We start from the raw sequence: 66,197 nt of genomic DNA, 5'->3' as shown, positions 1-66,197 counted from the left end.
GGGAGCATTGAGCATTTAGAAAAGCTGTTGATCTTGCTAGTGTTTTGGGGTGAGATTAAGAGCATCAACTTTGACATTTCAGATAGAAGCGTGGAGAAATGTAAGCATCTGTCTTCCAGAGAGGGATTTGAATTGGCAGGTTTCCAGCAACCATTGATGGAGTTGAAAGTCATTCAGCACCTAAGCTAATGTACTCGATTAACTGCAGAAGCACTCTGTCTAAGCCTATGAGCAGAAGCTAGGTACTTAAGCAGTCATGATTCAGTGCAAGAGTTGTGGTACAGTGAGAAAAGCAAACAGACAAACTTGTTCTCCTCCAAGGCTAACTTCCTCCTTCCTTAACAGTTTACGAAGTTGGGACCTGACTTGTGTCTTCTTTAAATGGTTGAGTTTGCATTAATGTATGCATCAGGACTGGCAAGAATGTGGTCTGTAAAACTGTAGGAACTCTGTAGCTATAAATGAGTGGATGTCATATGTATAAGAACACCTGTATGTCCATCAATACACCATAAAGTTAAATATCTACCTAAAGAAATTCATACACTTCCTATTGTTTATAGATTTGCATATGGAAGTATGCTGACTGTGAACATTTCAAAATTTTCCAAGAAGACTATCCTTTCTCTTAGTGCTTTTATAAGTATGGTAACTTCATGTTGAGAAGATTGATTATCCTCTATTCTTTTCAAATAGGCACATGGAATGAGCTAATCCAACTCTGAGATACTTTCACAAAGCTAGAAAGAACAGTGACTGGAGCCAAGGAGCTATCAGCAATATAATTCAGATTGGTCTAAATCCTCTTGGACAGTGGCTCCTCAATTGCCACATAACCACAGCTTTTCCGACAGACTGTTTATAACTTACGGAAGTGTTTTTTTTTCTGCTCTGATGGACTTAGCCATCCCTGCTATTGTTTGGATTAAGACTACATTCCTGACCTTCACATACTGAAGATGCAGAGCCTGGAGTTGGTCAGTATACCAACTCACCCGATCACTTCATCACTTGATCATGTCACTATTGTAGAAAGCCTGAATTTTTTTTATCAGTGGCAAACATGGAGAAGGGCTGTATCAGAATGCCTCTCAAATGATCTTTACTACCCAAGTTAATAAAAATGGTTACTTCCTTGCTCTGTTGGAAGTTTCATCCCAACTCAAAGTCTGTGGTGCTTGGGAATATCCCAAAGTTCTCCATGATAAAGATCCATTGACCAGAGATAATAACAGAAAGTATTACCACTATAATATCAATAAATAAAGTACTGCAAGGTTCTCCTTTACCAGCAAGCAACATTAAGCATCAATTATATTTAACAAATATTTTTAACGTTAAAGTGAATGTGCAGGCATTACCTCATGTCATTTTATGATTTCCATTGCTGAAATGTAAAGTTTTCTAATTTCTTGATTTTATTTTTCCTTCTAGATAAGGATTTATTTTAAATCATATGTATTATAGGTAAAAAACAAACAAACAAATAAAAACAACAACAACAAAATCTTCGAAGATTTGCTCCCTGGTACAGAGATAAATAGTGTGGTATGACAGATTAGCTGTGCATACTTTTTTACAGCTCAATAATGCACAGTACTCTTACTGAAATAAAGGCTTCACCATGTAGTAATAAAAACAGAGAATATAAGATAATGTATTCCTTTATCCTCATTTATCAATGATTAAGGCCACTGTAGTATATTTTTTAAGAACAGGACACTAGATCAAGCTTTTATCAAACATCAAGACAGTGTACCCAAAGACTTTTTTACTTAGGTAACAAAAGGCTTTCCACTCATGTTATCCTAACTTGTTGCCCAAAGATGATATGACAGGACTATTTATGAGCTTATCGATATGTTGATTAACTCAAATTCAGGTATGGAAGAAAAGGAATACAGAGAAATAATAATGAAAAATTAAACACACTGTGTGCGTTGCCTTTTTAAATCTTGCATTTTGAAGGAATCTTCTCAACTCCTATTTTAATACATTTAAAATCATCTCTGTTGAGAAGAGCAGCATGTGCTTTATATTAGCACATACTTGAGTTAACAGTGTGCTTAATACTATCCTGAGTAGAGATGTTATGTTGAATCTCTGCTATAAAGAAGAAAGAATTTGCACTGCAAACATAAATGTCTTTAATTTCTGGAGACATGGTGAAGAAAATGTCTCCAGAACAGGGAAGGTCATTTCCTTCAGATGTCTTCTCTCCCCTCCCAGCTGCCTGTTACTCCACTTACCTGGTGAAATTTAGGCACTATAGTTCAGTCAGCCAGAATAAAACTACCCCAGGAAAAAAAAAAAAAAGTGGATTTCTTGTATGAGGTAAAACACTCAAAGTGCACATAATAACTACTGAAAACCTAGACTTACTGCATAAGAATGCTGCTGAAGATGCCTTTAAACAGGTTCTTCTCTCCACCAAAGATTCAGCACCAAAAAGCACAGCTTTCACACTAAGCTTCAGGGTAGAGCTTTAACTCCTTGGAACCTTGTCACACCCTCAGAACTCCTTTAACTTTTCTTCTAATTCTCATCACTCCATAAATAAGGATATATATAGGGTCCAAAGGTCCATCTAGCCAATATCCTAATGACAATGGCTGATAGCAGATGCTTAGGAAAAGAGTTGAAGAGCAGAATAAACAAAACTGCACATTAAATATGTGCAATAAACCTTCTTGATGTCTGGAGGTCATTTTGTGCTTTAGGGCCACCCCGAAAGATGACTATGCCCTCATTTTTGTGCTCAGTAGCTTCCAATAGACCCCATCAACTCCACTCAGAGCTTATTATCTGCTCTTCCAGTCCTGGAATCTTTTCCCACCAGACACCCTATCTCTCACAACTTCCCTTATCCTTACCATCATTCATAAAATAATGTACTCACCCACAAAATGTTGTGGTCATCAAAATATTTAGTTCTGATGCTCTGAGAACAAGGACAAAAAGTCTGTATACTGATTAAATAACTAATGCTAGAGCATCAGCCCAGGCATTGTCCTCCTTTTGTCTGTACAGCGAACGTTAGCACGTTAGCACAGTAGAGTTTTAGTCAATGTTAGCACAGTCTAGCATAGCACCAGTTTGCACCAACCCATGCACCTCACACGCATGGTTTGGAAGGCTGATATAGATGACAGACCACGCTCCATTGGCAGCATGATGAGACCTCTTTTTTTCTATAATACGGAAGAGTTTTGCCTTATGGACACAAACAGGGCCACTGGAGTTAGCTTTGAGGTATGAAGGATGGTCCATTTTGTTTACTGGTGGGGACATGAAGCACAAACACTAATTTTTTGTCTACACCTTTGAGTAACCCTAAGGTGGCCCTGGCTTCAGATGGTCCTTCAGAGAGCAACAATCTGATTCCAGAACTCTGATACCAGAACTGAGCATGTTCTGAAACAGATTTCATAGCCCCTGCCTCTTGAGATCTAGCAGTAGGCAAAATGTGGCATTTTGGATGGCAGCTCTAGACTTCGGTATCTCAAGCCAAGTTTTGTAATTAATTGGAGCTCTATGGTACTGCTGTGGTATCAAAAACTAATCAGCCTCCTCATTGCCATTAACTCCAACCACCATATTTGTTTGTTTTCATTTCGTTCCCTTACAATTAAAGTCTAAAGTTATAAATTGAAGGTTTTTCACCCTTGGAAAATGCTTGTACAGCTTCCCAGTCCCAGTGCTCAATCTCCCATCTCCCCGTTCACATATGACCTGCAGGTTCACCTCTTTCACCAAGCATATGTGTAAAGCACAGAGCAAAACACAGACAGTCCCTCCGGAGCTCTGCACTAAAACAATGTCTGAAGAGGAGGAATTCAGAAAACAGCTGTAATTCATCATCCTTGGTGTAATTTATTTCTCCTTTGGGCATTACGACACAGCCCAATATCAAAGCCACTCAGCTGCAAAACGAGTATGATGCCATGTGCATTGCTGTAGAGCACAGATTATAGACAAACAATTACTCAAGCTAAATGGCACGAGGTCCAAAAGGAGAACAAACAGACAACAATGTTCTTCAACAAAATTGTACGTAGGGAACACACAAAATCTTTGGAATAACAAATTAGCAATAGAAAATAAGAGAGTTGGCCAGGTCTAAGGAGGAAGATGAATGTAGTGAAAGTGAGCGAAGAGACTGCTTGGCGAGGAGGCCACTCTCTGACTCTGGCCAAAACTAACTGGAAGCTAAAAATGATCTATGATGTAAAGGGAAAAAGTGTTCAGTGACTTAAAAAAGATCTCGGTGCTGAAATATCACAATGAACTTTTAATGGCTTCCAGCAAAATAGAAAGGGCTTGTTAAAGAGGACTGGTGCAATGATGTGGAAAAAGTCCTGGTCCTACCAAATCCATCCCATGAGTGGTGGATCCCAACAGCATAATTGTATGGATGAGCCTTGCTATCCTTCCTAGTTCGTTTCCTTAACTCTCTTTTTCAGTTGATTATGTCTAGCCCCAAACCTGCTGAGGTCAATGCTTACTGAACCTACTTTTAAAACAGACTCCTCAGTAAAAAGTTGGGTAAAATTGGCCCAGAGAGAAAGTGAAGGGTTGTGCTGCACATGGGATTACGCCAGCTGTTTCTCAAGCTGACAACTGATCTCTGGCTGCAGCTCAAGTTCAAGGTGAGGTTTTGAGGTTTACTGCCTGTCCCTCAATGGTCTGTGTGTCCCAAAGAGATTTTGCCGTATCATGGAAACAAGTCTCTGGGTTTCCACCAGTTACAGGGATTCTTTGTTTTCTTCCTGACTAGGTAGGAACATATTTTTGTTTAGCTGAAGAACCTGTGCATCTGCTGTGTTCCTAGATAGATGCCTTACACATGCCAGCAACTGCTTAGAGTGATTCAACTTTAGTCTGGATGTCAGGAAAATGACTGGGTGAATGTTAACTGAGAAGGCTCCAAGACATATCTAATATGAGATTGGATCATTCCTGGATGATGCCTTCTAACAGATAAAAGTTTGTGAGGTATTTTGTTAAAATACAGTCTTCTGAGGAGGGCTGTTCTGAGATTTCTCTGACTTCTGAAGTAGAAGTAGAAACACAACGTGTTTTATAAAATCAGAACCGAATGGTCCCAACAGGTGATAGAATTGGGAAAGGTTCTGACTCCAATTTGTTAATCACTTTGGACAGAAGATTTTAAGTTGTCTGCAGATATATATATATTTTTCCTGTGAAGACAACATCATGCTTTACCTTGACCTAGGCCATTAAAGGGATATAAATCACCATGCTCCATGGTATGAAATGATTGCAGGGATTGCAGTTCATGGGGACTTTAAAAAGGAAAACATACATCCCGTAGACTAAGGTTATCCATCACAAAGGTTTCTACATGTTCTTCTGAAGTGCTAGGTCAGGGCCTCTCTCAAAGACGGGGTGCAGGTCTCAGCACCCGTGCCTGCTGCCTCTCCCAGCCTCTGTCCACATCCCAGTCTCTGCCAGGCTCAACATTTCCCTCCTTACCCTTTTTTCCCCTCAGGGCATACATAGCCCAGCTCTCTGCCTCCCCTTTTGCTGCTGAGAGCCAGCATTTGGGGGCAGGCAGAGGGAAACGCATTCAACAGGGAGGAGAGAGGAGAAAAGGATCCCAGAAAAGGGATCAGCATGTCCAGCCAACGTCGGATCAACACGTCCAGCCAAAGCTGAACCACCCTCCCTGTTTGCTAATGCTTTTATTATCTAGCTGACAAAGATCAGTTCATGTTACACGGAGTAGCAAGCAGCTGGGCAGGCAGATAAATTTCTAAGAAGGGGATGCAACTTGTGCATCAACAATCACTAGCAAAGTGCTGGCTTTGCCTGGGTTTGCAGTTTTTGACTTGATCTGAGAGCACTCCAAATTTATCAGTTTTTATCTGCTTTGTGGCCCTGTGGGAACTATGCAGCGTGGAGGTGTTTGGGTAACCTTGGGCTGTACCTTAAACAGGTTCTTACACCTTTTTATTTTTTTCCCCATACATGAGAACATTTTGGATCAGTTTAATGAGTTCTGCGCTTAGTTACCTTAATCACAAATTTAGACACAGCTTCTTAGCAGATATGCTAGTAGAAAAAGAATTTGCTCGGAGTATTGCTACCACTTCACTCAAGATGCTTCAGTATCTGGTTCATCTTAGTTGTCTGGGTAAGTTGTAATGGGGTTATTTGAGCTGGGAAGGGGTGAACCTCACAACCTCTAAGTAGTGCAGATTACAGCATGTCTGTTTTTTCTCTGCAGTTACCATCCCAGCACGCAAAAAACCGCTAATGTGGACACAGTTACTCTGACTGGAAGGGTTTTTCTCTACTGAGTGAAGAAGAGCTGATAGTTCTCTGAGGCAAGGGAAACCTACCCCCAGAGGAAGGGGATTTAGGTTGGTAGGAACATGCTCGATCTCCTGGCAATTTGGTTGGGTTGCAGGAACTTCTGGAAACAGAAGTCAATTTAACTTTATACAACAGCTTTGTCATAGAAGATGAAGAAGACTGCTCACAGTGTTTTTCAACCATGGAGGCTTTAGAGACAGCCTCCAGGATGGATAGTGATTGCAGTGTCACCAGGTACTAGTCTGAGCTTTGGGGATGTTCCAAAACAAAATTTTTCTTCAGTTCTTATGACCTCCTTATGTGTTTGGGGGTCTGGAGTTGAAAGGGGATTGCAAAGTGCAGCAAAATCCCTCTGGCTTTTGCAGTCTCCTTTGGACTTGGAAAAAAAAACATGGAGGAAAAAAAATGACAACCCTTGGTGTCAGCATCTTTAACCACCATTTCTTCTGTCCCAGGAAAAATCACTTGGTCTTTCAGACCTGCTTAGCCCTGTGCAGCACAAGTTTGTCACTTGAGAAGCCTGACACTCATTAGAAATACACAGGAAAAAATGCATATTTTTTTTTAATTTTTATTTTTTGGTCTGTTTAGGGGCAATTCTGGAAGTCCCCCAAGAGTTGCTCTTCACAAGGAGGTGCTAACAGAGTGAGTAATTGGAGGCCACGAAGCCCCACCAAACAGCTGGAAGTGGCAGGTAGTGATGGTGTCTTGTACTTGAAAATAAAGCTTTATACCTAAAAAAAAAAAAAACAGTGAGAAAATGACAGCAAATTCAAAAAGTTGTAGTGTTTGTTATATTCACCTACATCCAAGTCAAGGCATGGTTACAACTTCACATTTGAAGACAGCCAAGAGATGAACAAGAAACCAAAGCCCAGACTCGGAACTGGTCGGCATCCTCTCACCCATGGTATTTGCTCAAGGTGGTTCAGTGCTGGGCATTTACAAAAACAGACCTGTTGGGTTTGGTGCACAGAGCCAAATGACAAATTAGAGCTTTGTTTGGACTTGGGTGCCCTTTCCGAGGGTGGATTTTTGTTTATTAATGATAATTTTCATTGGCACACTGGATTTAAAAGGCTACTTTCTTAGTAGGTCTTACCAGTTACAGCAGTCATTGCTGCTGACTCCAGAAATACATTTTTGCTGCTTTTTGCTTTCTCCTGTTTTCTTATTTGTGGGAGAGTTTTTCAAGATAGGGGAAAAGATGTATGGTTTTAATTCTGCTGGCTTGACTGACAACCTGGCACTGCGGATTCATGAACAGATTTTATTCTGGATTTCCACCCTGCCAGCAGGACCGGTAGCTCACTTATATCACTTTTGTTTACTCCGTGCTTTGTCCCCGCTTGGGAAGGTGTGCTTTATCTTGCCACCACCAAGCCTAGATGAAACTCCTAGTCCACACAAGGTAAAACCTGCTGGTGACAATTTAATAGCGGCACTTATCAAAGCAATTCTGTGCTTTTATAACCTTTCCACTTAAGGAGCAAGCAGGATTTGCTTGCAGTGAAAGGACGTGACATGGCCAACCTTGGCTTAACCAGAATATCCCACTCCTTTGAAATCAGTTTGGTTAAGCCAACTTATGATCCTTTGTGGGCATATTTCAACTACCTACAATGTCTTAACACAACTATGAGCAAAGCCAGCTAATGTAGAAGATGATTTGCACCATGTAAATAAATAAAAAAATAAAAAAGATCTGGGATAATATGGATAAAAATTTGTAGAAGAAAATGTGGATATCTGCTGCTTGTCCATATGAAAGAAAAACCTCTAATTAAAACGTGTACAGAGATGGCCAGCTTTTCTCATACTCAGATGCTACCAGTGGTCTTTTGTGGCTCCATAAATGGAAAAACAAAACAAAACAAAACAACTCAACAACTTAATTTCTTAATTCACACAAGTCCTTGCACGTTGCTCCTTGCTTGCCATTCAGGCTGGAGCAGCCAGCAGATGGTGGGCACACAGTTGCTTCAGGCTCCAGGGTCTGTTTGTCAGGTTTCTTTTACGAAGCCATTCCACTGTCTGAAGTGACACCCACCAATTCTGCATGGCCTGGGTGCAAAATATTTTGTCCTTCAATGCAGGTATCACTTCAGATCGCCTGTGCTGGTTCCCCAGATTATTACAGTCAGGTCTGTGGTGGAACCCTCAGCAGCAGCACCTGGGTGATGACCGCAGCCCATTGCCTCAGCATGTGAGTGGGATAAAAAGCACCAAAACTCTTGTCCTGTTCCTCATTCTTGCTGCAGACAGCTGCCGGATCCTTCTCATCCTCTGAGCTCCCCACTGGTGCCTTCCTCGCACAGCTGGACATCTCGCTGCACACTTAATCAAGGGAACCGGGAAGATCTCATTGCTTTAACCTTGATTTTCCGTGTAATTGCTGACTTCCTGGGAGTGGAAATCAACCTGATTGCTGCTTTACATGAGAGGAGGCACATTTGCATTAATGGGAGTGTTTCAAATGGGTTTGCATCCTGAGAAAGCTGCACGGAGATGGAAAGGAGGAAAGAGGCACACGTTTCCCACCTTCGCTTTCTTCACCATCAAATTGCAGGCATCATTTTCCTAATTCATAAGGCTGGTTTGCTGCAACCCATTGAAAATCCTCCCGTGGAAGGTGCTTTAGAAATTCCTAGATTGTGGAAGGTCTAGATTAATTAGAACAATTATAAATTAATTATTAATTATTAATTAGGTTAATTAGAAATTCCTAGATTGTGGAAGGTGAGCACAATCTCTTGGAGGTGGATGGCACTGAGTACTTCATTGATATGGACAGGGTCTTCATTCATGATGGCTGGGATCCCTCTAGCATCAGCAGTGGGTAATTATTTGCAATATTGTCAAGGGGATGCATGGTCCTTAGCACCCTGTCCTGCCAGCAGTGCTGTGTATGTTCACTCCCGCCCTCAGTGAGGCTGGGAGGTGATGCAGTGGAGGTTTCCCGAATTACCTCCCCTCTTAGAGATGATGCAGGGTGCCTCCTGGGATGACCTCAGCCTTTTTTTGCCCAAGACCAGGGAAAGGTAAAGTCTCAGCAGATTCAGGGATGTCTGTCCACCCAAAATCTACTGCAATCCACTCCGAGGTTGGATGCCTCCAAAGGAGTAGGACCTTTTTTGGGGGAGAGATTTTGCCCTTTATCAATTTCTACTATGTCCTCCTCTCTTAATTGCTTATATCCTTAATTGCCATCTCTCGCAAGATGGGAATTCAAGATCAATTCATGAAGTTTGCAAGCTGTGTGTTCGCTGTCATCCATAGGCTAGAGACCTGTATAAGTGACAAAACACACACGACGACATCGGACCTGCTCTATGACCAATTCAGGATTTCCAGTAAACTCTCTTTTACCTGTATCCTCTTGCAGCAAAGACATTGCCCTGCTGCACCTCTCTTCTCCTGCCTACGACAATGGCTTTGTTGAGATGGCATCGCTTCCTGCTGAAAGAGACATTTTACTTAATAATTATATGTTCCATTACCAGCTGGGGGCTGGTTAGTGGTAAGTAAAGGCGAAGGAAGAGTGCCAAGGGTCCCTCCTGCTTTTGTAGCACAATTATAGGTATAGTATAACTATAGGTCTATAGATATTTACCATATTTTTCTGCTAAATTGTCATAATTAAAAGCAGGACGGATTAAAAGCAGGACAGAATAAAAATTATGACAGGACCCTGGTCCTTGTAGCTGAAGAGGGCGCTGATTTTTTAAGAGCTGCTGTGCAGGTGTTGTAGCTGGGAAGGACTGCACGTGATGCAGTGTGCCCTGGACTATCTGCCTATGACTGTATTTGCAGTGGTGGTGTTGGGGTGGGGAAATTAGGGTTACAGCCCTTTCTGAGGTGTGTATGGTATATTTCTGTGTGTTTATGCAGTCTGAGGTGATAAATAATGGGTCTGAGCTTTGTAGCATCCTTGTAGGTGGCGTGCAGGCTGACCGGGGAGCAAAGACAGCTCTGATCCTAATCCTGTCATTCCTAAGTGGTTTGGACAACTTGGCTGAATATGTTCCCCTCCTTCCTTTGATCCAGGGGGACTCCGGGGGCCCTCTCAGCTGTTACAAAGACGGGTGCTGGCAAGTCCACGGGGTGGTCAGTGGTGGGTTAATTCCCTACTGTAACACCTATAAGAAACCGACAGTCTTCACACATGTGTCAGCCTATGCAGACTGTATCTACACCGTGAGTAACCCTGGCACATCTCCCTCAAAGGCAAGGAGAGCCATTGCAAAGGAGCTGGACCCTTCCACTTATTAAACCATTAGGAATCGAACTGGGAGGTCTGGGCAGGTCTAAAAGCAGGATATTTGGTGCTACGTTTGGTGCAAACAACTCTAAGGAAAGAGTTGTTGCCTTTGAGATTATTATTATTGTTTATTTATTTTTCTAGGTATTCTGGCTGTCTGCTGAATTCACCTCTTTCTTGTTTTCCAGACCATGAAGAATAACGGGGGTTATTAGAGAAGGATCAACTTGTGCATTAACCTGGGAAGAGCTGGAGCAAAATCCCCCTGCTCATCAACCCTCTTCGCATCCCTTCTACACTTTCTTGGGTTATTCGCCAGGTTTGGCTGAGATCATAATAAAGCATCAGTGATTTCACCCAGGGACTTTGATCCCCTGTTTCTGTGTGACTTCAGCCCTCGGTGGATGGTTGGGGCAAGCCCACCTGGAGCATACCAGATTTCCAAATAAAAGCTATGTTCCTGTTAGGCACACTGTGGGGTCGGTGAAGGGAGGCAGAAGAAAGCACAAGAAGGCAGTTTTTGTCTTTTGATGAGCTACAAAACCATCTTTTAGGGGCATCCCTCAACCATCCTCTCCCTCTGGCATGAGGACGAGCATTTGGGAATGCAGGATTTGGGTTTCACTCTTTTTCCATTTCAACCCACTCGTGCCCTGCCTCTCCTAAGGGACACAGCGGTATTTTTGCGAAATCCCAGCTCTTTGGGAGCGCTGTTTCTGCTGGCCAAAAGCCACTAGAGGGCATTGGCAAACCGGAGCAACGCTTGCCGCACTTCTCACCGGCTCCTAAAGAGGTTTTGTGGGCTGAGCGTGATAAAATGGCATGGATACAGCCTTGCACTCTGTCCTTTGTGTTTGCTCGCAGCCACGCCGATAAACACCCGGGAGCTGGCTTTAGCTGCTCTTGCATAGAGGTCTGATTGGCAACCAGATAAGCCCTGCTTAAACCCCTTGGCGAGCACAAACTAAAACGGAACCAGCAGCGTTTCTTCAAGGCTTGCAGAAGGGCTGGAGCCCCAGCTGCGTCCACAGCTCTCTGCTTTATCAGGCTGCCCTTGGCAATGCCTCCTCTGTGCTCAGTAGTTTGGCAGTTCTCCTCTCTGACACGAAAAAAAAAAAAAAAAAGAAAAAAAAAGCCAAACAAACTAAGAAGCTTGCCTGCCCTTTAATATTACTAAATGGTTCTTACTCCTTTTAAGACAGCACATGTGATTTCTGCCACGATGGCAAGTTCAGCTTCTCCCTGAAGGAGCCTAAATCCATTAGACTTGCTCAGAGATGGGCTGACAGCTCTTGAATTTCACTTAGGAGCCAAGTGACAGCAGCCAGACGGTGGCTGAGATCTTGCCCTGACTGTATCTGATCGGAGGTCTTGGGGTATTATTTTTTTTCAGTGGAGCCCCTCACACCACTTCCAAAACCCACCTGGATGCTGAGAGGTGGAGACGTGCAGTCCCTGCTGGCTTTGGGGTGCCTGATGCTTGGGGTCAGGTCTATCCCTGCATGCTCAGTCCGCGGATGTCCTAAATCCACGGATGGATTTAGGGATGTCACAGGGGGCCCCAAATTCTCATCACCCTCCACCCAGCAGACTCAAGGACGGTTCTGCTCCTTGGGCCGAAAGCACTCCAGCACCACATTAACAATTCAGCCACATGTACGAGCAACTTCCCGTGCTCAGTGCTGTTCCTCGGCGGTGCTTAAGTGGCTAATAGACACAACCCCAAACATTCATATCCCGATATGACAGCAGACAAGGGCTCTCCCTGCTCTTTCCTGCAGCTGCACAAACTGTCCCTGCTCTCCAAGGAGCAGCTGCGGGTGTTGGAAACCTGCTGTCAGCCCGCTCTGAACTTTGTTCCTCTAATGCCTTCTCATGCAGCAGCCCGGAGGATAAACATCACGCCGCAGCCACAGGAGCAGGAGAACCACGTGTTGGAGACTGCTCAGGATCATTATCCCATCCCCGGTGCCAAGAAGAGCCTTTCTTTCCGGGTTCCTGTGACGGGAACAGCTTGTGCTGCTCAGCCCTGATTTATGACGCAGGGTATGAGGGTGGCGGCGGCCCGGCAGCACGCACACCGTGCTTCCCTCCTGCCCTCTCGGTCTCCAAGAGCCTTGTGGGAGTGGCTTGGTCCTGAGCACCCTGAGCAAAGCTGTAATCCGACCTTGGGAGCACGTGGAAAACCCCGTGGGTTTTATTGCGTGAAGGTACCAAGCTTGACAGCGAGGTAATATCCGAGAGTACAGGGCAAACGCCACTGTGCACAGCAATATAAGGCTCATGTATAATGTTCCCAGCCTTGTCGTCAAAGCTGGGTGGTGACGACGCAGCTAAAACCCACTAGATTTTCGGAAATTGGTGCACCCCACGTCCTGAGGTGGAGCAGAAAAAGGAGATACCCGTGGCTACTTCTGGAGTGGTCCCACCACATGCAGGGTGCTCTGGAGAGGTACAAGACTGGCTACGACACCTCGAGCTGTTTGGTAGTGCTGTAAATGCTGTGAAACACAGCTCTGGGATCACTGAAGGGATCGAACTTAAGGGTCAGTGCCACCAGGGATGTCTGAGGACATTCCTCCCCGTCCTGCTGCTGCTTCAAAGGAGCACAGCTCTCCTGAGGCCCCGAGTCATCTCCACCAGCCCCATGGGGATGTCTCCGTAGCCCTGAGCACCTCAGATGGCCCCAAACAACACGGCTGGAGAGAGCCTCGAGGTCACACGGAGATACACTCAGCAATGGAGTCCTGCCATGCCACAACCAGATCGAGATGTTCAGGTTACGGACATCTCATCCAAATAATTCTATGATTCTATGCTTTGAATAGGAAAAGCACTTAAAGACCAGAAAGTTCTCATCTCTATTTACTCCAAAGAGTAACTTAACTCTCCTCCAGCTGTGGACACACTGACCAGGTGAGGGCATCCTCACCCATCCTCCAGACCCAGGCAGATCATTTAAGCCTTATTTTATTTTTTTTAATACAAAAATCCAGTGAAATACACTCTTGGTCTATCCATGGAGGAGGAGAAGTGTTTCTCCAAGCTGGAGCTCGAGCTGCTGCCCAGTAGATGGCAATGCTGCTGTTCGCTCCACAGCAGTCTCAGTGGTCTGAAGCAAACTGGTGGAAACGTACGGATCCAGCAGTATAAGAACTCCTAATAGTTGTAGCTGTGAAGGAGGAAAAGAGTTCTCTCTATTAATGGCTTATCTGAATTCTCTACTCCAGCCAGCCCTCTGACAAGAGACGAATTTTCACTGCTTTCTAGGGAGAAAACACTAGAGAGAAAACTCTGAAGCCTTATACCTACTTACGTTTCTTCTCTACATTTAACATCACCCATTTCCTGAGATGCTGAGGACTTGCAGCCCCTCCACAGATGGCTGGCCACAGAAGGGCCAGGATGAGAAGGATCAGAAATCAAACAGCTTTTGTGCTCGTCTGTAGTTTTGGTAAATTTGGTGGAGAGGATGCTTGCGGGATCCTTATGGAGAGATGAGGATTTCTGTGATGCTGAATGTTAGTACCCCAAAAAATAAGGGATTACTACAGGACATACATATTTTTTCTCATCCTGTAGTGTTGACAGATTAATCTCAAACGGCCCATGGGAACGTGCCAATAATTGCCAGTTCTGCCGTGCCTTTTTTATAGGCAGGCCAAGGCAATCTCCAGGTCTGAGTGAAAACCTCAGCGCCTGCAAACTTCCTCTCAACTCCATGGAAAAAAAACACTTGCACCTGTTGAGGATGGGCCTGATGCAGGACAGAGGTCCTGAAGCCAGTGGGGACCTGAAGGCACCACCAAGGGTGCTCTTTGTTGCCTTTGCTGCAGACCTGGGACAATCCTACCCCTGGTGCCATGGTGGTTGGTAGAAACTTGTCTTTTCTTTCCATGACAGAGGAGCAAGGAGAAGAGACATTTTTTCTTTTTTTTTTTTTGGACCTTCAGAGCAGGCACAAGGCATTGGCGTGCAGGAGCTGGCCCTGTGGAAATGCCCCTGCTGCTGCAGAGCCAACACCCCTGCACTCCCCCTGCCCTGCAGCTCCCGGCGTGGTTTTTCCCTGCGGGAGATAAAGTCCATTCCCTTTGACAATTTTATAGCCCTTCCCGCTAAGAACAGCTCCAGAGTGTCTCCTTCCTGCCCCATGCCAGCTCCAGGCGAGAAATGAGTCAGGCTGTTTCCATAGGCTGCTCCACGACCCGGAGAGAAGCGCTTTCTGTCTGCTGGCCGCACGCAACCTTTAGCTCTTCTTGTAGGCACCAGTGCAACTCAAGAAATGAAAGCAGGCGATGAGTAATTCCGTGCCTCCGGGTGTTACAAGCGATGGTGGCTATACAGAGGGGAAAAAAAAAAAAAAAAAAAAGTCAATAAAGAGGCAATAAAGAGGGTGAGGAAGGTGGGGAGCACGCAGCCCGGGCTGGATGGGATTTATTGGGTTCATTAAAGGAGCACCGCCGCCTGCTGCCACGCAGGGCATGGATCACAGCCCATGTGTCACTGGGTCTGGGCATGGGTCACAGCCTGCGTGTCACTGTGTCTGGGCATGGGTCACAGCCCGCATGTCATCGGTCTGGGCACGTGTGTCCCACGCTGAGCCCGAAGCTGGCTGGCCTCCACCCCGCCCTGCCGAGAAGGGAGGCTCACACCGCGGGAGGCTCCCGTGGTGGTAAAAAAGCAGGCGGGCTGTGGCGACATTAGCACCAAAAAAAAAGAAAAAAAAAAAATCTTGTCTATTATTTTGGCACGGCAAAGCTGAAAAGAAAAGCCAACAGATTTGTTTTCGAAAGGGAGGAGCGGTGAAGTGGCTGCTGCTTTAACGCCGGAGCCGAAGAAATTGGGGAAAATCCTGCGGGGTTTCCACCGCATCACTCCCCGAGCAACCCCAAACTCCTCCTGGCACGAGGAGCCTGCCACAAACCCGCTGCTCCTCCCGGCCGCAGATGCAGATGCTGGGATGCCAAAAGCCGTGCGGGGTCGTGGAGGGGATGTGGCACCTCAGGGCTGTCCCCTCAGGGGTGGCCACCCTGCTGTTCCCCAGGGCATGGTGCCAAGCCACCGGCGTGACCCGAAAATGTGCAGGAGCTGAAACTGTGCATCGGGCTCTTCTTCCAGCCAGAGAACAATTAACACAACTGGGAATTGTAGACATAATTGCCATTATGGCTATATCCCATGAATCCCATTATATATATAAAAATATAAAACAAACAAACAAACAAACACATCCTACATATCCTTTTGAATGGGAAAACCACAAGTCCTGCATGGGTTCATCGGTGCAAGCTGCGATGACAGTATTAAACACCTCTGCCATGGACTTTGGCCTTTTATTTTCCCCGCCCGGTCTTGGTTTCTGAGAGACTCAAACATCAATGTCAGGTAAAAATAGGTATTTCCCAAACCGGTTTGTTCTCTGTGTTAATATCTCTGATTTGCATTCACCGATGAATTTGGCCTTTCCACCAAAAAGCCAAAAGATGTTTTTTAACTCTGGGTGTGATCCCAGATTTCCAACAGTAGGGCCTCCTCTTTGAGGGAAAACGGGCTTGCTTTGGGTTTTCCTTGATTGCCACCAGAATTAGTTCAAACAAGAGCAAACTGGGGTTTATTCCCCAGGTGATGTGCCTGATGCTGCTGGAGAAACCATTCCCACCAGCCTGGACCTCCTCCAGGCCAAAAACTCGGGAGACGGCCTGGCACTGGGTGCCCCTCTGCGAAGAGATCCATCCCTGGGAGAAACCAGAGGGACTTTGGGGCACCCCTGGAAGCCACCTGGACGCCCCCCTTCCGAGGCTGCCACCATCTCACTCTTTGGGGTGGGAACCCTAAGGTGAGGAGACAGCCATTCAAAAACGGTCCAAAAAAAGTTAAAAAACAAACCGAAAACGGAACAGCTGTGACATGCAATACAGCACACACCCCCCATCATCCAAGTTTTTGAGCCGCTGTATGGAATAAAAATTAATGCACAGCCATGCTGAAGGAGCAAGAAGGTCAAAGCCACCACCGTATTCAAACAAAATTCTTTTATTGAAAGTGTAATGGAAATTTCTTCATATTGCTTCGATGAAATGAGAGACAGCAGCTGTAGACAAATATGCTTTTTTTCTTTTTTTTTTAAACAAATGCAAATGGATAAGGTAAAAATAAAGCATTTTTTTTTAACTTGTACCTTTAAGCAACGTAATCACAATATATACACAAAGAAAGCTAAAATAAAGCTATGTTGAAACCAAAGCGTTTCAATCAATACATTAGATAATTACAGATTGTGTCAATAAATACCCAGTTTTTAAAATGTTTAACAGGTAACTTTTTACACAGATACAAAGAAGAAAAAAAATTATATTATTTACAATTCAGTGCCTTGGAAAAAAAAAAGAGAAAAAATCTTTTCTTTTTTTTTTGGCACTAACACAAATAAAATGAATAAATTATAGAAAAAAATCCACAAAGGCAGGAGTCAATCCCCGTCATTCATTAAAAAAAAAACAAAACTGTGTATATATATATATAAAATATAAGTATATATTTTATATAAATATATATATATGCGGAGAAACCGAGGAATGTTACAAAATATATTAGTGCCAATAAATACAGAACGGTACCAGACTCTCAACGGTCAGCGATTTTGATGCAGTCTGAAGGATAGCAACTACCACCTAGAAGATAACTGAAGGGGATTTTCAGTCAAAAGAAACGACGACGACAACAACAACAAAAATAATATATTTATATATATATATATATATATATATATCTCCAGGAAATCCTCCATCTGCCAGTAGTATTCCTACAGTCGCCCTCCTGCCCATGGGGATGTCCCCGGGGCGATGCCTCGCGGGAGGACGCGGTGGGTCAGCAACGCTTCGAGGTTGACCGGCTCAATACCAGAGAAGATGAACAATTAAATAATAATAATAATTAATAATAATAATAATAAAACCCAGCCTTCGCGATATTCGTACGCCAGAAGCTGCCCAAATTGCTGGCAGGGCGCTGGTGGTGCCTGCTGGAGCGGGCAGGGCTCGTCCATCCAACGGCAGGTACCAAACAGCACTCAGCAGGGATATCAGCGGTTCAGCCGGGGGAAAGGATCCCAAAGCCCCATTTTGGGGTGTCCCCCCCGACCCGGGTGGCTCCGCACCCTTTGTAAGGGGGGGCTCAATGTAAAGCTGCGGGTTCCCATCGCGATACCCGGCCGCTCGCGCTGCAGGCGTAGGCACTTAGTGTATCACTGGCGTGCGGATTTTGGGTCCAGTTACATGGCATGGCCAAATAGTGTCATGTTCTTGGGCTGATTTCCACAACAGAAAGCCAAGGAGGCCTCTAATTTCCCTCCTAAACACACTGATTGCTCTTTTTTTCCTTCCCTCTGCAACCGTACTCAAACAATAAATAACCCACCAACCTTCATATCCATCTCCCTGACTTGATTTACCCCATGAAAAATGAAGAGTCTGGCCCACAAGTTTGGGGGCTGTGATACCCTCGACATTTGGGAGTCCTCAGAAGCACTCGCTGAGAAGTGTGAGCAGGGTGCTGCTGCCCTTTGCTTTGCTCGCCTGAGTCCCAGGATCCAGCCCCCCGCTGACGGGTCCTCTGCATATTCAGGCACCGAAAGATCTCATGGCCAAATCCTTAGGAAGTTAAATAAGTTAGAAAATAATTTATGAAAAGGGTTGGGTGGTTTTTGTTGTTTAGACTGAGCTAGCTCGTGTTTCTTGGGCAGTTGAGGGTCCCCATATCATGGACATCGGACACCTTCGTGCTCTCGTGTCTGTGAAAGGCTGGCTAGCTACCCAAGGGCCCTGCGGGAACCTTTCCCCCATCCCTCCCCTCCCACCCGCTTGCATTCGGCTCTTGTAGAAATGTTACTTGAAGACCAAACAGCCAGCACCTTCCAGACTCAAACAACAGGGCCATCTTCAGGATGTGTGCCACTTAGAGACCTTATTGCCCTTCCAGGTCACTGATAAACCACAGTGCTATTCATGTACTACAGGTAGAAAATAAATAAATACAGATATATTATGCAAAAAATATGATTGTACACATAATACATCTGAGGTATTACCAATTTAAATAAGGTTTCATGCTAGTTCAAGCTTCGGTGGCTATTTAAATTCTGGAATTTGCAATAAATAGATGAAGAATGATTATGTATATAGTGTACGGATCTCTTCTGTAAACCTTTTTTGGATTTAAACGCAAGAGCGTGTTGGGCTAGCTCTCACGCAAATCACAAATTTTCACAATAAATACAGCTTCAGAAGTTGTCTAAAAAAGTTCCCACAACACTGAAACGTTTCTAGAAGGGGCTGTGTGTACGACTGGCAACGTTCACAAGGAGCATTTCTCAACAGGTCTTTGCATACAAAACACGAGGAAATTCATACTTGAAAGTCTTTGTCCCTCCCTCCCTGCCTCCCTCCCACCCCATCACGAAAGTTTAGAAATTTTTGCACAAACAGCAAGAGAACTGATTGTAGCTGCAGTATGTCAAAACGTCCACGTTCTATAAAGACCAAAAATAGTTTGTCTGCTCAGAAAGTCTGATTATTTTTTTTTCCTTTTCACGTAGCACATCATCCTGTCGCTGAAAGTTTGCCTGTCCCACCGTTCTTCGGCTTTGGTTTCGGCACCCCGATGCTGCCGGTCCTTCCCGTCCCAGGGTACTCAGGCATCTCACACCTTCACCGTCTCCATCAGCGACGACTTGATGGCGTCCTCCAAATGCTGATTGTCTGTGAAAGGGGCCGGGGTTTCGGGGACGGATTCAGACAAACCGAAGAGAGACTCCAACAAACAGGAGCCTTGATCTCCAGCTTGCGGGAAGCCGGGGAAATTAGGAAACTGAAACTGTAACGCTGAGTAGTTATCGAGGTTCTCATACTCCTTCAAGGAGTTGTAAAGAGGTCCCAAGTTATAGTCCGAGAAGGACTGGAAGAAATCCAAGGAGTCAGAGGAAAGGCTGAGGTCGGCGTAGCTCTTGGAGCAGGGCTCGGCCGGGGCCGGGGCGCAGCAGGACAACCCATCGCAGCGCGCGTGGGCGGCCTCCTCCAGCATCCCGCCACCGTCCTGGTTGGCGTTCTCGTCCAGGCACTCGGAGAGGTGGGACGAGGCCACGGGGCCGGGCTTGGCCTCGCCGCCGTGGTCCTCGATGAAGAAGTCGGCAGGGTGGAAACAGCTCAGGTTGTCCTGGCAGCGGCCGCCCTCCTCCTCGGCATCCGAGTCGTTGAAGTGGAGGATGCGCGCCAAGCCGTCGTCGTCGACGTCCGACTGGGACTTGTCGGAGGGGAGGCTCTCGTAGGGCTCCTCCAGGTCCTCGCTGGGGTGGGAGGAGAGGGAGGAGTCCGTCATGTCGCTGCTGCAGCTGTTCTCCCCCAGGGCCTCCAGCTCGGGGCTGAACTGGAAGGCGGGGGCCAGCGGCGCCGCGCGCTCCTCCAAGGGCCCCTTCCCCGCTGCGCAGCCCAGCTGCGGCAGCCTCTCCCGGAAGGGAGGCTCGGCCTCCGCCGCCCCCTCGCTGCTCTGCTGCTGCTTCTCCAGCTCCAGCTTCATGATGGTGTGGATGAAGTGGGTCTGCACCCGGGACTGGTTGAACTCGATCCTGCCCTCGGTGTTGCCGCAGCCGTCCTTGGTGCAACCGCAGGGGAAGGAGGTGTGGTCCATCTGGGGAGGGAAGGAGACACGGGGGTGAGGACACTAACCCAAAACCGAAGCTTCCCTTGACCCACCCTGACCCTCAGAACCCACCCCAGCAGCACGAAGGAATGACTGAGGGGTCTAAAAGCAAGCTAAAAAATACAGCAATTAAAAGAAATCCACCTGCTCTTTGGAAGGTTGTCATAAAAAGATGGATTCCGGTACAACTGAAAAAACTTAAAAGGTTTAAAAAAAAAACAACAAAATATAACACCCAAAAAAGAGAGGTAAACGGGCAAACCTGAGTTTTAATATACTGCATCTTGATATTTAATATCTGTATCATGAGCTTCTGCCCCTCCCTGGGATGAAGGACAAACCGTGGCACCTTTATGTCCCAGCTGTGAGCAGCCACTAGAGGGGGGCTGTGACACGCACACGGAGCATCCGACGCTTGTGCACGCCTGTGCACACCCACCCTGCACCACCCCAGTGTGCAACCACAGCACACGAACGGCACCCGGAATAGGGAATATGCCCCCGAAACCAAAACGGGGTGGGCACCCATAAAAATATAAAATATTTAAAAAAAAAAAAGATGCTAAGTTGCATATAATGGGATTACCCCGCTGCTGTGATCTGCAGGTGGGTCTGCAGGGCTGACGCTGATGCTCCCACGTTTGCCCGAGTGCACCGGGAGCTGTGACACGCAGCAAGGAGGGGAACAAAAATACCAGCAGGGGGAGGAGGGGAAATCGCAGCCTCGCTGGAGAAGCGAAAAGCTTTTGTTTGCCAAGAACAGCCCACGTGGTCCATCTCTCTCCGCTGCGCACCGTACGGGTGCGTTGGCACATCCCCACGGGACGTGTGATTTGGGAGGTGGATGCTTTCGAGCAGCGCTTGCCTAGCAGCCTGGAGAGCATCTCCGAGAGCTTCTCTTAGCTTTGCCCCGAGGACAGGCGCACGCGATGGGGACAATGCGACCCGGCGAGGGCAGTACCTGGCATTTAATGCCCGCCAAGCTGCAGCTGCAGGTCTCGGGATCGCAGACCTCCTGGCAGTCGCAGCCGCAGTCCTCCCGGGACAGGCGGATGCTGTGCAGCTCCCGCTTCTCCTCCTTGTCGATCTTCTTCACCCCCATGGCTTTGAGCAGCGCCCGCCTCTTTTTGGCGGGGTAGGGCTGGAGGAAGAAGCCGTCCTCCAGGTCCACGTTGCTGACGTCGATGTCGTCATCGTCGATGTCCTCGATAGTGAGCTGGTTGGCCTCCTCCGACTCCTTTGTGCCGTTCATGGTTAGCTGAGGGCAAAAAATGGGCAAAGCGTTAGGGAACTGTTGGGGACAGCAAGCCAGGGACCATCAGCAGCCCAGTTTAGGAGAAATGAGAAAGGGAAGATCTGCCCCAGTGGTGGCCACCCATGGGATCAAAATCTGTGTCAGAGCCCTCTGAGACAAATCTGAGAGCCCAAAGACTGTGGCGTGCACAGCCTCTCATCCAGGTCTCACCTGACAACCTGGTGGACACCTGACAGGGGGAGCTCAGCATAATTTCCACCACCTCTCAAGGGCGGAGAACTGAGCTGAAAATCCCACACAGCCTGTGTTTCTGAGACCCACAGAAGGCTCAGGATCGATTCCCCTGAGGCCTCAAAAAAGACCCTTAACTTAAAAAAGACATCCACCGACCCAGCCACTCACCTTCCATTTCAAGGCTTCCAACTTTTCCTCTTTCAATTTCTCTTTCAGTTTCTCCCGACGGACGTTTTCCTGCTCCTTCGAGAACTCTGCTAGCGTGAACTGCCGGGAGGAGCTGTGCTTGTTCACCATCCCCAGCGTGCAGCCCCCACGGCTCGGCACGCTCGTGAAGCCCTGGCAGCGCGGGAAGTAGAACACAGTGACCTGGTCAAACTCCACGTTGTTCTTCTTTAGCCGCTTGGATTTCTTCAGGATGGACGTGGCTAAAAATAGGGGGGAAAGGACATACGGTCAGTGCTGCCATCCTGCAGATGGAGGTAAAATATTAAAAACATGCAGGGCTCGCGATTGCTCTCGCAATGGGGGCACGACAGGGTAAGGTCACAGCATCTTGTGTTTTAGGATCTAAAGGGGGAAAGTGGATGGAGAGGAAACCAAGCCAAGTCCTGGTGCATCGGAGTCGCTGCTCAGATTCACCCTAAGAAACGGCTGCTGCTTCTCCTTCCCGCATGACTTCCCCCAGGAAACACACATTTGCTTATTCTTCACGTGCAGCAGAGCAGAACGAACAAGCAACCGAACCACCCCGCACGCCTGCCCTGCTCCAAGCCCCAGCACCCTGCCTGCTGCCCCGCAGCCAGAACCTCGAGGTCCACTCCCAGGATGCCAGGGCGCTGATGCTGCAGCGTGGTGTGGCTCTGGCTTTTGTGGCAGAGCCAAAAAAAAAGCCAAAACAGCTGTTCTTTCTGGTACTTCCTTTCACCATCCACTGGGAGGAACTACGAAGCTATAGTTTGTTCTCAAGAGACTCATTTGAGAGCAGCTGCAAAGATGTTAATCTTTCTGCAGGTGATCCCGGGGTAAACATGGCAATACATGACTCTGGTTTATCTTAAGCTGCTGAAGCACGCTGCACGCCGTTTAGAGCAGAGCTCCTCCAGAGATACCTGGTTCTGCATCTGCAAACACAGCGAGTGGGGGAGGACTAATTGGTCAGGGCAATCTCAGAGGCAGCGAGTTTCCACGAGCTGCGCAAAGCAAATGCAAAACGCAGCAGTAGGGGTTGCATGCTGCTTGCATGTCAGGAAGGAGAATCAGCGAGGCACAAATGCAGTGTTTGGCTTTTTTTTCTTTTTTTTTTTGGCCCACGTTAGCTGCTAGTGCACGGGTGGGAATAGGGGAAAAGCAGCCAGGAAGGGCTGGGTGATTCCCTGGCACGGGACCAAGGCAGAGCCAGAACCGAGCTGCGCTCCTCGGATGGCGGAGCTGGGAAAGTGCAAGACTGGACAGTTAGCTGCACCCACGTTTCACAGGTCTCGCTTGCCAAAACGCAGCATTTCGGTTTCGGATGAGAGAAAAAAAAAAAAAAAAAAAGCGTTCACCCAGCTGTGTCAGCAGCTTCTGCTCACTAGCTGAGGGTTTCAAACCAGGCTCTGCCGTTGCTTTGATGCTATCTTTGCATTGTGCATTGCTTTTTCATAATAACCTTGATTCAATCTCCTAAAACATCAGCTCTTTATCAAAAGGCAAGTTAACCACCGCGATCATCTATCGACTGAACTGCTGCACTTTGGCATTTGCTTCTCTCTCCTCCCCCCCCCCAAATTGTTTTTCCATTCCTGACCCTTTCCTATTGAGCCAGAGAATACAAAAAGTTCATTGTTTTGTCACCAAACCTGGGAAGACAAGCAAGAATGAGACTCTTTATTATTACAAGACTTCTAAAGCCTTTTCAGACCACTGCATGTTTGTGTATGTCTGCTAAGTGGACCTGAACTGCTACATACACTGGGCGTTCAGAATAATTTACTAGGTTGGACCATTTCTCCTCCACGAAGATGGTCCCCTATTGTCTTGTTTCCCCCTTTGCACAGCAGATAAGGGATTTTATGACCTTGTCTTCTGCATGTTTTCCTAAAAGCTCTCAAAACCGATAATGCTGGGAAAACAAAACAGCATTTATCTGTACTGACAGTGGAGGCAATGTCAAACACGTCGCGTGCTTTGGCAAAGTCCCCACCTTGTGTAGGAAACGGGTTCCGAAATGGTAATTAGGCTACTGGTTAACCATTTTGAAAAACCAGCATTATGGGCTGTGCTTTCTGTCCCATATTTGCCTGCTGAATAGCTTGAGAGCGGGCTGAGGGATGGTGGATGCTCCTACAGCACCGGCCTGGAGGCACCCGTGGGCCTCTGCACACCCACGTCCTCCGGGCTCCTATTCCCAGAAATTTGGACTCGGGCGAGAAAATTACAAACGGGTGACAAAAGCTGGGAGGAAGGGCTGAGGAAGAGTCCCCTGGCTGATTATGAAAACAAGATAAATGAGCACGACGAGAGGGGAAAGGCACCGTGGCTGTTTCCAGAGCGGCTGCAGAACCGGAGGCGGGTGGCAGGGGTACTCACGGGTGAAGCTGGGCGTTAAGGCAGAGCCGGGCTTGCTCTCTCCGCGGGAGCTCTCCTCGTCCGAGTCCCAGCCCGAGGACGCCGAGGAGGACAGGGGCGAGCAGGAGGAGGAGGAGCAGTAGGTGCTGTCGTCCCCCAGCTCTTCGTACTTCCTTTTCAACACCCCGCTCATGGTGACGCCGTATCTATCATATAACTGGAAAACAAGGGAGAAAAACAAAATAAAGCGAGGGAAATAACGCCAATTGCAAGCAAGGCTTCGGCACCAGCTCAGTCCGGCTGTGCACGTGCAATTCCCAAAAGGTGCCCCCCAAAACCCACACCTTGCTGCCACCCCAGCACGCATCCGCTGTTTTCCTCTCCTGTTTTAAGGCGCCGCAGAAAAAAACAACTATCGCAGACAAGCAACTGTCCAGAAACCAATTCAATCGACACAAACGTTATCAGACAATAAGTATTCCATTTTGCTTACTAATTCTTTTATGTTAACTCCTTACCAGATCGCTCTCTGTGCAGTTACAGCTTTAACGTCGTGCTAATTACAAAAATAAGCCAGTTTGTAGAGAACAATCTGTTGGCATGATTTACTTGCTACAGCCCCCTGGGGAAACAGACTTATTAAATGAAGCACTGAAATACAAATATATCAACTGTGAAGAACAGCCCTTCTCCTCACGGTGCCTTTCATAGCCAGTCCCCCACTCAATAAGCTATTCTTGTTTAGGCTGGGTTATGTATCAAGCATAGTAGCAATTAAAAACAACGCAGCTAATTAAAAACAAAGGAGCTCTGTGCTCGCCTAGACTCTGAAATATCCTGCATGTTTTTCCACTGCTCATCTCGAGAAGAAAAAAAAAAAAGGAAAAACGAAAAAAAAAACACAACTTTGTTGCACGTTTTAACCTTTGCTTTTATAAAGTTTGCGGGTTGAAATTGCACAAGAGCTGCACGCTTTGCCTCTGACAGGCTAACTGATATCAAAGCCCACCGACACCGGGATGCTCGTGGGAAGGGCTCCCCCAAAACTGCCTCCAGCAAGGAGGAGCCAGCGCGGATGCTCCCTGCCAGCCCTGCAATAAAACCAGCAGCAATGCACGCAACCAAGAGCAATCCTGAAATTCTGGTAACAGCAGGAGGACACGGATATACAGCCCCAATGTCCCTGGACCAGGGTAGTGAAAGCGCAGGTACGATGCTGCCGGACACGTCCCCGTACCCTGCTGTGAAACTCTCCCACCAATTTTGTTCCTCGTAACCGTAACCGTATCACTTTCTCACCCTCTTTTGCATGTCTGAAGTTAATTTAAGCCCGTCTCAAAAAAAAGAAAACCCAACATAAAACCAACGCCCTCCCGACAGCTCTGAGCAGCCGGCACAGAAACCGCACAGACTTCAAAACCTCCTGGTGACGGGATTTTCGGTATCTCAGCGGCGCTGCACAATAGCACCTAGGCTGACGGGTGCGTACGCGGTGCCTCCAAAGCCCCAGCGCTCATTAATCACGTTTACCAACAGCTTCCCAGGAGCCGGCAGTCCCCTAAAAGGTTAAAGACGGACGGATGGAGCCGTTCCTGGGTTGGAAGAAGTTAATCATTCACCGCAACGTGCGCCCACGGGGCTGCTGCCCCCCTGAGTCCTCCAGCCGTCCCCTTCTGGTGGGGAACGGTGGCCCTGGGGCTGCAGGTGCTTGTGCCAGGGGTTGGGTTTTTGGGCCTCGATCCAAAACAGATGGGGGGAAGGTGGCCCTGGCAGCCCTCCAGCGGCAGCGTGCCCTACCTGGCACCTGCGCTAAGCTCTCTCCTGGCAAAGCGGCGCTCGCGGGCAGCCACGATGCCCCAAAACCTCGCGTCTCCTTGTTTTTTCTTTTTTTTTTTCCTCCTCCTGTTCCGTCGCCCATTGCTTTTAAGAAACAACCAGGAGCGAAGGAAATCTCCAAATCCGTGGTGTGGGTCTGAAGGGAAGCCCGAAGCGGAGGTTTGCGTGGCACCGCTGCCTCCTCGTCCACATGGAGTGACCAAAAACTGCAAAAATAAACTCTGGGAAGCACCAGCTCGCACCGCAGGACACCCACTCGCTGCTCCAAGGACACTTCCTCCACCACCACCTTCCAGCCAACGGAGGGAGCACCCAGCTTGTCCAAGGATGGGATCTCCAGTAGGATGGGAGTCGAACGGGCAAGGCGAGCGGGTGTCATTTTGACTTCGTCCCCTCCTGCGGGGACACCGGCGTGCGGTGGAGCAGCCGAGGTCATGGCGCTGGAGATGAGTCCCTGGGCAGTGACACTGCTCTGGTGCAGCTCACCCCATCCCGGAGCCACTTCTGCTTGATGCCACCTCCCGTCTGACGTCCATCCATCCATCCATCTGTCTCTCTGTCTGTCTGTCTGTCCGTCCTCCCCTCCAGGGCCAGCCCTCCCCAAGCACAAGCACCCTCCTCTCCACCCCAAAACCTGCCCCTGGGGATGCGCTGGGAAGGGAACATTGCTGCCAGCCTGGGGAGCATCAGGACTTTTACTTAAGGCCAAAAAAAAACCCCACAAACAACATCTTTTTATAAGGGGGTTGCCCAATTTGTAGGACTCCCAGAGAAGAGAGCAGAAGGGTGATGCTGCAGGGCGAGGCAGCCCCGATGCTCAGGTCACCTGCAAAGCCGGATTTCCCAGCTAGAGCAAACCAAGCTGTATTATGGATGGTGCAATAATTTATTTATTTGGGAGGGGATTTTACAAAACATGTCTTCATGCATCTACCCCAAAAAACCACCCTCTGGATGGGGGTTCAGCTGGCAGGTCAAAGCCAGTGCCCTCCCCTCCTCGCTCCCAGCGCTCGGCTGTGGAATTTGTGCCGTGGGAGCGGTGCCGCCAAAACCGCCGGCCGCAGCCGGGATATTTGAACTGCGGTGATGCCGCCAGCCTTAGACTTCAGTCCGCATTTGTGCCTAGCACAGAAGTCACAAAAATGTGCACGGCAGCGTGAAAAAAAAGGAAAATATCTCTGCTCAGCAGTGCAAATCTCTGTGAGCAGCACAGAGCGCAGGAGGATTTTACCACCTTCTCTCTCTCTTCTTTTTTTTTTTTTTTTTTTTACATAACCTGAAATAAAATAATCCTATCTTCCTTTTAGTTGCCAAAAAAGACATTCTGTTCTTGGCTAAGACTTCTTACTCATCTATTTTACTGAAAACAGCTTTTGGAACAAGTACATAATGCAATGGATCAAACCCGCAGGAATTCCTCTCTGGCACCAGAACTCCCACTATCCTGGGAATACTTTCTAACAAATATTTAGCCCAGATGTGCATTCCTTTCTTCCTCTCTCTCTCTCCCTCCTTTTTTTTTTTTCAAGCATTAAAGTTTTTGTGTTTTTTTTTGGGGGGGGGGTCTAATGAGGGGGGAAGGGAAGCGAATCTGCTAAGTCCCATTTCTGGCGCCCAGCGAGTTGCAGGGTAAAGCCCTAATACGCAGGAATGCGAAGAATTAATGTTTTAACTATCCTCCTCTTGGACAACGTATCAACAGTAAATATTTCGAGTCATTTAGATTTAAGAAGGCTTGGCATTTGTTTAGCCCAGCGAGCAGGAAGGCAACCAAAACCACTATCAGCGGCCACTCGGGCTGGTTCTAAGAGGCTGCACAAAGAGATACCGCGGATAAGAAGGTTCGGCGCCCGATTTTGGGGCCCTATCTGCACTTTTTACGGGGCAGCGCACGCAGCCATGCAAGGCAGGCGAAGGAAAACTCTCCCAGTGTACCCTTGCTTGCGCTGCTGCTCCTTGAAGCAGCTTCTAGGGTATCGTGGCAATATTTGCAATTTCTTCTTTTCCAACCAGGGAATATCCCAAAGGGTGGAAGGATCCCAACTCTGCGCGCAAGCTGAAAGCAGACTCTTCCTCCACAAAGCAACTTGTGTTAACAAAAAAAAAAAAAAAGCAAACAACCAGTGCAATGCACTAAAAGCACATATTTTCAGAGCCAACCTCCTGGCTCTAGGAGCACCAGCATCCTCCCGCTGCCCGGGCAGCCGGGTGGGCTCATCCCGGAGCATGGGGTCAAGGTCGCAGCCCAGCCCCAGCTGCGTGCCTCAAGCCAGGATAAATATTGGTTTAAAACCCACTTCAGCCAGGTACGACTCACGCAGTGAACCCCGGGGGAGTCTTTTGCCCCCCTTTTCCAGGTGTTCATTTGCACGCAGGTCGGGTGACCTTGGCGTGAGCATTGCGAAAAACTGGTGCGGCGCTGAGCCTTGTGCTGAGTCCCCCCAAATCCTTGCCGGCTCACGGCAGCAGGGAGCCTGGCAATGCCTGCAGGCAACTTCGTCACCCCCGTGCTATCGGCACCGACTCACTGCCCGTCCATTTAACTATTTTAATTCCTGCCATATTTACCTCTGTGGGTTCCCAGCCACCGCTGGGGCAGCCTCCCTGTGAGGTCGCTTCCCAGTTTCGGGGCCAGCAGCGGTGCCGTCTGGTTCAGCCCAGCTGATTTTCCCCCCTCCAAGGCCGGGTCTAAGGTTTCATAACCTTCCCCCCGGTTAAAAATAACCTCCCCTGCTGCCGCACGACCCAGGCGCGGAGGCACGGATCAGCTCGCGGTGCCACAAGTGCGCTCTCCTGCGGGGCTGGGCGAAACGCCTTCCCCGGGAAGCAGGGCAAAAGAGCTCGCTCCTGCCAATATTTTGGGAAGCTCGCAAAGAAAAAGCTCCGCGGGGTTTGCCACCAAGCCCTTCTTTCCCCCTGACAGCCCGAAAGGTAAATAAGAAACATTAGCAAACGCATTAAAAGGTTATCTGGCACGGCCCCGACGAAGGGGGCTTCAGATGTACTCGACGCAGATTGCACTGCAATAAATATGAAAGGAGCGAAGCGTGCTTTGTCTAGGAAAATCCTCTATTTGATTACACCTGATGAATAATTCACGGCGGGTTTCCATACTCATCCTCCCGTAGGTACACGCCGTGCGTTACCTTGCCGGCCGTACATACGCCCCCGTTTCCTGCGCTGAATTATTAAAGGCTCACTGGGAGCTGCGGAAGAAACGCTCCGGCACGAAAGCGAAGCACGGAAAGGAAATAATAAAAAGAAAAAAATATATATAAAAAAAAATGAAAAAATAATAATAATTAGCTGTGGGACAGGGCTTCTCCCTGCACGCCAGCCCCATCCCACGGCGACGCTGGGCACGGCGGAGGTGACAAGCGCTCGGGGAAGCCAGAAAAGAGGAATAAATCGACGTTTGGAAACTCGAGCGGGTTTATTCGCTGCTCTTGTTCCTTATTTCCCCCCCCCCAAGGTGCGGTGTGAGAGCCCCCCCGGGTCGGTTGTGAAGGAGACCCGGGGGGGGGCGCCCCGTCCGTCGGTCGGGCGGTCGGTCGGGCGGTCGGAGCGCCGGTAGGTGTTGCTGTAGCGACGGGAAAACATCCCCGAGCCGGGGAGTTTGGGGAAGAGGGAGCCTGCCGGGCTCCCCCCCCCCCCCCCCCCCCCCCCCGCGTTTTATTTCACCACCACCGCACCGGAGGCGCAGCGTTTCTTTGCGAGCTGACGGGGGGCGCGATATCCCCCCCCCCAAAAAAAAAAAAAATTTTTTTTTTTTTTTTAAGGGGGGCACAGCAGGGTCTCCCCAAGACTCTCCCCTTTCCCCCTCTTAGCCAAGAGGTCCGGGGAGCTCCGCGATGTGTCCCGGTTGTGTCCCCGATGCGCGTCCCCCCCCAGCTCCCTTCACCCCCAGCCCGGCTGGGAAGGAAGGGGGGCGGGGGGGGGGGAGCAGTCAGCCAGACCCCGATCCCCAAAACCCCCCATCACGGATTCACCCCCAAAACCCCCCAACCACGAACCCAAACCCCCCAAATAACCCAGCCAAGCCCCTTACCTGAGGAGGCGGCGGCGGGTGTCGGCGGCGGCTCCGGCTGCAGTGGCGGCGGCGGTGCCTGGCGCGGCGCCTCCCGCTCTGCCGCTGCCGGGGCTGCGCCGCGCCGCGCTGCCCTTTTTCGTCAGTGGAAAACTCCGGGCTCTGACGCAGGCGGTGACAGGAGCGGGGCCGGCTCGGCCCCGGGCCCGCCCGGTTTCCTGCTTCTCTTCTCCCCCCCCCCCTTCCTCCGTTCCCCGGGCGGGGCGCCGAAGCTCGGCTTGGCCTGGCCCCGCCGCCGCCATCCCGCCCGGCCCGCCGGGGGCGCTGCCCCTGAGGGGCCGCTGAGGCGCCGGGTGGCGGCCGCACGGGGTGGGGGACACGGGGGGGGTGAAGGGTGGGCGGCGATCGGGGAAATCAAGTGGGGTGCTACGGGGGTTATGGCTGTGATGGGACTCAAATGGGTTTGGGGGACTCAGGGTGTTCAGAGCCCGCAAAGGGTTGGGGACCCACAACCACTCAGGGACCCTAAAATGGGTTTGGGTGCCTCAGAGGATTCAGACCCCACAAGGGGTCGGGGACCCACAACCACTCCAGGACCCCAAAATAGGTTTGAATGCCTCTGAGGATTCAAATCCCACAAGGGGTTGGGGACCCACAGGCATACTGGGACCCCAAAATGGGTTTGGATGCCTCAGAGGATTCAGAATTCACGTGGCATTTGGGGACCCACAACCACTCTGTGACCCTAAAATGGGTTTGGATGCCTCGGTGTTTAGATCCCACAAGGGTCTGGTGACCTACAGCCATGCTGAGACCCCAAAATGGGTTTGGATGCCTTGGAGAATTCAGATTCCACAAGGGTTTGGTGACCCACAGGCACGCTGGGACCCCAAAATGGGTTTGGATGCCTCAGAGGATTCAGATCCCGCATGGCATTTGGGGACTCACAAGCAACAACCCCACAGGACCCACAGCTCGGACCCCCAAATGGATTTGGACCTCACATATGACTTGGGTCCCTTCAGCAGTTTGGGACCCACAGGCAATGGGTTTGAGCCCAACAAGGTGTTTGGGTTCCCACATGGATTTTGGGATCCATGTGGCACAGCTTGGGCACCAACATGAATAAGGACCCCAGAGGGGGGTTGGGTCCTTCACGGGTTTTGGGACCCACGGGTTGGGAGGCAACCAAGCCCAGATGTTTGAGTCCCACAAGGAGTTGGGGCCCCATGAGGAGTTTGGGCCCCACAAGAGGTTTGGTACCCAACAAGCAGGCTTAGATACCAAGATCTGGGCTAGCAGGTTTGGGCCTAAGGTGTTTTGGGACCCATGATCAAGAATTGACCTCTGAAAGGGGTTTGAACCCCACAAAGAGCTTGGGTATCATAAGCAGGCTGGGCAACAAAAGAGATTTGGGACCCACAGAGGAGTTGGGACCCACAAACAAGGTTTGGCCTCTTTAAGGTGTTTGGGCCCTCCAAAAAGACTTGGGGCACAGCAGCATGGCTTTTGTCCCCAGGAAGGGATTTTGAACCCAAAGGGATTTTGGCCCCAGAAGGTGTTTGGGCCCTATTGACGAGGGTTGATCCCCCAAGGGGATTTGGGCGCCCAAAATTGGTTTAGACCCCCTGGACATGGGTAGGCCACCAAATAAGTTTGATCCTTTCAAGAAAGAGTTGTCCTCTAAGGGACCCCAGAAAGGACTTTGGCCCTATAAGCAAGGCTTGGCCCTCAGAAGGATTTAAGGCCCCGCCAGCAAGAGTTGCGATGTTTTATGGGTTCATGTCCCAGTGCGGTTCTACCAGCAGATACATTTTGGGGGGGTGGAGGGACATTAAAAGTGATAATTTTTATTCCACTCCCTGCCAGCGCAGGGCCCAACGAGCAGTGGGCTTAGTGGGACGGGAAGAGATGCGCTGGGGGCTTTGAGAGTGGTATTAAAAAGACAGTGAAAGAGGTAAATTTTATATATTTTTTAAATTAATTTTACTCCTGCTGGGTGTACATTGTGTGTGGGTTTCCTTGTGGCAAGGAAGGCGTTGCAAACCCTGGAGTTTGGGGGGCAGCGGGGAGCCAGCACCAGGTTCCCCCAGCTCTGGTTGCTGTGGCGTTCAGCTGAAGATATCCACACGCCACCAGGAGCTTCCAGAGAGCTCCAGGTTTCTGACTCGAGTGGTCAAACCCTTTCCATCAGCAGGTGAGGCGCAGGTTTACCTGACATTCCTCAATTTTGCTATTTCGCCATATTTTCGCTCCACAAGCTGGAGCTGGACCATCAACAAACAGCGTGGTGAGAATCCTCAGGTTATGATGCTGCCTTCTCTCGGGGATGCTCCTTAAAACCTAAAGCTCTAACACCTAACAGCGACAGCTCCCAAAGCACGGCAGGGATGAGCTGAATTTGTTTCACAGACGCAGACGTCGTGGAGGCAATACGTAACTGCAGACAGTGCCCTGCTGCCGGGTGGGTCCTGCCTTTGAGGCACGAGGGCCTTCCTGAACATGACGGCGAGCAGCACTCGGTCGCCAAAGGAGTGGTTTTCCTGAGGTTTCGTTTACCATGTTTGGACACGGCCGTGATTAATATTTCCTAACAGGAAGACGTCATGCGTGCAGGCTTTCCTCTTCGGGGTTCGGGTCGCGGCTGACCAAGTTCAGGTTGTACGCTGGCTCCTCGCTTCCTCCGGCTCGCAGACTACACCCGGCGGCTCCGTGTCGGACCCCAGCGGCTGCGGTCACCCATTGCCGAGCCCGACGCGGGTCCTGGCGCCGATGTGGTGTCACCACACCATCCCTGGGGACCCGGAGAGCTTCGGTATGGTGGGACCGGAACCTAACCTCGCTTCTCTACAAAATGGGGCTGTGGGATGAGGGGGAGGTCACCGGTCACCGTCCCTTAGCCGTGCTTGGCACAAAACCCAGGGCATGGGGGAAAGGGGATATCCTGGAAAAAGTTTGGGAAGGCTACCAGTGACCTCCAGGTTTCACTTCTTCCCTTGCTTTTATTTATTTCGATGAAAGTAAAGCTGCTGTGGGCTAGAGCCCCGTGCAGGACAGAAATTATTCAGCGATTCAATCATGCAGTGAGCAATTCTGACCCCAGTCTGCACGTTTATGTGTATCTGAGAGAGAAAGGCGCTTTGAAACAAAACTTTCTGGCTCTTCTTTTTGAATCAGCATTTCTTGTTTTAAAATCAGCCTGAAAACATTACATGCATAAATAAGTGGAAGCTTACACAGAAGGGTAAATAGCCCTCAAATAACATAAGACATTTTCCTGTGTAGGTTGAATGAAATATTTCACTTTGACTCAATGTGCATTTTGTTGATGTTGCATCTCTGAGACTCCATCCTCCAGCAAATGAACTCGAGGGGAAAAAAAAAAAAAAAAAAAAAAAAAAAAACGAAACAAACCAACAACACACAACTGTTTCTTTTTAACCTGAACCAGGTTGTTTGTTTTTAGCACAGCTTTTTCATCTCGGGAGGAATATCCTCCTCTCCCCTGTGCGCAGGAAAGCCCTTGCTGTGCTCCTTTGCCAAAGGCTGCTGGCAGCACCATCCCGGAGCTGGGTTCCCTGGCTGGGTGCCATGCGAGCACTGCTCCAGTGGGAAGAAATTCCCTTCTGACCGGCCCAGCAAAGCTGAGACCAAGCGCAGGACGCAGCGGGAAGGACCAGAGGGAGATGTTGCGAGATGCACGGGGTGGCCAGATAAGGGGGGGGCAAGCCCTGGATGCTGACCTCCTCACCACCCCTGCAGCATGAAAAGCATTTTCCCTGGGTAAAAAGCCTCTAGGTGCTTTCCCATCTCGTCCTCTTCTGCACGTAAAAGGTGAAATGAGTGTGTAGGTTTTATCATGCACTGTGCAGTCCCAATAAGCTGCCACTGCTGGGCTGCCTATCCTGCTGCCAGGGCTCCATCCAACCCCACACATCTGAAACACAAGTTAAGTGGGGGCCTAGAGATGCTTTTTCCCCTAAAAGATGGGCATTAAAGTGGCAAATCAGAGGCTTTGCTTCAAACATACCTGGGGCTGCTCACCTCCACTGGCTGGGCGGATGTGATGGTGATGTCCTGCATCTTCCTCATTGACTCTACTCTGCCACAGCTCCGTGAGAACCTGCTCCTGCTTTGGGCTGCTGCTGGACAACAGTTGAATCTGTAGCACTTCAGGCCCTATATGCTGTGCTGTTATATACTTACTGAGTGGTTACGGATGCGTTTAGAGACACGTGCTAACTGCTGTCTGCTCCTCATGTCCTCGGTGCCTTACAGGGGCATCGCGATACGACGCTCTACTAAATGCACAGGCACCCTCGTAGCTGGGGAGAGCTGCAGAACGTGACCTAGGCGCTGAGGAGTGCCAACAGGACTGTTTGATTCCCAGCAAACGTGCAAAAATCATCAACCTGAGCAAAAAAAGAAAAAAAAAAAAAAGAGTGTTAATTGAAAATGCAGGCATGAAGTGGGAATTGTGACAGTGCCGAGCGGCTTCCACCACCACCGGCGATGGTTAGCAGCAAGGAAAAGAGGTGTGAGAGAAAAGCAGTGTTAGGCAGACAGCTGTGTCCTCAATTAACCCAACTAATTGTTAACTTGGGTGTCAACAGGAGCCCTCGTGCTGGGATTTGGGGGTGGGAGATGCCGAGTGCTGTGCTTTTTGCTCCTTGACATGCGGTGAAGCCGCCCGGTTTAGCGCTGAAATGTCTCGTGTGACAGGACCGTTGCAACTCCTCTTGCAAGGGTACCACAATAATTAAATCTCCAGCTTTCAGGTGTAATTGCCAACGACAGAGCCTCCGAAATTGCTTTTTATGCTCGCGCATTCGGTCTCCTGACAGGAAGGGCTTCTGGAAAAATAAAAACAGCCAGGGAAGAGTTGTGAGCAGAAGCAAAGGCAAGGAGCAGCAACGTGAGCTCCATCCTTGGGCACATTTATTGACAATAAGCCATCTCTAAACACCTAGGGGGGCTGAAATCGCAGTCCTGGATTCCTCACGGGCCCTGAAGGAAGTGGTAGCTTACAGCACGGCTCCTGCATTACCGGGCTCATTGGAAAATGGTAATTTTTCAGCGCTAGGACCTGTCTCCCGCTCCTGGTTTGTAATTGGTGTTGTTGGCCGCGAGCCAGGCAGTGCTCGCAGCTCTGTCTTGCGAGGACAAAACCCCCATTACTTTTTGCTCCCTAATTCTCCCAAGGTGTGCTGCTGTCTATCAATGGAGTCGCCATGAGGTAATAGAAATTACAAGCCTCCCCAGACTTATTTGTCTGAAAGCGTTTCTTGTAAAAATAATTATGTGAGTCTCCGGAACCGTGGTACATGAGAATGGCAGAAGAGAAAGTCTGCAAATTAAAATGCAACAAAAGGCTCTTTATCACAAACTGCGAGGGAGACTGGGCGAGAGGGTTATTGCCCTTCCACTGGGCTGGCTGGTGGTGGCTTCTGGAGAGAAAAAGCAGAGTTTGGTGTCTGTTGGTTGCTTTGCAGTGAAGCTGCTCTAGACGCCAGCACCCAGGTCTGTGGAGGGCGATGGTTTTTCCAGGCACTGCTCAGGGCTCGTTCCCTGCCCTTTCCATGGTCTCTCCCTGCGAGCTTTTCAAAGCCACCGCTGTCCCATCCCTGCCACTTTGGTGGCTCACGATGGGGACTTTGCATCTCTGGTCTTGCTGGAGTTGTCTGGCTGCAGGATGGGGCCGGGGCTCGGCCCACCACCCCATAAGAGGCTTCCTCAAGGCTTCATCCTACCCGTCCTTAACCAGCAAAGCCCCATCCAGAGTGCAAATAAGTGCGGTGACATGGCAGACGAGCTCTGGAGGAAAAACCTGAGCTGTCTGAAAAAGTTACTGCCCCTCTGCCTCCAGCAAAGGACCAAGCCTTCAGGCTCCAGCATCTCAGCACGATCCCATTCTGATGCAAAATCGGGGCAAATGTGCTAAACTGGGAATGGGAACATCTGGGGCAGGGCATAGCCACCTTCTGCTGCCCCAGTGAGCACAGGAGAGGGCTGGAGGCTCCTTAAAGCCACTGCAAGGACTCGTTTCAGAGCAGAGATGCCAGCATCCAAGCCATTAAAAATAACAATATGACTCAAGCTGGAACGGAAGATGGAAGCTACCAAAGGGCACTGGGGCTGTGTTTAGGCACTGGTGTTGGCCGTGAGCTGTCGCTGTTCTTCTCACACTTTCAGGTTGCCCAGGGCCACCGAGTTTTAGTGTCACATCCCAGCAGCTGCTACCTCCAGTTGTACAGGAGGGAAACTGAGGCTCTGTACTGGGGACATCATTTAGGAGCAGGATGGGAACAGGCATGAGGTTTTGAGGCCGGAGCCCCTGCCTTTAAAATCCGGAGGTCTCCTGGACGCCAGCTCTTTGGCTGGGAGATCTGACCCCAGGGATCCTGGCAGCATCCACCCCTCCGACCTGCAACGAGAAGCCAGATGCATAAGTTTTGCTCAAATACGTTGTGACCCATGTGGGCTTTCCCTTTTTACCTGCAGGTTTCCCTGTGCAGACACTGGCACCCTGACATGCTGCACTTATCTCCGAGGGATTCCTGCTGCAGAGTCTGCATGGGCTGCAGCATCAGGCAGCAAAGCCTTGCTGCCCATGTCCCACATCCAGCTGCCACCCAGCCAGAAGAAGCAGCCCCGTTAGGTCTCCTGCGTCACCAGTAACTGTGCCATGAAACTCTGCGCTGCGTCCCAAAGCCGCCTTACCCCACACGGATTAGCCAAGCAGATGGGTTGCAGCACTGGGCGGTTTCAAAAGAGAAATTTTGCTTTTCTGGGACGCTGGCCATCAGAAGAATGTATTTCTCCTGAAGTCTGCAGCGCTAACGGTCCTGGAGGACAAAGCCTTCTGACTCAAGCAGCACCCTGTTAACTGTGCAAAGTTTGTAGGGACCTGGGCAGCCCCACAAAGTGACCCATCTGTGGTGTAGCAAGGGGGCTTCGGGGTATATTGCCCTCTGAAGTTTATTTTCCCTATTCACCCTGTAGTGAAAACAGAGGAGCTGCATCTGCCGCCTCACTTAAAGCTTTCCCCAGAGGGTAAAAATGAAAATGGAAGATGTATATATCTGTATAAACACACTTCCAGATACACTTAATAACATAATGTGGTAACATTATGGGTGGTAACGTCTTTGGGTGGGAGAAGCATCCATAAGGCAACGGGATAAATGACTGACAGCCCTCAGCAGGAGGCGGAGGGGGAGATGGACACTGTCCTGCTGGGACCAAAGTGCCCATCACCTCCTACCAGACGAGCAGCTGGGCCGGGTCCAGCTTAAACACAACCAGGCTGCTATTCAGAGAGGATTCAGCAGGGCCAATAACCCTGGGTCCTTCTGTTTTGCATTCTGGGTTTCAAGCCCCTAAGCATTCGCACACGTGAGCTTTCTGCCTCAACTCTGGCAGCTGCAAAAATGAGTTCTCTGCTCCAAACGAGAGCCGAGATTCCCATGTAATGACCTGACCCCAGGAGACAGACTTCTAAAAAGTACCAAAAATGTGGCAGACCCGCTGCATCGGGCATACGCACGTGCGTGTCCAGACGCTGGATTTAGAGCAAGGCTTTGGTGAGCCAGCGGTTGCTACATGCAGTCTGGAGGGCAATGAAAAGAGGAGGCTTTTTGTTTCAAGACCCATCATTTATTTTCATTTGGAAATCAATCTACTCGGGACAACAGGAAGAAAAAGACAAGAAGAGACTCCAAGTAAAGGAGGTTGAGTTTAATCCCAAAAGAAAATGTTGCGGGAGGCCTGAAACAGCTTTTGGGGACTGAACTGCTCCCCACAGGTGTGATTTTTTTGTTCATCCATTGACCTGATGAATCCCTTCCCCACCAGGCTCTGCCCATGGCATGGTCAAGGTTGTGTCACACACGTTGGAGAGCATCACAGCCTCACCTGCACAGAAAAACACTGCAGGGGAGAAATAGTTCCTGAAGTCAAGCACTGTAATTTACTAACAGGTTTATTAAAATCTTATTAGAAGATTATTTTTTAAAGTCCATTTTACACAGCCATTGCCCTTCTGCTGCTGTCTAATCCTGGAAAATCTCAGTGAATGAGTCATTTGCACTTACTATCTATTACACCTTCTTATTATAAGCCTGAGCGTGTTTGCTTCTAACAGTATCAGTAGTGCCATAATAGTGCCATAAAATCTCATGCACCTCTCCTTTTGGAGCCTCTCTTGTGAGAGAGGCATCTCAGCTTGGTTTCATGGGGTGCTTCTGGTGCGCAGGGGGATTTAGGGACCGTTGGGTTTGGAAGTAGCCTATAACTTCATTCCCCAGTCCTGAGTGCTGTGCAGTGGCTCTTAATGAACATCTGTTGGGTTTGGTGGGTCAAAGATGTGTTGCTGAGGGAAAAGGACGTTCCTGCTTCCTAAAACAACCTCAAGCACCAACTTCTGTCCATGCAAGCCATGAGAAGGAAGACATCTGGCAGTAGTGCATCAGGGATAGTTGAGGGCCACCTTTTTTGTTGCTTGTTTTTGCTATATGGAGGCTGATGAGCATTAAATGCAGCTTGGAGGGCTGGGATCCTTGCATCTCTGCCTTGTTTGGTTCATGACGTTGTGTTCCTACTTCCATGCAACCACTGAAAAAAAGAGTGAAGGAGAACCTGATATAAGGACATCAATGAGGCAAACGTTGCCTCAGCCCATCCTCCTGCTCCTCTTCCCCACCCCAGGTGGGTTACATGGGACAGGGACACAAAAAGCTGCCCTGTCTCCAGATGAGCTCTCCTTGGGCATGCAAACATTGTGCTCCTGATGTCCTGGAGCAGCCCCTTCTCAGGGAGAGCTGGCCCAGGGACAAGGGGAGAGTTTTTGCTCTGAATGTAACTACAGGAGAGGAAAAAAAAAATTGCACATTCAAGGTTTAAAATCGCACTTGCTGCCGGGACTGTTTCCATTGGCAGAGTCACTAGAACCGGCACAAATGATTCAAAACATTTTGTTAAATGAAATTCTCAGATGATGTCAGAGCTGAGGCTGCTTTAGCAAAACCTTTACAAAGAAGGGAGGTCGAAACAACAACAAAAAAAAAGATGAAAAAAAATGACACCATTTTACAGGGGGGGATTAGGAGCTTAGAGTTATATTTATAGGCTATCCAAATATTTGAAAGCTTGGAAATTCATAGTTCCAGTGCTTTAGCTCTGCTCTAGAGGCCTGCCAGCCTCTTAGCGTAAGTCACGCAAGGCAGCCAGCTGGGCTGGACTGCTCTCCCAAAGCCTATTTTCTGTTCTCCAGCCCTGGCTCCTACTTCCTACAGGCTCACAAAGAAATCGCGTGCCTCAGTTTCTCCCTCTGTCCGATACGAGTAATTCTGTCCTCCTGCCATAAAGCATTTTGAGATTTGGCATCAGGCAGGGCAAGAGTGGGTTTTGGTCTCCTGCCTCTGCTCAGCACTCGTACCGCGGGCACCCCGATGAAATAGTAGGGTGATCATCCAGATATTGGCATCAGCTCTTTGCTACAGTTCTTTTCTTCTCCACTACACATTTCTTTCACACACATAAAACCCATTGCTAAGAACAAGGCTGTTGAGGTGCTGTTTTATTTCGTGCCTGTCTCTCCAGCCTGGGCGAAATAACCCTGTCTTTGTCACGGCTCTGCTAACCCACTTCATCTTTATTGATTAATAGGTTGTAATCCTCTTTTAGTGAAAACATAACCGTGCCCACGGCTAAGGGATTCAGATATCACCGACGGGAAGATTACAACCTCTTAGTCTGAACACGGAGAGTGAGATGGACTGTCAGAGCAGGAGCACTTGTTAAGAGGAAAATCAATGGTGAGCCATTTGGGGAGGAAAAAAAAATCCCCTCCACCACAAATGCATTAAATACAGGCTCTGATGCTCCAACTTTATATAAGTCCAAATTAAATGAGACCATAATAAACTGTTTGCTTTCCTTGGGTTTACCCGATAGAAAGGAGACTCTGGCTTGCTGTGACGCCCGCGGCAGTACAAGCGTTGGGTCTGGTTTGTGGCCACCTCCACCAGCTACGCCCCCACTGTAGGAGCCGTGGAGGCTCTCGTGGGTTTGTGAGATGGGGGTGACAGGGCGTCCTGCCCTTTCTCTTCCCTTCCTTCCCCCCGTTTTACCTCGCGAAGATCCCATGCTGGGATCAAAGGGACATTCACACAAACCCTAGGCACATCCCCTTAGCCTCGCATCTTCATGATGCCTCGGGTGGTGCTTTCCATCACCTTGTACCCTTCTATTTGGAAGCCTCCCCATGCAGAAACTACTTGCTGCTGCATGAACACACAGCCTGGAGCACCAGGAGGGACGGCAATCCCACGCTTTTTTCCCCCATTATTTTACAGCAGCGATGCTGTGTGTGTTTCTGAGCAAGGGTGCACCCAGCATGGGTGACCCTGCAGCTCTGCTCCTCACTGGTGTCAGGACCACTGCATCCAGCCACAGAGTTAATGAGGAATAGTGGAAAAGCACTAGATTTCCTTTGTTATGCAGCTCACTGAATGAGGTTTCCCACATCTGTAGAGCTCACCACATCTTTTATGAGATTTGACTGTCAGCAAGATGTTATGAATCCCAGATGTTAAAATATGGATTTATTCATAACTCGGGGCTTATAATAGAGTGCTCAAAAAGATTATATCCAGCCCCCCTCCTCAAAAGATCCTCCTGAAAAAAAAAAAAAAGTCTTAGCTTTTATTATTTTTTAATTATTTTTGCTGCATGATTTATCTTTGATATTACCTCTTTAAATGTCTCTTAATTACCATGGCTCTATGGGTGTGCGTGGGGCTTCAGACCTGCCAGGAGAGCAGAGCACTGCTCTTAGGGGCTGGAGGGCAGCGGAGGGAGAGGGGAAATCCAGCCCCAGCTCTGGGCACCTGCGAAACTTGGAGCCGGAGGTGTTCGGTATCTATTGCAGCCCCGAGGAAGTGCTCTGGTCAATAAAAAAGCGGTTCCTCGCAGCTGGTGACCATTACGGCAAACACAGCGTCGGACATGCCGCAGCTGCTACGCTGCCGGAAGATGGAAATGTTTTTGGAAGCGAGTTTGGAGCATTTGTTCCATTAATACTTTCTCCCTCCCTCCTCCTGCTCCTTATTTTCCAGGTTGCTGCAAGAAGAACCTACAACAGAAAGGGGGGAAGACCCTGGCTGGGCACGGGCTGCCTTGAAAGTCCAGATGCAAATATTTCCCTGAATTAGTGCTCAGGTAACAGCACCAGGTCCTGCAGGAAACCAGCAGGGCTCAGAGCTGCACCCTTGCATGCAGCCATACGTGCTCTGGCCCAACCACCCCATGCCATAAACAGAGAGGGCAGTTATGAAGGGAAGTATGAAGAGTCCCGTTTTGCACATGAGGAACAGAAAGTCGGTGATTTTACCCCAGGTCACACCAGAAGCTGGCGGCAGCCCTGTGAATCATGAGACAAGAGCACAAGGCAGCGCTGGCAGAGAGCAGCCCTCCTCCCTGTCCCTGCTCCCTGCCACCTCCCCCTGCTGCTGTCTTCCCCATGGACCTTGTCTGTATTTATGAAGTCCCATCTTCCTTCCCCTCCCTTTCTTTCTTCAAGCTATTTCATCTCCCTGGTCCAATCTGGAGAACAACTTCAGTGAGGAGAGCATCTGGCCATGTAGGACCGTGCCACCAGCCCCTTGGACACCATCACCACATCCTTTAACGATGAAACCCGCTGTCCATACTGCAAAGCTGTAAGCCTGCAAAGGTGCTCCAGCTTCCCCAGAAGGAGCTAGACCATGCCCAGCCCTTTTCAGCCCCTTCCAGCTCACATGTAATGGCCTGGAGCAAGGCTGGGGCATGGGATCCCAAGCTCCGCTCACGGGTCACCTGCCTTCGCCAGGCTGGGCGGATGGAAAGCATTCAGCCTGCGGGCCCTGCTGAGCTTAGCTTTGTTCTTGTGCCTCACCAAGTCCACATTTCACTAGAGAAGTGGTGGAGCCTTTCCTCTGGGGGTGGGCAATTTGGCATTCCACAGGCAAAGCAGAAAGGAGAATGCCTTGAAACCATACTTCAAGGTGGGCCTCATGCCCTGAGATGTGCAGAACTGGAAACCTAAACCTTCCCTGTACCACATCAGTGATGGAAAGCCAGGAAAGTGGCTGTGGGTGCTGACACTACACAAACCTCTTGGAGCTGTGAGGAGGAACAGCGAATGGGCTGTTGGAGAGGTTACCTGGGCTTGGCGCTCCCTGTCTGCTTGGGCGATGGGGAGGAGAGGACCGGAGCTCTGGCATAAATCAGCACAGCTCCTCCGGTGCCTAATGAGAAAAATCTTTGGAGGGAGTTTATGGGACGCTCACTAGCTTGTAAATATCTTTTGGCATATCGGCTTGTGTCATGAGATTTAAAACCTTCATCACCCTAACGTTTTCCATCCCACTGAGATCTCCAATCTGAATATGATGTGCGCTCAAGAAAGTTTGCCAGTAGTGTGATGTTACAAAACTTGTGAAATGCCTCACTTAACCACAACATTATGTATTTTCCAAGCCACATACCTATCTATTACAAGGTCCTTCAGATAGAGTTATAGACAGACTGTGGGTCATGAGATCCTGACCTTGGTGTGTTTTTACTCCCTTCTTCTCATGAATTAACTCCTGAACTATTGACTCACTGTTGAATGGGTAGCAGAGTTCAGGCACATTTTACATGTAAGCTTTCACATCCTGTATCTCAACAACTGCAAACCCCAAGGACGAGTAAATACTTCAGGCTCCGCCATAAAATTGATGTGTTGCAAAATGAACAAAATGGGTTTAGTAACTTACAAGGGAGATACCATCAAGTCTGTAATGAGCCAGAACTGAGAGTTATCCTGTCCCTCTCCTCAGCGGTGTGGCTGTGAGAGCTGGGAGTTGATCATGCGCTTGCAGGTACTCAGTTTATGCCTTGTATCTTCACTGAGAGCTAAATCCATCTGTGGGCCTGACAGACCTCAGCCCTTTGGGCCCTCCTGAAAGGAAAAGATTGGCTCGAGAACTGCAAGGTTTGCAAGGAGAACATCAACTTCCACGTCCTTTTTTTTCCTTCTAGTTTTTGAGTCTGCACATTACTCCCTGCTAGGTTGGAGAGCTCTCCTCCTCAACCAGAAAAGCAAAGAAGTCATCAATAAATATAAAAATAAAATTCCTGCAATCTTGGGAAGTGCAAAAGAAGCAATAAAAGCACAGAAATCACCCAAATTGCCAGTACCACGTTAACAAATCAGCAGCCACAACCTGCTGCTGTAGCCTGGTGCAAATGAGCATGGTAAATTTGGCTACAGCTGGGGACTGAGCCCCTATTTTGACATTAAAATAAAGAAGGTCCCTAAAATGTGCCATACACCACTGGCATATTTGGAAGTATGCAGACTGTTTCTGTATTGTATGTCCTCCTGAGCAGAGCTCTTAAGAAAATGAAATTTAAGTACTATGAAGAAAAGGTGCAGTTTTCTTTAGAATTAGAGGTCAGATGGAAAAGAAAAATAGATCTGGTATAGAAATGCTCTGTAATGTCTGAAAGTTGCTTGGCTGAGGAGCAAAATAGCTTCATCTATAGCTTCATGCCCTAGCAAGCCTGGCTCTGAAAAACACCTCTCCATGCTTGTCTGGCATCAAAGATTAAAAGTTTGAAGCTTTTCATGTTGATTCTTCACGTTTAACTGAAAATTAAAACACAACATCTGTCTCCCACTCCAAAATACAATCGAGGGGGTGGTGGCATATTAATAAATACCCTCACTAGAAAAGATTATGAAAAAAAAAAAAAAAAGTAGGTTGAGCCCCAAAGCAGGATATTTCCATCATCTTGGCAAGGAAAAGTCACTGATATGTGATGCTAGGTTAATCTGCAAATGGGAACAGAGCATGACTGAGCCCACCTGGTGCAGCACCAGGGTGACGGGGGGTGGGATGCAGCAGGGAGCTGGAGAGATGTGTAAGTTGGCTGTGTGATCTCCACCAGGCATAAACAGGGCAATAACACTTCCCTACCCCAGACAGGGCTTATCAGGAGAGCTCAGCGATATCTCGGATGAACTCAGGTCACATTCAAGCTGCCTACCTGTATCGTCACTGGGGCACCTTTGCTGCAGAGATCAAAGAGGCTGTCTGCTATCCCAGGCTGGTTCCTGCTTCCTTGTAGACCCCGTGGAGGGCGGTGATGGCAGCACTTGAATTAAGCTCAGCACTAGGTGGTCTGAACGCTCATGCCTACACTGGTAAACTCAAAACTGGAGCACGCGATCAAATACTCTCCAGTGAGCACCCAGAATTTGGCTCATTCCCTGGCATGATTTTTGGTCCATGCCAATGAGCAGGCTCCCAGACAGTGCCTTGGCATGACTCAGGGCATCCCATGGGCCTGGGTATGTGGCCGTACTATCAAGGGCACTCTGAGGGGTTTGTGGAAGGGAGCAGGAAGGGGTCACCCTACCGACATGACTTGCTTTGTGAGTAACCATATGAACATGAGCTGTGTCCTGGTGTTCACCCTTAGGGCCAGAAAAAAAAGGCTGGGACAAGCAGGCCCTGCTTGATTTGCTGGTGTAGGCCCAGCCAACATGGGCTGCCAAGACCTCTGGCTTGGATTCAATGACCCCTAGATACAAAAATAGCAATATTAAAAGGAAAATGGCTGAATGGCAGCTAAGTGTGATATTTAGCCAAGCATCAGTTCAGATATTGCTCCTAATGCTTAGAAACCTCCTTGAGCTATGGCCAGTCATGTCAAACTCCCTCCCCTAACTTTAAGGACTTCTTCAAAACCAGTGTCTTCTGCAAAGATTTGGTTCCCTATAAAACCTCAAGGTCAGAAAAAAAAATCAGAAAAGGAGAAAGTTCATGTCTGCCCATGATTCCTCAGCCAGCCCTAGTCTCTGCGTGGAGATCATGGCTATGCGTGTTTGGGACATCAGATATTTGCTTGGGATTTCATCATGCCCCAAGCACATCCGTTTTGTGCACACAGCCCACCCCTATAGCACATTTGCAGCAGTCTGACAAGCCCAGGACATTCATCTGCTGCATATATATATATATAATATATATATATATTTTTTTTTCCCCAGGAAATCCTGTGAGAATCCTACAGAGCTGGAATAATAAAATATGCATGAAACAAGAGTGTTTGTATGTACTAGTCTTTGCGGCACTTCATCCCCCTGCTTCCTCTCTCTCTGTCCTGACTAGGAGCTCCTGGGGACATGGAGTGTGCCCCTGAGTCCTTCAGAGGTTGGTCCAGCTTGTTGGCATGTCTTGGACCTCACATGGCTCCAATGAGACCGGCTGGGCTCTCTGAAGAGGAAAAGGTGATTTAATTTAAGGCAGATGGCAAAACCTGGCCCCTATATTTCAAGGCTTGATTCAGCACTTCAGCTTCTGGGGCAAAGGACGCTAGCAAAAAGGGAGAAGGTGCCCTAACAGAAGCACATCAGAGAGGACACATTACGTGATGAGCATCTGGATTCATCTTGGAAGCACAGATTGTTCTGAAGGCTTAACACTCCCTGAATAAGGAACATTCGTGTATGGAAATGCCGTCTCTGGAGGACAATAGGAAGTTTTATTTACAAGGCATGGCTTACTGTGATTGCAAAGCAAATCAGACTCCTCCCCACTAGAAGAACCTAAAATGAAAAGGTGAAATATGCTTGTATCTTCCAAGATGCTTCCAAACTTTGCTTTAACATTTTCACACAGATTTGCTTCCATCACTTTCCCACATTCAGTCACCCACTTGATAAAGCTCTTCTTACCAGCACATCTTAAATTTTCTTCCACTCAGTTGAGATCCGCTGCAAAAACATCTGGTTTTGTGTTACAAGAGCTTTCCCTCTCCTTCTTTGCATCTTGTGATGCTCTACCAGTGTGGAGAAATTCCCTTTTCTTTCAAAGCAAAGCAGCTCTCCTGGAATCCGTGCTGAGAATGAGAAAAGGGGATGCTTGACATGGACACCACACACAACCCACCCAGATCCTGCTCGCCTAATCAATAGCAGAGCATCCCAAGTTCAAAGCTTGTTTGGGCCTAATTGAAGAATTTGGAAAGGCTTCTCTCAGCTTCATTTCTCTTTCCGCCTCATGTTTTCCAGCTGCCAGGCTCTTCAGACAGTGGACGTGTGTGCCACAACAGAGAAATAGGTCAGAGCCATCACGCTGAGGTCCGATCTTTGGTGTGCAGCCAAGGGCATTTGTATGACTGAGTCCTTAAATATGTAAAAAAAAAAAAAAAAAAAAAAGAAATGCTGCAATTACCACTGGGCTGGCACGTGTCTTTGCGAGCCTTCAGTTTTTCTTTGGTCACAGTGCTTCCTGGAAACAGAGCAAAATGTCCCCGAACTGGCTGCGGGTAAGTGCCGGGAGCACGTCAGCCAAGACAAAGCTCTTGGACACAAAGGAGAGCTCTTCAAAGGCACAAAGGGCACTCTTGAATTTCATGCTTTGGAAATCTATCTAGCCATAGTATTTTTGCTTGACAGGCAAACTTAGGTTCAAGTTTCTTCTTTTTAAAATAAGCTTGACAAACTAATTAATTGAAAAAAATCTAGCTATCATGTTTTACTCTCTCTTGCAACAGAGTAAGTGCTGGAGCATTAGTAGATAAATGGATCTGATTGGTGAGATGTTCGTGTATACCTGGTTCACATTAAATAGTAGGCCAATATAATAAAGCATTAAGTGTAAGCAAGTCTGATCAGGACTAGAGAAAACATTAACGTGATTAAGTAGGTCATTAATTGATGATTCAGAAGAGTCAGACTAGAGGACATTGCAGAATTATTCCAGGTTTTTTTATTTATATATTTGGTTTATAATTTTTGCTTATATTTATTATGCTTTTTAATTGCTCATTTTGGATAAGACCATCTGGGGATACAGGCACACCACAGAATCTGACTATTTCTTGCGGAATCTGAAAGGTAAAATGACAAAACACAACGGAGACAACTTCCATGACCTAGGAAATAAAGACTAACCTGCGGATATATTTTATTTTTTTCCCCATGAATTTTCAAGAAGCTGACTGCTCTGATCCTGGTCCTTTGGCCCAAGCCTCAGAGGCAGGGTAGGTTGTTCCATGCTCCTTTAGGTATCTGCAGAATCCTGGGCAAATATAAAATTAAGAGTTTTATACATTGTTGGATACATTGAAGGATTCATTCTTGTTTTTATTATTGATATATACATGAACCTGTGCTGATTGGTATTGACTACATTAGTGTCATTATTAATCTAGCAATATATTATTCATATATATATATATAACAACAACAACAACAAAAAGATATCTCATCTGATTTTTAAAAAAAATCCTTGGATGGAAAATCAAATGCCAATCTTAGGAAATGGTTCCTATAGTTGATTCAGTTCTCATTGCTGAAAGATATATATCTTGTTTCTAATATGAATTTGACCAGCTTAAATTTCTTGATGTCTGATCTTATTATGCCCATATCAGTTATGCTGAATATAGTTCTATCACCAGAGTCAAGTCATCCCTTAGCTTTTTCCTTGCTTTTCTAGACACCCTGAGGCCCTTTAAGCATGTCAGTGTATGCCATATCTATATATTCAAATTCTTTTATCATCCTGCAGCTCTCTACAATTTATTAAGATTTCTTCAACAGTGGAAGTATAACCGTGTCAACACCCACAGACATCAGATCTGTGCCAGACACAGACCACAGCCTCCCTATTTCTGCGCAGTGGGCTTGTTTTAACCTTCAGGATCCATCTAACCCCCTGGAAAACAATTCTCAAAATGCCTGCTTCCTGGGCATTGTTCTGTACTGTAAATGTGCACAGAAAGTCTTCATTCCTCAAAGGATAAATGTATATTTGGCTGCCAACAAATTCATATTGTTTGCCTGCAAAGAGCATAGCAAGCAATCAGGGTTACCCAGTCCCTCTGACCTCTTCTTTCCTTGGCACTTCCCAGATTTCCCCATCATTTGCAAGCTTTAATGATGTGTTTGTTTCAAGGAATATTCCTAAAAAAATTAAAGTGTAAGGCCAAAAACTGAGCTCTGCTAAGTACCACTGGAAGCACAGGAGCTCGATGAACTGTCTCCTGTTGCAATTAAGGTTTGATATCTATCAAGTGTCCACTTCTTAACAGATTTTACGTATGCCAAGTGGATTTAAACAGCTTAAAATACCCTGTGCACCGATACCTCTATAAAGTGCCAACTCTATTAACACTGTTGTCCCTATCAACAGCAAAAAAGCAAGTTTACTTTGACAGGATCCACTTTCCATGAACCTGTGCTGATTGCTATTGACTACATTAGTGTCATTATTAATCTAGTAAATTTGAACTGATGTAGTTATAGGTGGTTTACTATTGTGGTAGGATTGGTACAGCCTCCCGTTCTAACTAACAGACACCCTTGAAATAATAAAACACAATATTAATAGCCCTTGGGCAGCGTGGTGAAAATCCCGGGCTTCAGGTTAGCCATTTAGCTTTAGTCACTTACTGTTTAATGGCTTAATGACCACAACACGTATTAGAGGAACGGAAATATTTAATTTTCAACACATTATAGGACTGTATCACTCGGCTTTTTCACCAATGCACTACAGAGAGATTTACCAAATAATTCTTTCCTCTGTCCTGTTGCTTTCTTTAACAAAATCCTTCAATTTGGGCTTCTCGTGTATGCTTAATCATAAAATATACATTCCTGGTTCAGTCCCTCCTGGTTAATTCGGTCAGTGAAGGAGCAGCTAGGGACACCCCTGGAAGGTAAGGGAGCGGGGCTCTCGAGCTGTAAGAGCCCAGCATCTGTTGGAAGGCAGGGCTCTCCCCTCACGGCAGAAGCCGATGCTGGATGCTGGCCAGCTTCTCCTTCCCTCGCACACCAGGATTTTTTCAGCTGTCCCTGCAGCAACAGCAGCAGCAACTTGAACTCAGAGAAGAGGGGAAGGGCTCAGAGGTATCTTGGAGGGCTATTTCCCCTACTCCCATGTGCCAGTGGGAAATAGGGGGAAGCTTCTTAGAGCAGCTTCCATGTCAGAAGTGAGATTCCTAAAATTACACCTTTTCTTCCTGGCAAGTGAAATTCTTGTCCCCAAATTAATTGTACTGCCTTGGAGGAGGAACTTCAGGGGACGACCAGCTTAATTACAGGCATGGTGCAAAGGTTTGGGATGCATAGGTAGGGTTTCTCACACCCAAGAGGTAAACCAAAGTGAATATTTGGTGTAAGGGAGCATCCTTCCTTTGGAAGCATCAGTGCTGGGATGGCTCGTGTGGGGCTCTTAGGTTGCATGTGTGAGCATCTTCTCTGCTCCCTATGGTACCAGCATGTGTGTAGCAGATCTTGGTCCTAGGAAGATTTTGGTACACAGATCATGAAGCCAGCTGTACTAGCCAAAAAACAGAATTTTGAGCTCCTCTCTGAGAAGGACGAGTGAGCCAAGGTGATGAAATGTCCTGCTCTGAACCCTAAACTTCAGCAGCTGTTAAAACCAACCCAAGTGCTGTTACTTCTTGGCCTGGGCCCTCTGGGAGCCATCATACATATGCTGCCCTCAATATAGCAAGAGGAAGGGATCTTCAGGTGAAGGCACCTCCCTGGGACAATTCAACCCAGCTCTTCAGCACCAGCCTTATCTCTTCAGATACCCAAAGAGAACCACCCACATTTGGCCAACGTGATCTCTCTCGAGGTGGCAATTGGCTCTCAGACTCCTGGCTGGCCTGGAGGCACCTACATGTAGCATAGGTAATAAATTTAAATGAAATGGCTAAATTTAGGTATTTTGTCTGTGAGCTGAATCTCATCCCACCATGCCTTGTTCCAAGCCACAGTTCAGCCTTGGACTATCATCTCTACAAGCCATAGCCAAGCCATTCCATTATTCTTAGTGCAACCCTTCAAAGGGCTCTCCAAACCAATGTGCATGCAGGGGTCTCATCACCACCTTGGTGTCCTTTCCCCTTTCCATGGATTCCCGACTCCTCTTTGTTGGGAGAAAATCCACTTTTCTGAGGTGTCCCAGGGCAGCTCCTGTGGTTTCAGCCAGACTTGGATTCCAGCCATCTATACAGGACACCTCAGCCATCACCGCTTGAGTTCTCCCAAACACCTTGGCCTTAGCAGACTCGAGGCATCAATGTTTGACGCAATATGGGGGGACAGCCTCAGTTCATGATAACACTCAATGAGCGTCCAAGAGCTCTCCTGAGCCACCGAGTGTCAGCAGTAAAGTCAACAGAAAGGTCAGCAAACTTTGTAGGCTAAGCTCTGACCTCTTGGGTAGCTCATGATTGCCTAACGCTCTTGTACTGCGACAACAGTGATGCATTAACTTGATATGTTTATACAGGTTTGGCCTGAGGAACCTCAGTGGCTACACATTTTCCAGCATTTCTTATTAAAGTCTGAAAGAATTGGAGGTTTTAGAGATTTCTACTGCTCTTGTAACATTTAATTTGCTATGATGCAAAGCAAGCCAGGCAGAGTGAGCCATGACTCCTGCCTTTTTTTTTTTTTTTTTTTTGGCTTGTCTGGCATCACTTTCCCTTGTAAGCTGGGCTCTTAAGTGGAGACGGTGCATCCAAGGTAAGGATGTTACCTCAAACCTCCTCTCTATAAATAGGCCTGGCTGCTCCTCCGAGGCTGCTCGTTCTGCTGTCAGAATATGGCTAAATGGCCACTTATGAATTCCAACATGTGCTTGATGTGGAGATTACAGCTGCTATCCTAAACAAAGGAGCTTTCTCTTCTTGCAATGTGCTGCTCCCTTTATGAGGCAGTTTGGAAAACTCATGTCTCTGGAGAGGGATTAATCCCTGCCCTGGTGCTGCTCTTGTGTGAGGAATGAGGGGACAGCTTCCTCCAGACCTAAATGAAACCAGGACCCCTGAGAGTCCACCAGAACATATTGGGTGTCCTGAAAATCATGGGGGAGGAAAGGTCTGGTCCCTGGGGGCTCATCTGTCCTGCAACATAGAGCAAAACGCAAAGATGTGGAGTTGTGTTGATGAGGCATAGGAGAGCAGAGTGCAGGGATCTCAACCTGGACCCCAAAATGGTCTCAATGCAAGAGTGTGGTATTGACCCTGTTCCCCCAGGATCCTTGACCTGAAGGAAAGGTGCTGGTTTGGGCTCAGGACCATGCTATTGTGGCAGTGGTGGCAGCGAGGGTGTCTCTGAGTCACGATGAGCTGGAGGTGGCTAATGAATGTCAGCTGGTACAAAAAGGTGAGGCTTTGCAAAGAAAATAATTTATTAAATGGTCCTGAACAGCTGCATTTTCTCGCAGCAGTTTTAACAGGGCCAAAGAAAACTTTGGTTTTCTCGTACTTTGTTCTTACACTATTTTTTTCCTGCTAGAGGCATTTTGCAAAGGAAATGTGAACGGCTGTGCTCGCTTGATGGATGTGGGAACTGTGGCTCAGGTGAAGGGATGTTTCTTCCTGTCCCTCACCAAGCCCAGGCAGGGCCTGGAGCAGACTGTCCCACTGTGTGCCCTCTCACAGAGGTACCCCAGCCAAAAATGAGCATGAAACATCAACTCCAAAACTCTGGGAGAGCCTCGTCCCTGCTGGAGTGGGGGCTGCAGCATGGCTAGACCAAGAACAGCTTCTCTCTGAGTGCTGGCAATGTGACTTTGGGCCTCATTTATTCCCTTATGCTTGGCCGACATCTCTGGCTGCCATTGTGTCTCTGCAAAAAATATATATAATTAACTTTCTCCTGGGCAGCCACAAGGCAGATGGCCATCACGGGCCTGGCAGCAGCAAGCCAGATGGCATGGTGGGGGCAGTGGACAAGGGGTGGCCATGCCCCCCACCTACCTTCTTGCTCTGGGAGCGGGGTGTATCCCGTGGGTGGCCAGTGTTTGTATTTGCTAGTAAATTACGGCCCGCAAAATGCTAAATGAGTCTGGCTGCAACCTCAGAGCTCAGCCCGGCTCCTGTGACCACAGTTTTGAGTCTCGCAAGCGGAGCCACGCTACAAAAGAGCCCTTTGTGCATTTTCTCCTGCTCCTCCCAGGCTGGGCACTTCTCAGCTGCTCCACGGCCTCGTGACTTCTCCTGGTCCACGTCTCAGCCTCATTGCTCCAAGCCAGTCCAATGCTTGGGGCGGTCCTTCAGCTCCCTAGGGCTCCCAGCCATCCTTCAAGATGCCTCTGGTCTTCTTCTGCCATCTGCTCTCCTCCATTCCTGACATCTCCAGAGCCTCACTCCTCACCCACCAGTACATCTCGAGGACGTGGTGCTTAGGGACATGGTTTGGTGGGTGACATTGGTGGTAGGGGGGTGATTGGACTAGATGATCTTGGAGGTCTCTTCCAACCTTAATGATTCTGTGATTCTACAACAGTGTCACCAGGACGATGCCATTGTCATGCGGTCATTGTCACCACAGAAGCTCCTTGCTCCATCGAGATGAGGATGTGGCTCTCGGTGATGGGAACGCTGGTGGCCTGCCCTTGTTTCATCCTTTGGCAGCAAGTCCCAGCCAGCAGCAGATGACACCTGTAGTAGCATCTTAAGGGAGGAAACGGGTGGCATACATGGCCCGGGTTCCTGCACAAGGACTGCCATTGTTCAGGCCCTGCTGGCATTGTCTTTACCGCCTGGCCTGGCATGCTCCCATGTCCTCATTTCCCCCGCTCGCTGTGGCTGTATCAGTCCCTCAACCTCGCCACATTACATGAGAGGGAAACCTCAGCTCATGCCTGCGACCGTAAGCTCGGTTTCCTTCCCGCTGCACTCATTTCCCAGCAACGGTGACAAGCAGCTTCGATTTACTGCCTCCGAGGGAGTTTTAGGCTGAAGGCTTTATGCAAGCCAGAGCGTGGCTGCAGCCAGGGGCAGGACGTGGGTCCCGCAGCCTCCATCCCTGTGTCACCCTTGGGTGCAGGATGGCCGTGTGGGTCTTTCCTGGGAACAAACATCCACAGGGATGCAATTTGCTGCTCGTCTCACACTGACCCAGCTATCGTTAGCTGATGATTTTCAATGGAGGTGCTCGTGCCTAATGGGAGATTGCCAAGCTAGGAGTAATTTAAAAAAAAAAAAAAAAAAAAAAAACTCCTTTCAGCATGTTATAATCAGTCTGAATTATTAAAGGCGATGGAATTTTTAAAAGTCTAATTCACTTTTTCATTATTTATGCTGTTTGCTTCAGCTTTATCCCATCTTTCGAGAAGGGTGAACTCACCAGAAAGTTTCACTTTCGGGTTGTAAGGCTGCTTGAGACCAAACGCTGTGCAGAGAAGAAGCCCAGGCAGGGGTGGAGGGGGGAATCCGCTGCATCTTTTCCCCTTTCCGTGCATGGCATTTACATTTCAGGCCACTTTCAGCACTGCACCTACAGGCTGAGGAATTTTTGGAGCAGCACAGGGGCAGATGTGCCCCTGCAGCAGGTATGTGATCAAACAGATAAGGGCTCATGTCTGCATCACAGCACTGACTCCCAGCCCTGACTAACACATCCCAGCTCCAGCAGCAAGCCTTGTTGCTTAAATGCTCTAAAACCAAAGGGTTTTAAAACATAATTTACTGTTCCTTTTTTTTTTTTTCCCGACATATTTCTAAATCGGTTCAGTATGTCTTGAACCACTAGACTAAAGTGTTTGACTTGCTTCCAAATTCAAGTGTTCATAAAAAAAAAAAAAAAAAAAAAAAAAAAAAAAAAAAAAAAGGAAAGGGGGGTGGTGGTGGGAGAAGAAAATGCAAGAAAAAAAGAAAAGTGCTCTGATAGTTTAAATCAGTCAGCCCTGCACAGTGATTTAAAACCAGTGGAGCACTTCAAGTTTTCATGAGCACTTAGCGTTGGAAGCAGTCCGAGTCCTGGACACGTGCATTTGTGGAATCATTTACCATTATTAGAGGGTTTGAATGGTGCTTGAGCTCTCCCTCTGCCCCGATAAGCGCTCAGATTGCCTGTGATTAGTAGGGTGGTTTCAAGTTGTGCACGGTTGAGAGTGATTATTTTAAAGCGTGCCATCGCCTGTCCCTATCTCAACAGATCTGAAATCTTCCAAATTCATTAATTCCTTCAGCTCATCTGAATGGAAATTGCCAACTATACATAGTTACCTCAGTGCAGTTTTACAGCATGTGTCACGGAGAATAATAAATGTTTGCAAGCAGGGCAGATGGAGCAATAATGTGCATGCCACAGAGCACTCCTGTGCTGGGTAAGACCTGTTATTAAGACGCGTGATTGCAGAGCCTCGGTGCTCCAGTCACGGACTGGGAAATTCTGGTTTGAGATGCCCCAGTGAGCTGGAAAGGGCAGACGGACACTGCTGAGCGTTCCCAGGTGTTTTTCTGCATTACACTGCGTTGCACCGATGGGCAATACTCGGTTAACCCAAGTCCAAGTCCTTGCACCAGCGTGGAGGAAGTCAGCGAGGCTGTCAGAAGGAGCTGTGCAAGGAGCTGATCTGTCAGGGCTGCTGGCTGAACCGAGAAAGTTTAAAAAAAAAAAAAAGGTAAGAATTTGTGTTGACTAAAGATGGAAATGTTTGGCCTTTCTGAGCTAAGCAAAAACCTGCAAGAAACCGCTCAGATTCTTGTGTTTTTGTTTTGCAGCTTTTTGGTAGCTAACAGCACACAAGTTTTGAAATAAAATGCTGTTGCAAAATGAAAAATGGAAGCGCTCTGCCTTGAAACCATCCCAGAGATTTCCCCTGGGTCTTCTGCTGGTAAACCAGCAGAAAATGCAGCCCCAAAATCCCAGTAAAAACTGTGGAAGTTTTTGACCATTCGAAACCACGTGGTCCTGGGTAAGAGAGACTTGAAATGCCCCAGTTTGTGCACAAAGGAGGTCTGGTTTGTGACCAGCGCTCAGAAGCTCATTTCCCTGTGATTTCCCTGTGAAATGGGGCTTTGCTGAGGCATAGGGGTGCGGAGCTCTGCTGCTGCCGGCAGGGAGGAGGCCGGGAGTTTGAACTTTCGAGAGGGTCCCTAGATCCCTCCATGTGGAAAATCAGAACAATCTGCTGGCAAAGAGGTCAAATTGGAGGCAGAAGAAAGATAATCCCAGCCCTGCCTCCTCCCAGCCACGCAGCCAATGGCCTCCAGTGCCCTGGCCCCCTCCAGAGCTCCCCCAGCCTACCTCAAGGCACCGTGAGCCGGCTTGTCTTTAAAAAGAAAAAAAAAAAAGACGGAGTTTTGGAGTTTTCCCTGGCAGACAAGTGACAGAAGCACTGATGCCCTCACTCTTCTCAAGCTTGGGCACCCAGGAGGTGCCACTTCAGATGCAAGCACCCCATCACCCAGCACCACGCTGGTCCAGCATCTGTGCAAGCACTAAGAGGTGCTGTCTGTGGAGAGCCACATCCTGTGCCAAGGGGGAAAGGGACATCCTGTGGTGGCAGCACTTCCATTGCCCTCCTTTGTCCAGCACTTCTCCCTGTGATGTCTAAGCAGGTTATTAAATATTATAGGGATCCCTCACCAGAGGTTGGGTCCCCAGCCTGCTCTGGGCTTTGGTCAGGTGTCTTTTCATGATGATGATGGCTAATTAGCCTGCAGAGGATGAATGTAGTGGGGGAGACAAGCATGTTGCCCAGGCATCCCTGCTCCACATCCCTGTGTGGGTGAGGTTGGCTGGCTCCCCTTCCCCAAGGCTCCACCAGGGACCCATCACTTTGGAGAAGCAGGGACCTGATGACTCCCTCCTCTGCCTGTAAAGGGTGGCTGAGTCAGACAGCGATGTGCTACCTAAAATCAGGGCAGATGACTCCTTCCCCACCTACACCTCTCACTGGTGTCCCCCACCACCCCACTGACTGGCACAACTACCCTCCTGCCAGCCCCCTTTTACGAGAAGTGTGACTTTCTGCAGGTCGTGCAAGTTGTTTCTGACAGCCAAAATCAAAAGCGGGTCTTCCAAGACACGGGCCATCATATTAAACACGTGCTCGCCCTTCCTCCTGCGTAGTGTGCACTGTGTCCTGTGCTCTCCTGCAGTCTTCGCCTGCAGAGCATTTCGTGCAGAGCACCACCATCAATAAAAATGCCAGCTCTGTCCGGATGTATAAGAAGCAGGCATCCCTGATTTCCTGCCACACCGATGTCATTGCTGTTAAAAGGCTTGAAAAGGGCTCCTTACAGAGTTTGCATGTTGTGTGCAAGATATGCTGAGGTGGTGGTGGTGGTGTGGCACTACACTAGGGCGGAGAGACAGAGGAAATTCGGCTACTTGAATTGCAGTCTTGCATTCCAATATTTATGTAAAAAGCTTTCATTGTGAGGAAAAATAAAAATAAAAAAACAGAGTATTTTGGACAGTAGTGCTCAAGAAAAACCTCAAAACCATTGATTTGAGGTGTCCAAGATTCCTGTGTCCTAAGGAAATGTGTAGCAGAAGGCCCTCACCCATCCTTACCTATGAAAAAAAAAAAAAAAAAAAAAAAAAGCAAGTAGACAATTTTGGGCCAGATCTAGCAGCCACTTCTTGAAAGGAGTAAATCATGTATTTACACACTGCCCTGCTACCCCACAAAACACAGAGAAACTGGGTCTGAAGATGGTTACTGCTTGCTGGAAATACAGTAGTAGTTCAAAATACAAAGGAACAGCCTAAATATAGCTGTGATAAAGGGGGACAACTCCTGGGTAGCTGTGCTGCTGGCTTGAATTGCAGAAATGCAGCCTGCAGCTGCAATGAGACCTCCAGCTGAGGATGCAGTTCCTGCCCTGACCACTGACTGCCTGGATGATGCTGTTCAAGCCATCTTACAGCTCGGTGCCTCAGTTTCCCCTTCTGCAAAATGGAGACCAGGATTCATCCCTGTCCTGCAAAGAGCTTTGAGCTCTGCACATGCACTGATGTAAAACAGAGCTCTCAGAGGTTTTTGGTATTTTTTTGCTTTTTCTTCTTTTCTTCTTCCCCCTAGATGTCTGGGTCTCTTTTGTCTCATTTTACAATCTTAATGGAGGGGTAAAATACACCTGAATTTCTCATGGTCTGGAAGGAGAAAGTCGTTCTCATTATTAAGCTGTTATTTTTATGAAGCCATAACTTACAGTCTCTCAATACTTATGTTATAGTAGTCAAAAAACAGGATGAGATCCCATAAACCATTCTTTATAGTAACCAGATGGTCATCCAGGCTGCAAAGGTATCTGACAGTGCCTATTACAGGGAAACACCTTCATGAACCTTAACCATCTCCGTGCCAGCCCTGCCAGGGGGGTGACCTCTCCTGCCAAAGCTGGGTAGAGGTTTGGGGGATGCCACACTCCCCCTTCCCAGACCCATTAATTGATGCTGTCCTCCTACAGGGATGTATCACCAGCCCTGACTCCTTCCCTTTTATTTTTAATCCCTTTGTTGGATATGTGTGGGTGAAATATTGACCCCAGCCTTTCTCCACCCATTAGACAACTGGGTTGAGTTTTTCTTGGCTTCCCATTTCCATTCTGCTTTCTCTTGAGAGATGACATAGAGAAAGCTCTTTGGGAAGTTCCCAGCTCACTGTGGACAGGATGAGACCCTCCAGGGTGCCAGGAGGTGCCAGGTCCCACCAGCCCTGCAGGTGACACTCAGTATCACCCCTCTTGGAGCCCACCTCCCTTCCCATCACAGGGGACACTCAAAATGAGCTCATGTAAGTATTGTGGGGTGCCTACATGTCACCTCGAACAGGAGAGGTTAGTGAGCAGCCTTGGGAGTGTGCCAGGTGGCTGATGGTAGAAAGATGCTCAGAGGAGGTGTAAAGCAGAGGATTTCCAAAGAAAAGCATAATACATTAGACACATGTCGGCTGCCAAAGCATCTACATGACTAATAATAATTCCTAATAACAGCAGGGTCACGGCACCCAATGCAGCAAGGAGGTGCTGCTACAGAAAGGCTTGTTTCACCTCTCCCCAAAATCATATTATTTCTCTTTGCCCCAAAATGGGCTTTTTTGGCCTGTGAAAGATCCTCTGAACCACAACAGCAAGCTCAGGGGATGCAGTGGAACTCCTGCACTGTCCTCTTCCCTGACAGCCGTGCCACAGGGTCCTCTTTATTTAAGTGCCACTGTCTGTATGGCCCCATTCTCCTTGGAAAAGTTAAAAAAAAAAAAAAAAAGAAAAAAAAAATCCTTGCTCATGTGTTCTTTCCTCAGAAAGCCACATCACGCTTGGTTTCCCAGAGTATGAGTCATGCGCTGGCCTTGCCGGCATCCTGCCTCTCACCAAGCAGGACAGAGGAGGGGCAAAAGGTGTTCAGCTGAGTATTTCCGAAGAAAGACAATTTCCAAAGAAGAGAAGAAGAATGTGTCTTGGCACAGAAGCAGTTGCCACCACCATGCTGATATGTTTCGTAACTCCTGACATCATCGTGCTGGAGGTGGCCACCAGCACCAAGATGTTGTGCTGAGCACCACGGGGGAGAAAGTGCAGCCTCTCCCTCTGCTAACACCTTCTAGGTGGAATTACCCTTTCTCTCTAAATAATAAACACAAGAATGTAATTTTTTTTTTGTGGTTTTGTTTGTTTGTTTTTCCCTAAAGTAACAGGCATACTATAGTCCTAAAAGCAGACAGCTAAGAACACAGGAGATTTCTGTTACAAATAGATGTTTCTACATTTACTATGGAGTTTTCTTTTTTTTTTTTTTTTAATATTGTTGATGTTTATTTTTATTTTTAGGTGACAGATATACACCATGGATCCATGGATTTCTTTTGGAACACCCATGAATGACTTTCCTACCTTAATTTTTTGATGCCTGGCTAGTATCTGTCCTCTGAAAATTTTGAATTGCCTTTGAAAAGGGATGTCAAAAGTCATCGGGGTTGGTCTGATTATACAGGTTTGGGAAGGTTGAAGGTCCTTTGTTTGCCATAGGGTTAAATAGATTCAAGGCTACTTCTCCGTGACCTGCCTCTCCCACCTCTAACTCTTCGTGCCCTGCTTCTCCATACCTTGTGTCTCCACCCTCTACCTCTCTGTTCCCTGCCTCTCCATACCTTGTCTCAACACAATCTCCTTCTCCATCCTCTGCTTTTCCATTCTCTGCCCCACAAGACTTCTTTCACCCACATCATTTCCACATCCTGCCCACCAGCTGCCCTTCAGAAGTGTTTTCTCACGTCTGTAATCCATCACCAAAGGACAAGTTTGCATCTGCCCTCCAGAATCTCCACTGCTATTTTAAACTGAGCTTCCAGACACTTCCTGAAAATAGTTGACGGCCCATGTCCCTTCCTGAGAAATCAAGTGCTGCGAGCTATCTGGATTGGAAAGGGCAGCTACCCAGAAAAAGGGAACACTGGAAAATGTTGAATTCCAGACTGTTCCGCTGTGATATCAAAGCATGATGGAAAAAAAATAGAGGATTGGAGGTTGCCAATGTTTCTGAGCTTAAGGCTGGTACCTATAAATAGAGGCACCCGAAATTATTTTTAGGAATTGAGTCATTAGTTCTTAATTCATGATATTTCTACTAAATCAGTGGGAGTTGTGCTATTTAGGACAGAGGCAAAAAGTGGGTAGGCCTACACAAAAAAAAAGACAGCTTCAAAAAGCAATTACTAGGTCTTTCAGTCTTGAGCAATGTTTTCCCTAACAGGAAGATGTGTTCATCAGTGAGATAACTTATTCAAATCAGATGTGCACAGCCCTTTTTGGCTAAAGAGGCACAAAAATCACTGCATAGCCTAGCCCCAGGCTTCTCCCCTTATGCAGACACCATTTTTTTTAATTTTTAATTTTTATTTTTTTCCGTTGGGGTTTTTGTGCCCAGGGGCAGCTCAGCCTTGGTGAAAGCCCTGGCCATGGTGGGATGTGGTGGTGGAAGAGGTGGTGGTCTGGGAAACCTTTGCATTGGGGTTAGAGAGGTGGTGTGGAGCCATGCTTATTGCAAGGGGATGTTTAATGATATCCCATTGCTTTTAGTGGGATTTCTGCACAGGATCCATGAATGAGAATGAGTTTGAGCATCTCAGCGTTTTCTGTTGTCCAGCAGTGAGCATGTGTCAGCAAAAAGCACAAGTCCTAGGGGGGGGGGATTTTTACCTTGTTTCCTGTCTTTGCCTCTTTGGCTCTAAACATGTTCAAACTGTGGCTCCTCCAGGCTGAGAAGAAGGTGGGGATTTCCCTGCCACTCTTGCGGTGCTGACTCCTGCATCTGGTCTGCAAAACTCAGTCTATTCACACAGGCAGGAAGAGGATGAGTAACTGAGACCCAGAAGTTCTTCCTCTTGCAAATTTATGGTCCTTTCCCGGCACGAGGGCTAAGTTCTTTCCCTGAGCAAAATTCCTAAATCAATGGCTTGATTAATAGCTGGGAAACATTTTTCCCGTGGACGCCAGGAGGATATTCACACAGCATCAGCCAAAGGAGCAGCAGAAGGCATTCAGATTTGTTTTAAATTTTATAAAGCCATCAGTTTTAAGAGGCAGCTAAATGAAACAGCCTTCTTGGGTGTCCAGTCATACAGGGGAGAGCAAAACATGAAAGAAAGGTTCTGAGATAGTCTGAAAGTCTGAGTCTCTCTTTAATTCACCGCATGCCAAAATAAGTGACTAATGGCCATCTCAAATTGCATAAAGACCTGAACTAGTAGAGGTCACCTTAATTTCCTCCACCTTAACTAGTACATCTCTGATAAGCAGAGTGGGCACTAGAAGATAGGAGTAAGCCAAAACAGAGCATTCCTCATCTGACGGTGTACAGGATGAGAGGGGGGAAATCACTCAGAAATTAATGTCTGTAGTGTGTTTCCCAGAGTGGCTCCTGTTCAGACAAGCATAACATTTGCAATTTCCCTTTAACATTTTTCACTGGGTCAGGGTTGTTGGTTTTTGTTTAGAAAAAAAAAAAAAAAAAAAAAAAAAAGACTGTTAACCTATTCAGAATACGAGGCTGGGTCAGGATTGGATTTTGGAAAGTCTGATGCTGTGTGAATTTCGGGTTCATTTATAACTGCCACCACATTGTGGTAGGGGATGCAAGACACAGGGATAGCAATGCTGTCTTTGCCTGGCCAGGAGAAATGAAGTGCTGTTCCTTAAGGCAGTGCGTAGCTCAAATACAGATCATCACTGCATGAGAAGTCCAGGAGGTGGGAATAATGCATGAATTTTGATGGATTTCACAGCAGTGCCTGGGTACGAACTGGATCTTTCATTGGTAGTGCCCAGGTGTGGTCAGTACACTGGTGATTTGCCTTTCAGCCAGACCAGGCCTGGTCCTCGTCCTCCTTCCTTCCTGCCCCAAGACGTCCATGGAAGCCCTCAGCCCTCTTAAAACCTTTCCCCTCTTAAAGCCAGGGCAGGATCTCGTCCCTCCACATCTTGGGCACTCCAGGGAGCAGAGGAATTGAAAATGTGGTAGATATTTTCGGAGGTCTGCCCTTACACTTGTACTCAAGGCCTGGTGAGCAGGAGATGCACAGATAGGGGCATTTGCATGGCATCATGACCAGACCACCTCCGATTTTCCACCCTGTTGGCCACCAGGACCAGGTAGGGGGGCATTTTGACCCCTAGACACCCAGCTATCAACTCAAGCTTTGACTGAGGACGGTGAGATTTTGGCCAAGTCCTCCTTGCAGAGACAAGGCCTTGCCCACAGCCCAAGCTACCTAAGGATGCAGCTTCTTGAACAACAGTCAAAAAACCTAGAATTCAGGACTAATTCACATCAAGTTAACGAGTCCAAATCCAACACAAACCTGTGCTGAGGTTCACCATGACTCAGAACTGAGAGGTTTGTTCCCAGAGAGGCCCAGAGCCTGAGCTTATCGTTTCTGCTCGTAGCACGCCCTCCAGCATGTCATAAGAGCAGAAATTGCCCCGACAGGAAAAATGCATTCACCTCCTCGTGCTTCCCAACCCAGCACCTCTGCCAACCACCTCGGGCCACTGCCACCAGCAGGGCTGGAGAGCACTGGGCATCAGGAAGGAGACGAGTCCTGGGCTCCCTTGATGAGATCTCCATCGACTGCAAAGGGAGACCGGGGAGACTTGCTCTCAGATGAGCAATTTAGGTGTCTGCTCTTATCAAATGAGTCGCACCCAAAATATTCAAAGGCATCCTACCAGCTGCAAACAGGCAGACTTTCCCATGAAACCTCATGTTTACTATCCGAATACTGACACCCTACCTTTTGCATGATAGAAATCAAGGCTGCTCTTATTTTGGTGCAAGGAGTTAATCACAACTGAAGTTTTACATGGGAACGCCACAAAAGAACCAGGAATAACATCAAACTAAAGGAAATTTATCTCCTGCTAAGACACAAATAATGATCAGGGGAAAATAAGGAGAAAATATGAATACCCAGCAGCTGGAGATAGCTGCACTTAATCCCCAGGGTGGTATTCCGTCTCTAGAAATTTAAGCCAGAATTTGGATTTTTTCTGCAGAAAACAATTTAATAGATTATTTGTTTCATTTCTTGGCAGTTTTTTCCAGCTGAATCGCTCTGTAATACACCCTCACATCCATTGGCCAAGGGGGAAAGGAATCCTGTTGAAAGGGTAGATGAGCATAAAAAAAAAAAAAAAAAAAAAAAAAAAAAAGGCAAGGAGCAGAAATTGCAACTTGGCAGCACATGGGCAGAATAAACGAGACGAGCAGAGAGGACAGCATCCTTCCTGCAGTCACCTCTGCAGGGAAGGTGAGGGCAAGCAGCTTAGGCCAGATGGACCTCTGCCCCAAAACATCCATCCCAAGGGATGCTACTGATCATTGCAATCTCTTCCCAGTCTCTCCATGTCTTTTTGCTCCTAGTAGGAGTCAAACTGATTTTCAGGACATGCAGAGGACCAGCAGTGTTGTTCAGGGTCCTGCAGAGCCAGCTGTGAAGGCCAAGTATTCCCACTGTGATTCTGCTGCGTGGTGTAAGCACGCCATTTAGTTCAGCTGATAAGACATGGCAGTGTGATCTACTGGGCTGAGCAGCTCCTCAAATCTGATTAGCAAAGCATGACACTAGAGATGGGCAACATTTATTGAATCAAGCAATTTTGGACAGCTAAAAATGGCCTTTCCCTGAATTAAGGACTCACAGCAGTATTTTATTTTGACTTTTTTTTTTTCTTTTTCTTCTTCAAAATACACCCCAGACAACAACAACAACAAAAATACATTCAGTTTTCATTCATCCTCCCCCTCCTTTTTTTTGGTAACAGAAAGAAAGAAGTTTTCTGTGGGTGAAAGACTAAATGGCTGGATGTTTGTACTGATACAGATGAAAAATGTCATAATAACAAATAGCTCTTGTCTAAAAATTGTTGAATGAAAAGATTTGCTATTTTTTTCATGAAAAGATCTCTGTGTGGGTAAATAATTATATGTAACAGCTCCTAACTGCTGACTACTCTTACAACATAACTGGCTCCCAGCAGCAGGGAAGGGCACAACCTATGAATGGAGCTCATCCTGCCTTGGGCAATGCAGATGAGGGACAGCTTAGGATTCAAGAGTTTTACTTGTGGGGTTCTTCAGGCTCTTTTTCTCTGGGTGGTCTCCTCTGAGCGTGCTGAACCACGCTTTGCTTTCAGGAAGGCTGCCATCATTTTCTTAGGCTCAAAATGTCATTGCCACACTCTTCTGCAGGGGAGGGCTGGCGAGCAGTGTCCTGGGACTGTGGTTACCACGCCCTGGGGCTGCGCAAACCTGGACTCCCTCCTAGTCTGCTCCATGTGCCCCCCATTGCATTTAGGTTTTTGTTGTTATTTCATTTTTTTCCCCCAACAGAACAGACCCAAAAGAAGGCAAGCAAGGAACCCTGAGATGGTTTTTCAGCTCCTGTAAGACCAAATGATGAGAGCACATGTGGAGTCTGTAGGACCTGCTGGAGAAATGCCCCAGGAATTTTGCAACTGGGTGACCCGCACTTGGCCCATGCCCACCCCTACGGATGCTCACCACAGAGGGACTTGCCCCGTCTCATGCCTGGGCTCCAATGCGTTGGTGCCAGCTTGGTGCTCTGGAAAAAGCTTCTGTGCCTGTCGGGTGGGCTTCTGGGGGTCTGTGACTGCCCCGACCAAGAGCAAAGATGCATCTCCCCAGCTGTCAGCAGCTCTGGCTGTCAGCTCCACGTCCTCCAGCATTTGGATCCAAGGTCTGTGTCCTTGTAGGGGCTAGCCATGGCAATGGGACACCCTGCCTTGCTTCTCCAGGTAGCAGAGGTGCTGGGATCACAGTCTCCCTCCTGCATCTTGCTTCACCCAGTCCTGAGAAGGACTCAAGGGGGCTGGAGCCATCCCTGCAAGGGGCCAGAGCCACCCATGCCCAATTTTCCTGCAGGGAACATGGGCTGCATATGGTTTTTGCTGATGCCTTGTGCTCTCCGGAGCACCAACAGCTTGGAGGAAAGGACTTGCATCCAGCAAAGACAAGCAGAAACTTCCCCTTTTCCCTGTTCCCTCCTGGTCTGCAGGAAATTTCTCTGTTTGCAGGTTCAAGGGGGCATCAGGGAAATTAATGGAAAAGGTTTATTAAACACAGAAAACCCACATCCAGCTCAGGAAGTCCCTGAGATGCAAAAAGCTGAGGCTGGGGAGCTCCAGGAGGAAGCACCACGTCCTGTCCTGCTGCTCGGGTTCCTCCAGGGCTTCTGTGCTGGGGTGCTGTGGCCACTGTTCTTGCTGGCCCTCCAGACCTGAAGCATCAGTCATTCACCTTCGTTTCCACCAAGTTCTTCAGTCAGAGGCTGACCCCCACACACAGCACTTTGCACAGGACAGAAAATGACATTTTTGCTTGGGCCTTCGGAGCAGGGACCAGAGGTTTTTGTACATTAACCCAAGTGGCTCCAGGGTCAAGCCCCTACTTGTGCTTCTGAGAATAAGCATTAAGTATGCATGTGCTTATCTATCTGTATGTGTGGCATATAATAGCACAAAAGTAATTTCTCCCAAGCTCCTTTACTGGACACTTTCAACCGGTGAACAATCTGGGGAAAAGCTGGGACAATTGGTCAATAGGTTAAAAGAGAAGAGCGTGTTTTTGTGCAACTCCAGAAGCAAAGCACAGAACAAAAACCACCAAAAGACCAAGAGCAACAATAGGGGTGTTTTCCTTCCTGTATGTTTGTTACAGTTCTTGCTGGCCATGCAAAAAAAAAAGAAAGAAAAAAAAGCCATAACAAAATCTGACACACAGGTCACTATGTTCTTCGGGAATCAGAAATAGACTGAGTGGGCTTGGTAGGCAAACACACATTTCACAAACTCCTTCTCGTCACAAAGCCAATATTTGTTCAGGAGAGAATTCTTCCTCTGGGTAATTAATATTTTTTTGCTATTTATTGCTCACTGGATGGAAGTTTTGGAATGTGTAAGGAAGGGGGGAAACCTGGCAGCGTTCCTCACAGTTATTACATTGCTGCGGAGGCCTCCAACAAAAATCACGGCACCGAGTGTGCATTCCTTTCATAAGCAAAATGGATCATCAGGCGATGGAATGGCTTCAAAGGAATGCGTGCATCATGCCTTTGACATTTTGCTGCAGCTTGAGCAGGAGGGGAAAGAAAGAGCTATGGAGAAACACTTTCCCTAGGCTGTGCATTTGTTCTTCCCAGTGTGCTGCGAAGGAAGATTTCCACTTGGCACCTCGGAGGCTGGAACCTCAGCCCTGCCTCTTCCAAGCCACACGTTAGAGAAAAGCCAGAGAGTTTACATTAGAGAGGAATAGGAGGTGAAGGAAATTGTAAACTCAAGTGAGATGTTATAGGGCAGGTTAGATGCTGGTGGGTAGGCTAACAAAAGTGGAATGTTATTGCTAAAATCTGGCTCCTTCCAAAAAACCCGTAACATTGTCAAAGCCTTGAGTTTTGTCTGCTAGTTTCAGACATTCCAACATATGCTTCTTATTTTGTTTTTAATACTTACAGTCCATCCAGAGACAATTCATGGCAACTGTGGCTATTGTAACACTATATAAAACACAGGGTTTGATGACAACTGATATGAAGTGTGATTGGAAAAAATAATGCCCCCTGGTAATGATAATATTTCCTGCTCAGATTGGTCTCACGATAATAGGCCTTGCTCCAGTGGTGTTT

General features: G+C 48.0%; 2 protein-coding genes and 3 long non-coding RNA genes across 9 annotated transcripts; 4 read left to right on the top strand and 1 right to left on the bottom strand.

The window, feature by feature from the left end:
* The first annotated feature begins 5,532 nt into the window (after window positions 1-5,532).
* Window positions 5,533-11,727, top strand: LOC121066318. Of its 2 annotated transcripts, XR_005817670.1 has the most exons (4): window positions 5,533-6,157; window positions 6,931-6,984; window positions 9,725-9,859; window positions 10,789-11,727. It is a non-coding gene; the product is annotated as an uncharacterized LOC121066318 (long non-coding RNA). The 2 variants fall into 2 exon arrangements; XR_005817671.1 differs by having other exon boundaries at window positions 9,725-11,727.
* A 7,461-nt stretch (window positions 11,728-19,188) lies between these two features.
* CSRNP1 (cysteine and serine rich nuclear protein 1) lies at window positions 19,189-30,365 on the bottom strand. 4 transcript variants are annotated; one of them, XM_040548229.1, is made up of 5 exons: window positions 30,217-30,365; window positions 24,354-24,549; window positions 21,951-22,210; window positions 21,255-21,551; window positions 19,189-20,281 (listed from the first exon to the last, which is right to left on the bottom strand). In XM_040548229.1, the coding sequence occupies exons 2-5, from the start codon at window positions 24,523-24,525 to the stop codon at window positions 19,298-19,300; spliced, it is 1,713 nt and encodes a 570-aa protein (XP_040404163.1). In that variant the 5' UTR covers window positions 24,526-24,549; window positions 30,217-30,365; the 3' UTR covers window positions 19,189-19,297. The 4 variants fall into 4 exon arrangements, with proteins under 4 accessions (XP_040404163.1, XP_040404159.1, XP_040404164.1 ...); XM_040548225.1 differs by lacking the exon at window positions 30,217-30,365 and adding an exon at window positions 26,425-26,864; XM_040548230.1 differs by lacking the exon at window positions 30,217-30,365 and adding an exon at window positions 25,863-26,005.
* Window positions 27,066-30,145, top strand: LOC121065408. The gene is made up of 2 exons (XM_040548231.1): window positions 27,066-29,099; window positions 29,297-30,145. Exon 1 carries the CDS (start codon window positions 27,819-27,821, stop codon window positions 28,776-28,778), a length of 960 nt encoding a protein of 319 aa, XP_040404165.1. The 5' UTR covers window positions 27,066-27,818; the 3' UTR covers window positions 28,779-29,099; window positions 29,297-30,145.
* Window positions 30,366-31,847: 1,482 nt separating the features above from the next.
* LOC121065955 lies at window positions 31,848-38,193 on the top strand. The gene is made up of 2 exons (XR_005817427.1): window positions 31,848-33,010; window positions 36,697-38,193. It is a non-coding gene; the product is annotated as an uncharacterized LOC121065955 (long non-coding RNA).
* An 8,314-nt stretch (window positions 38,194-46,507) lies between these two features.
* On the top strand, window positions 46,508-58,648 carry LOC121065375. The gene is made up of 5 exons (XR_005817022.1): window positions 46,508-46,557; window positions 51,292-51,421; window positions 52,217-52,458; window positions 52,547-53,594; window positions 58,302-58,648. It is a non-coding gene; the product is annotated as an uncharacterized LOC121065375 (long non-coding RNA).
* Window positions 58,649-66,197: the final 7,549 nt, after the last annotated feature.

The sequence above is a fragment of the Cygnus olor genome, chromosome 2 (assembly GCF_009769625.2).
Source record: "Cygnus olor isolate bCygOlo1 chromosome 2, bCygOlo1.pri.v2, whole genome shotgun sequence".
NCBI lineage: Eukaryota > Metazoa > Chordata > Aves > Anseriformes > Anatidae > Cygnus > Cygnus olor.
This window is presented reverse-complemented; position numbering and strand designations above follow the sequence as displayed.

Excerpts from the sequence above, each read along its gene's own strand:
- CSRNP1 (XM_040548225.1), bottom strand. The coding sequence starts at position 26,712 with ATGGATGGATGGACGTCAGACGGGAGGTGGCATCAAGCAGAAGTGGCT. Across the intron at positions 22,211-24,353 it reads CTTAACGCCCAGCTTCACCC|CCACGTCCATCCTGAAGAAA; the intron begins GTGAGTACCCCT and ends CCCTATTTTTAG. Across the intron at positions 20,282-21,254 it reads TGGCGGGCATTAAATGCCAG|ATGGACCACACCTCCTTCCC; the intron begins GTACTGCCCTCG and ends TTCCCTCCCCAG.
- LOC121065408 (XM_040548231.1), top strand. The coding sequence starts at position 27,819 with ATGCGAAGAATTAATGTTTTAACTATCCTCCTCTTGGACAACGTATCA.